The sequence below is a fragment of the Panicum virgatum genome, chromosome 3K, assembly GCF_016808335.1.
Source record: "Panicum virgatum strain AP13 chromosome 3K, P.virgatum_v5, whole genome shotgun sequence".
Lineage (NCBI taxonomy): Eukaryota > Viridiplantae > Streptophyta > Magnoliopsida > Poales > Poaceae > Panicum > Panicum virgatum.
This window is the reverse complement of record NC_053138.1, coordinates 47686516-47758604: the sequence shown is the minus strand read 5'-3', so window position 1 is coordinate 47758604 and position 72089 is coordinate 47686516. Positions and strand designations below refer to the sequence as shown.

Genomic DNA, 72089 nt, shown 5'->3' with positions numbered 1-72089 from the left:
CGCTGGCCAAAGGTACCAGCTGCTTTTGCAGCCGGTACTGATGCGTGGCATTAGTACCGGTTGCAATAGCAGCTGGTACCTTTGGCCAGGACCTTTGGCCTATTTTGTAGTAGTGATAGCTTAGCAGCAGTTAAGAGACGACTTTCTTGAGTTCATGCATAGTACAAGAATACAAGATTTGAGTTAAGACTATAGAATCGGCGCATATATGCGTGTTAAGACACCCTTCCTCGGAAGTTTCAAACTAGTGTTTTATCGTTCCAGATAATATGTTCCCGGCGGTACCTGAACAAAGGTAATAAAACAATGTGGCATCTACATTAATCAACGCAGGTTAAGTAAGAATGATTGGTACACACAGGGGTAAGGGTGTTACCAGTTCCTCATCTCCTCTTGTAACGAACATGGAACCATTTATGCCATTTCGAGTGATTTTGGTGATCGAATGATAACGCAATCAATAGGACTAATAGTGTTGTTAAGTGAACATTTCTAGATCCCAGGGATGAAGTAAAAAGGCCATACAAAGCAAACCACGAAGAAAGAAGTCAAAGAAACGTTGAATTGGACGAGTTCTACAGAAATCAATAGCACCGAAAGAACCGATGCTCATAGCATCGGTGCATCCGATGGTTGTCGGAAGATCCGACGCCCTGCTTTGGTGCAAGACTGAGTGCTCTGAAGATCAAGTGAAGAAATAAGTGAAGCACCGGTTAAACCAATGGTGTCAAGTAAAGCATCGGTGCAATCAACGTACTATGTTCCAGAGACGTTGTCAAGCGTGCAGCAGCCAAGCTTTCAGCACCGGATGAACCGATGCCCCATCGAAGCAAGCGTCGGTGCAATGACGTTACAGCAAGTTTTGTGCAACCGTAGTTGCACATCTAGATAGCTTGTTTTACTTCAAGTTTTGTGCAAACTAGTTGGTGCCATAAGTTAATGTTTTTAGAGTGTGTAATTCACCCCCTCCCCCTCTTAGGCTAGAGCACCCGATCGCTTTCAATTGGTTTTAGAGCGGGAACTCACTTCTCTCACAAAGAAAGCCAATTTCATCGGCAAAATTTTGTTTACCGGCTCATTAGATCGGTAGGCTTCACCGTCTAGTGAGTTAGCTCTTAGGGGGAAAGGTTGAATCCTTTAGAAATGGCTTCACGGTTCAATGGGGAAGAGTTGAGTATTTTACCATCTAATTTTCCCCAAAAGGTTGAGAGAAAGCACATGAAGAAGAAGAAGCAAAAGAAGGAGAAAAAGCCCAAGAATGAACCTTGTGTTTTTCTTGGAGAATGGGTGAGTAGTGATGAAGAGCCAAGCACAAGCTCAAGTGATGAGTCCATCAAGAGCACCACCACCCGCACTAACAAGGGAGCTTCATCATCATCAAATACGTGCCACATAGCCAAAGGTATGGATAGCAATGTGAGTGATGATGACTCCGACTCTCCTTTATTTCAAGATCTTCTTGAATTAATTCATGAGCAACAAAAAGTCATTAAGAAGCAATCAAAAGAAATCAAAAACTTTAATGCTCTCAATGATCTAAATGCTTCTCTTGCCACAAATTATGAAAATTTATTGTGCAAATTCAAATTACTTAGCAAGGAGTATGAAGAGCTCAAATTAAAATTTGAGAGCATTAATGATACTAATGACTCTTTGGAAATGAAGCAAACTATCCCTTGTGCAATTTCTATCTCTAGGGTAGATGCTTCAACTTCTTGCATTGATTTAATTGATGATTCTTGCTGTAACCCTTGCAATTTCTATCTCTAGCTGTATCTCTAGGGTAGAATGTTGTTGTAGAATCATATGATGATCTCATTGCCAAGGAAAATGATGAGCTCAAGTAAGAAGTGGAAAGGCTCATGAATGACTTGTATAGATTGAAGGGCAAAGGCAGAGAGAGCAATGTCCAACCTTCTCAAGATAACCGCGAAGACATGGTGAAGAAGCTTGAGAAGGGGTCCACCGTGACTTGCTCAAAGTGCCACAAAGAAGGCCACAAGTCCAACAAGTGTCCTCAACCAAGGAAAAAACTTCCGGATGAGAAGAACAAGAAGAAGCTCACAATCAAGAGTTCTCTCATCTACACCAAGCCCAACCGGAGGAACAAAAGCAATAGCACCTCCTATGTGATCAAAAAGAAGACCAATGGTAAGGTGGTTGCTCACAAGGTTGGGAAGAAGGAAAGGAGTTGGAACCACTCCATTTGGGTGCCCAAGGACATCATCACCAATATGAAGGGGCCTCAAATGGTGTGGGTACCAAAGGAGACTTGAAGCGCAAGAATGTCTTCGGGGGATTTGGAGGCTTAGCTCACAAGTTAAAGTGAAGGTTCAAGCCAAAGTAGCTAAACTCACCATTTGGACATTTATTGCCCAAGTCCCCCAATAGGTAATGGAAGCTAGATTTCAATTCAAGCATCATGTAGCTCCATTGCTTTTTCTAGGATGTGTGCATATTGCATCTTCTAGTGTTATATATGGTGGGTTGCTTGTGTCATGATTCTAACCCATGAGCAACCTACATGGTTTGATAAGTGTGTAGAAAACTACACAAGGTTACCCTTCATGGTACATGGACCTCATGAGGTATGTATTTCATATGTGTACTATGAACACAAGTTATAGGTTAAACTTCCCAATTGTGTCAAAATCAATGTGCATACATTTGCATGGTGATTCAAACACTAAATGCACACATTTAGGGGGAGTTCACTCTATGTCTTGTGATTTTAAGACTAATATGTTTGCAAGTTTATCTTTTGTAGTCTCACGTGGAGTTTACACTCTAAGAGAATGTTATTCACGATTAATGTGAACAAACAACTCTATAAGAGCGATTAGATAGATTGTGCTTTCATGCATATTGATTCATGCTCTATTGAACTTAAATGCTCATATCTAAGTTCATAGGCGATGTGCTCATACATTTGTTTAACCTTGGTGTACCAAGTGCTCTTTATTTAAAGACTTTCAATTGGTTGCAAGTCACTTTCAATTGTTACATGCAAGGTAAACAAAGTACCCCCCCGGAGGTATGCAAGGTCCTAAATTCATTCAATTAATATCTTTGTCAATCTCTTATTATTTTTAGAGCTACCTCCGTGCATGATATGATCTAAGCTTTGTTGTTGAATCTTTTAGTTGTACACTTGATTTTCACATTATCATATTGTGTACACACTTGTGGAAAGCTTAGCTCATGTCATGCTAGTTTCGTGATTTTGTGATCCATCATAGTAAATTTTCAATTGGTATCTTCATTGATATCATAAGTCATGGAACTAACTCCCTAGGCTACTAATATTCTCTTGAGCTATATTGTTTTGCAAGACCTTTTAGGTACAAGACCTTTTAGGTGATTTGATTCCAAAGGGAGAGAGATGTGGATCAAACCAAGGCATGTTCTCAAGAAGGAAAAGTATATTCGAAAGGTGGAAACATGCCAAGTGAATCAAGTCATGAGGGAGAAGTAGCGAGATAGGGGGAGGAACAAAAGGGGGATCATGGTTTTCGGGGGAGGCCAAGCCGTCATTGGATGATGGTAAGCATCCAAGCAAGTGTAAGTGGTTCAATTTGACAACTTTTGCAAATTTTATGTTTGCTTTGATTGTGTTGTCATCAATCACCAAAAAAGGGGAGATTGTAATGAACATGGCACCATTTATGCCATTTCGAGTGATTTTGGTGATCGAATGACAACGCAATCAATGGGACTAATGGTTTTGTTAAGTGAACATTTCTAGATCCTAGGGATGAAGTAAAAAGGCCATACAAAGCAAACCACGAAGAAAGAACTCAAAGAAACGCTGAATTGGATGAGTTCTACTGAAATCAGTAGCACCGGAAGAACCGATGCCCATAACATCGGTGCATCCGATGGTTGTCGGAAGATCCGAGGCCATGCATTGGTGCAAGACAGAGCGCCTCTGAAGATCAAGTGAAGAAAGAAGTGAAGCACCGATTGAACTGATGGTGTCAAGTAAAGCATCGGTGCAATCAACGTACTATGTTCCAGAGACGTTGTCAAGCGTGCAGCAGCCAAGCTTTCCGCACCGGATGAACCGATGCCCCATCGGAGCAAGCATCGGTGCAATGACGTCAGCAAGGTGCAATGGCTATCTGCGGATCTAGTGTCACCAGAAGAACCGACGCCTAAGCATCGGTTCAACCGATGGTTCCTGAAGCTGCTGCGGCCGTGTCCGTGAAGCCAACGACTAGTTCAGAGCACAGAGTGACCGGAAGAACCGATGCCTCTGCACCGGAAGTTCGGATGCCTGCGCAGAAAGCTGCCAATGGCTACAAACGGCCATTTGAAGATTGCTGGAATTGCTAGAAGTCATACACACACACCCAAGAACATCTCCAAGCCATCCAAGAGCATATAGATCATATCCTTAGTCCTTAGCACAAGCTTTATGAGTGTTAGTGCTAGGTTAGCTCTTGAGTGAGTGATCAAGCAAGGGTTAGATCCTTATGCTGTGGTTCTAGAGTGAACCAAAGTTGTATCACGGTGCGCCGGCCTCCTTGGAGCCTTGGTGGCTCGCCTGCAAGTCTACGACCCTCGGGCTTGGTGTGGAGCGGCGTCGATGACATTGTGCGGGGGACGGAGGTCCCTCCTTCGTGGACAATCTCCCTTAGTGAAGATCGGGATCAAGGTGACCGTGATTGTATTCACGGAAGAGACTTGATTGCCGGGAAGCAATACTCTTCGTGAGTGCTTCAACAACGTGGACGTAGGGGCGCCTTTGTGGCAAACCGAACCATGGGATATATCCTCGTGTCGAGAGTTCGCTTCCTCTCATCCCTCTCTTTTAGCTTCCGCATTTCATATTGCAACTTGTGTGCCTTTACTTTCTTAGTGTAGTATCTTGGTAGGATTGGCTATAGGTTTGTTATCGCCATAAATTAACAGGGTTAATTTATGGGCCGAAAGCAAGATGGGCTTAAAGCAGAAGATTGAGGAAGGCTTGTAAATCAGCTCCTGCGTGAGCATATGGGCCACATTGGCCGTGTATCCTTAGATTTAGTTTAAGGTTAGAGATAGAGTCCAATCGGGACAAGATTAGTTTAGATTGTTTCCCAAGTCTCCGGACTATAAATATGTATCCTTTGTTATTCATGAAGGAGAGCGTCATCACGTCTCACAACAACAACTCTCGGCGCATCGCCACCCCTAATCCTAGGGTTTCATCCAAGTAAGTGCCATGCTGCCCTGATCGCTTCCTGCGATCAGGGCAGCATAGTTCTTGCTCTTACCTTGGTATTACTCGTACTGAAACATTTTTTATGGTGAGTAATACTAGTTATCCTGATGTTCGTAGCATGGTTTTTTGTAGATCTATTATGCCTCATTGCTTATCATCTACGAATATCATTTTGTTTCTGTGCTGTCACATTAAAATCTTATGCTAGTTCTTGTCGCATAGAATTAGTCGCACAGAAGCAACACTCTGCTTCTTTTATGTTTAGTAGATCTGATCTGTTATGGTTTGCTCTTATCTTAGGAATTGGCGTAATATCTGCTAGGTTAGGCCTTGCAAACGGATTGGACGATCCGGTGGCATAGTAGATGCTTTATCTTGACCTTGATAGGGATTGTTCTGGGAATCGGCTCTTGCTAGTTCTTAGGCCTCTGTTTTGGGTTACGGTCTAGTTGTCTGTTATGTTCATTAGGCCTAGTCACGTGTAGGATGTTCCGATCTAGCAGTGAAGCTTTTACCATCGTGGATTAGATTAGCTAGATTTAATTGAAGCAGCTTTACAATTATTCGCTTTATTCATCGACATCTGGATGGTTACAGATCCAATCTGACACCGGGACTCGATCGGCTCTTTAAAGCCGATGCAAGAGTCGTCCCGGGGAGCCGACCACAGCTCGGACTTACGTTTACACGTGTCTTTGTTTGCAGGAAACTGTTCGGAGCACGTCTACACCCTCCTGATCGGGTATAGGTCAGGTGGCACGCCCGGTTTTCCACAAAACCTCCGGGTGCATGACGGAATTGCGGGCCGTCGACGAGGGAGCAGTGCCTGCCAGAGCCCCAGCAACCTCCCGGCTCTTCGTGTTGCCCGTCGCTGCTCGCCGGTGGATTTCGGCTGACAACACATTCTGGCACGCCTGGTGGGACCACTCCTCTCGGCAACAACATCCACTGCAACAATGACCGGAGCTCAAGATCAAGAACCTGCTTCCAAGCCAGTCACATATGAAGAACTTCCTCCTGAACACAAGAAGAAGTATGACGAGATCAAAGCTCTGCTGGAAGCCGATCTCATCGGCTCTTTTGAGAAGACTCGCAACCATGGCATCAGGTGGAAGGGGTTCTCACCAGAAGGCGTTCTTGACAATGTAGATCTGTCTGTACAATCTGAAGAGCGCACCAGAGCCCTGCGTCAGGAGATGAACTACATGGTGGCCCATTCGCTTCATCGGCATTCTCAGAGCCTGATGAACGAGCTTGAGCGCATGGCGCACCGCGTCATCCAGGAGATAATCAAGAACCAGTACTCTCCATCGGGGCCAACCCTGGGGAGTCACACAGAGGAAGCTGCACTGCGTTCTAGGCCACAGCTGCCATTCTCATTTGCAGCTCCCAGACCACAGAGCTCGCCGATCTACGTCGTCCACAAGATCGGCGGTGATCCTGGAGAAGGCCAGTTCCTCACCGAGCCACCCAAAGAGATCTCGCACGGTTACACGTGCGCTTGCATCCCTGACAGCGTCAGTCCGGCACGCTCGGTGCAGATGGTGAACCCAGGAGCTTCTGGAGTAGACGCAGACAAACAAGCATGGCTGGCAAAGTACGCTACTGGGCCGAGTGCTGAGCCATCGGCCCCAGGAGTTCTTAGTGTCGAGCAGGTCAGTGCAATACTGAGAGACCAGTTCGGCATCCTGCCCAAGAGGAAAGCAATCGGCTATTCCAAGCCGTATCCAAGCGACTATGACTTGATCCTGCTGCCACCTAAGTATCGACTTCCTGAGTTCACCAAGTTCAACGGGTCAGAGGGAGCCAGCTCCATCGAGCATGTGAGCCGATACTTAACGCAGCTTGGGATGATTTCAGTGTCGGATCCGTTAAGGGTCCGGTTCTTCGGCCAATCCCTGATAGGCCCAGCTTTCGGATGGTATGCATCGCTGGCTCCGGATTCAATTCGGACTTGGAGGCAGCTTGAAGATAAGTTCCATACCCAGTACCATTCGGAGGCTGCTGAAGCCGGAATTGCCGACCTCGCCCAGGTTAGGCAAAAGTGAGGAGAGACCGTGTCGGAGTACATACAACGCTTCAGAGAAGTCAAGAATCGATGCTACTCGTCGCCCATCACAGAGAAGGAGGCAGTCGATCTGGCTGTCCTGAGACTTGCTAAGCCGATCAAGGATGCGGCTTTTCAGTTGGAGTTCACGTCTCTGGCGCACCTGGTGGAGAAGCTTACAGCATACGAGCATTACCATCCTGATCTGTACCAGGACAAGTTCAAGCGCCATGTAAACATGGCACAAGCTGAAGAATCTGACGACTCTGGCGAGGAGCAAGAAGTAGCCGTGGCAGAGTAGACTCGGGGAGCAAACCCTGTCCCATGAAAGTGGGTCAAACAGCAGGGACTTGTGAAGGACTTCAACTTCGACGTGACCAAGGTGGAGCAGATATTTGATCTACTCCTCAAAGAAAAACAGCTGAAGCTCCCAGAGAATCACAAGTTGCCAACGGCCCAAGAGCTGCAGGGGAGACTGTACTGCAAATGGCACCACTTGTTCACTCATTCCACGGGTGAGTGCAAGGAGCTACGTCGACAGATACAATCGGCTATCGAGCAAGGCCGATTAATCCTGGCTCAACACACGATGAAGGTTGACACCAAGCCCTTCCCGCAAGCTAACGTGGTGGAGCTGTCAGCTTTCGGATCCAAGGGCCAGGACTTGGCATTCCAGATCAACATGGTGGGACCCATGCGCCGCCATGATAGGCAGGGGAGAGAGGCCGCTTCTGGCAAACGGCCGCAAGATGAACGTGAGCTGGAGCAGCGGCACATGACTGAAGAGCAGGTGCGCCACATCTGCAATCAGCTTCCAGCTTCTAATCGGCTTCTGGAAAAATACCAGTACCAGTACCAATTGCGACGCCGATATGAATCGGAAGAAGATGAGTACGAGCATCGCTCAGGAAGGACATTGGGGAGGTGCCAGGCTATACGCGACCACTGGCATTGCCCGTTCTTCAGGTACTATTGGAATTCTGGCATGAGCCGATTACCTACTATAGATGATTGCTTGGAGTGCAGGCCTCGAGGACACCAGCAGCACAAGACATCAGTGTTCCGGCGCTTAGGGCCTGGAGCACATCATGAAGACCGTATGAAGAGGCCAACCAAGGGCGATTCCGAGCAAGAAGAAGAAGAAGACAGGTACCATCGCCCACGGTGGTGTCCTGATGGGCTCAATCGCTCGCAGAAGCGCAGAGTACAGCGCTTGCGCAATCTGGAAGAGGCTGAAGCAAAGTATCTTGACGTGCTGAGGAAAGCGCGTCCGGATCTCGCGGAGCAGGTCAGTTCGGATCGAGGCGACAAAAAACGGACAGAGGCTGGTCTTATCCACTGGCCTCACAGAGTAGATACATCCTGGCAAGCTAATAGAGAGGCCGGTCCCAGCGATCGGCCCCAAAAAATAGGGAAATTCTGTTTGGGTTCGGAATTGTTACATCATGTACACACGATGGCCTGCTCTGGCAGTTGGCCACTCATCGACTATTTGATTTCGAATGATAATGGAAGTGTAGAAGCGGCCAGCCCATGCGGTTGGCCAAATAATTTTTCTTGTCATCTCCCTGTGTTTGCCGCTGATCTTGTAGACAATGAAGACTCGCCTGCATTCGCAGCTGGTTTTTCAGACGACGGTAAACTAGGATACGGGTTCACGTCAGCTGACGATTTGGAAGAAGTTGACATTGGTCCTGGGGATAAGCCACGGCCGACATTTATCAGCAAGAAGTTGGATCCGGTCTTGCGTGAGGAGATGATTGCATTACTGAAAGAGTACCGGGACTGTTTTGCATGGGACTACACTGAAATGCCCTGTCTGGATAGAAGCATCGTCGAGCATCGGCTCCCGCTCAAGAAGGGGTTTCGGCCGTTTCAGCAACCAGCATCGTCGAGTATTTGGTTATGACCTTTGGACTGAAGAACGCCGGTGCAACGTACCAACGTGCCATGAATTACATTTTCCATGATCTCATTGGCAGATTGGTAGAAATCTACATTGATGATGTCGTGGTCAAGTCCAAATCGACTGGGGGGCATCTAGAAGATCTGCGCCAAGTTTTAGAACGGACTCGAAGGTTTGGGCTCAAAATGAACCCAAAGAAGTGTGCCTTCGGTGTATCGGCCGGTCAATTTCTGGGATTCCTGGTGCATGAACGGGGAATCGAGATCGGCCAGAAGAGTCAAGAAGCTGTGAGGACGATGAAACCACCTACTACAAAGAAAGAGTTACAGAAACTCATCGGTAAAATTAACTTTGTCAGGCGATTTATTTCTAATCTGTCTGGACGCATTGAGTCGTTTATGGGTTTAGTGAAGATCAAATCCGATGATGAGTTTCGCTGGGGGGCAGAACAGCAACAAGCTTTCGATGAAATCAAGGAATATTTGTCAAAGCCTCCAGTATTGGTTCCTCCTCAGCATGATAGGCCGTTTTATGTGTACCTGTCCGTGGGTGACACTTCTATTGCTTCGGTGTTGGTTCAGAAGCATGATGGCCAGGAGAGGGTAGTTTTCTACCTCAGCAGACGCATGTTAGACGCCAAGACCAGGTACCCTGAAATCGAGAAGCTTTGCCTTTGCTTATACTTTACATGTACAAAGCTTCGTCATATTTTGCTCTCGGTGGAAACAATTGTTATATGCAAATCGGATGTCATAAAGCACATGCTGTCGGCTCCTGTCTTGAAAGGCCGACTTGGAAAATGGATGTTTGCATTATCAGAGTTCGATATCCGATATCAGCCTGCAAAAGCAGTCAAGGGACAAGCACTGGCGGATCTTGTTGCGGACAGGATCAGCACTGATATTGCTGCGGTATTTATTCGTGCCTGGGCTATGTTCTTTGATGGATCGGCTTGTGATGATGGGTGCGATGTGGGAATTCTGTTGGTCTCTCCTCGTGGGGTGACTTATTCCTTTTCCATCAGAATGACTGCCCCATGCACCAATAATTTGGTAGAATATGAAGCCGTTCGCAAAGGGATGGAACTACTCCTTGAAGCTGGAGCAGAAGCGGTGGAAATTTTTGGGGATTCAAAGTTGGTGATTTCTCAGCTCACGGAGGAATAGAGATGTGAGAGCGAGGCTCTTTTCCCAATATGGATGCAATGCCGTGAGTTGATGTCACAATTTAGGTATATCAATTTCCACTGGATACACAGGACTCTGAAAAATGAAGCCAATGATTTGGCACAGATGGCTTCCGGGTACAGGGAAGCAGCCGATGGAATCGATGTGGAGGTTCAATTTCTGGAACCTAGAGACTGGAGAGCCGATATCTTCAATTACTTGAAGGATTCGGCTCGGGGGGCACCTAGAAGGATAAGACTCAAGGCCATGAAGTATGTTCTGATAGGGGATGACATGTTCTACAGAACCTTGGAAGGACTACTGCTCAAATGTCTGGGGCCTTCAGAGTCAAATCGGCTCTTGCACGAAGTTCATGAAGGAGCCTGCGGTACGCACCAATCGGCTCATAAGATGAAATGGCTGATTAGGCGATCGGGTTATTACTGGCCCACTATGCTTGCAGATTGTTTCAAATATTACAAGGGATGTCAGGCATGCCAGAGGTTTGGCAAAATTCAGATAGTGCCAGCATCAGTGATGAATCCTATCATCAAACCCTGGCCATTCAGAGGTTGGGGCATGGACATGATTGGACAGATCAACCCGTCGTCTAGCAAGGGTCACCAATGGGTCTTAGCTGCCACAGATTATTTCACAAAGTGGGTAGAGGCAGTGCCCATGAGATCAGTAGCATTGAAAGATGTGATCAACTTTGTCAAAGAACACATCATTCATAGATTTGGGATCCCTCAGACCATTACGACGGATGGAGGATCGGTCTTTATATCACAGGAGTTCAGAAAGTTTGCCGATGACATGGGGATTAAGCTAATCAGATCATCTCCGTATTATGCCCAAGCTAATGGACAGGCTGAAGCATCCAACCAGAGCCTTATCAAGCTCATAAAGAGAAAGATCGATGAATATCCTAGGCGCTGGCATGAGGTGTTATCAGAAGCTTTGTTGGCATATCGTATTTCGTGTCATGGGTCCACCAAGACGTCACCGTACCATCTAGTCTACGGCCAGGACGCTGTGCTACCATGGGAAATCATAGCTGGATCAAGGCGTGTTGAGTTTCAGAATGATCTATCTGCTGAACAGTATGCAGCCTTGATGAACGATAATGTGGAGGACCTGACAGAGCTAAGGCTTTGGTCACTGGAAAAAATCAAAGAGAACAAAGTTAAAGTTGCCCGTGCAAACAACAAGAAGGTCAAGCCTAAGGATTTCCGAGTTGGAGATTTGGTTTGGGAGGCGGTATTGCCATTGGGAACTAGAGACAAAAAGTTTGGTAAATGGTCTCCAACTTGGCATGGGCCGTGTAAGGTTGATCAGGTTTTGCCTGGGAATGCATACATGCTCGAGGAATTGGACGGCGTCAAGTTTCCTGTTGTTGTCAATGGTCAGCATCTCAAGAAGTATTTCCCGAGCATGTGGGAAGGCGAGTAACGGAAAGCCGATGAGATCCATCTGGCTGCAGGGTAATAGGCCAACACGTTGAGTTGGCCGCACAAAAAAAAAGAGTCATGAAAGGCCAACACGTTGAGTTGGCCAGTAAAAAAAAAGAGAAAAGAAAATCATGACAGGCCAACACTTTGAGTTGGCTAGTGAAATATATGAAAAGCGAACAGCCGATGTGTGACCATCGACTTAAGATGTTTTTAAAGGACAATTACAAGTCTCAAGTTAACAGGCAGTACTAATTTTCTCTTGAGCCTATCTACTGGTTTAGGAATTCTTCTATGGCATGGATGGCTTCAGTACGGACGGCATCTGCTCGTGCTATAATCGCTTCGTCATCCTTGTCATCGCCTGTGACTATCTGCCGACTCAAGGTGCTGATTTCTGCAAACTCTACTTGTATCTGCTTGGCTATTTCCTGGGTTTCTTGTTTGGAGTTTGCAATGGAGATTTCGTCGGCCTGGATGAGTTCTTTGGTGGTGCGGACCTTTTCTTCGAGTTCCGCCAGTTCTTTCTTCAGGAGGTCGAGTCGGTTCATGTTAGCAGACACGTCAGCTTTGATATCTAGAGTTGCCTTCCTCTGGTTGAGGGCCTTGCACTTTTGGGTAATGTCAGCTTTCAGAGAAGCTTGAGAGCGACGTGCTTCCATCCTTTGTTGTGTTTTACTGACTTCTATCCGAAAGAATGGGAGGTTGCTGGCTGACCAGAGCTTGATTTGCAATGGCTCCGGGAGTTGGGGTTCTATTTGCTCGAAGATGTTCTTTATTTTGCTGGAATCATCAACCAGAGCGGTGATTGGAGCAGATAGAAGATCCCTGACGAGTCGAAGCTGATATGACAAGTTAGCCGATTGCTGCAGAGATAATGTTTCTGCTCCAGGGGCAATCAGACCCATTGATGTCGGGTCGAAGGAAAGCAAACCTGAAATGTCAAAACTCTATGGACATCTCTGGAGTTAGAACAATATGCATTTATGGAGTTATCGGCTGGTTCAGAATTGGTTTTGTAATGTCACCTGTTCTGGAGAAGAAGTGTTGGTCGGTTCGGGAGCAATCGTCCTATCAGAGCTGGTGTTAGCGTCAAGAGCATCGACTGTATTAGCTTGTTCTTCGCTTGTATCCATCAGTGCATCAGGAGTTGCAGCCGTCTCATGTTGATTCAGGCCTTCTACATTGGAGGTTTCTTCAGCTGCATCCTGGAAATAGAATTACAGTCAACCAGAACATATATGTCTGAAATAAAGAAGAAGGTTTTGAAAGATGAGTTACCTGGTTGGTGTTGGACTCTGATGGACTCGGAGATGCTGGTGCTGGTTTCTTGATCACTCGCCTTGTGATCATCTTCCTTTTCTTGGTCAAAACTCGGGGGGCAACTACTGCAGAAGCTTGTCTTCTTTTGAAAGCCGACTGAAGTAAGTCTGGCTGAACAGTCATTATCACTTTCTTCATTGATGGTGATCCTTTGCAGAAGAGTACATTAGGAGCAGTTGGAAGGAAGTGAAATGGCTCCTCGGTACTGGTCATGGGTTCTGGACCATCTTGTTGCTGCTAACAGGATGAGCATGATTAGCCAAGAGGAAGGGATAGAGGACTCAGGAGGAATAAAGTACATAAATTCAGTACCTCTTCGTCGGGGATTACATATTCAGGATCGATTTGCTGCAGTCGAGGACCTAGAGCTTTTCTGAAGACATGAGTTCTCCACATGTTCCACCAAGTATCAAAGCCGATTGATGAGGAGATAAAGGACAGATCGGCTGGTATTGGGATGTGGAGGTCATCAAACATGCTGTAGCATCTTGAACTGGTGAGACCATCAGGCAGATCGGCTCTGTTCTCCACCAAGTGGTGAATATGGAAGTGGGGAGGGACCTGTCCTAAGCCAAATTGCCGAGCTGCTATGACTGGCTGGTAAGATTCATAGCCTGGCTTGATAATTCTATTAGAGGTGCTGATGCCGACAGGAAGGAAGCTAGGTCGAATCATCAAAGAATACAAATGCCGAGTGCTGTCATCATCGGCAAAGCTATCTAGTCTGAAAGCAGTTGGGTTCTCAAAAAATTCAGATTCAGTAAATGAGAAATATAGGGGATTATCTAGTCCTTTGTAGAAGACTTTGAACCAGTTTGCTGCATCTGCTGAATTCAGTTTACTGCCAGGGAGACTGAACAAAGCTTGGCCATAACTAGTACATCTAATTGGTTTACCATTCTCATCAGGAAAGGAGTTTTTGGTTAGGCGTTGGAAGTTGGGAATATGATGTTGGAAGTACAGTTGTGCCCACAATTGAATAAACCACCAAGGGCCTCCGGTTCTCAGTTTCTTATGGTTGAGCAAGTTAGATGTCATCAGATGGAGATATCTGTATGTTTCTCCGAGGAAGAGTTTGCCTAGGCCGGTGTGATTACCATGGGCCAAGTGATAGGCCAAAGGGAGATAGTTCTTAGTTGGAGCTAAAGAAGGGCCACAGAAGATGAAGTGCTCTAGCCAAAGATTTAAGAAGGCTGTGTGTTCCTTCTCAGTCACTGGACCTTTTGTTTTCATGTGCTGACTCATGTAAGTACCCCAGTTTGTGCAGTTAACCTTGGAAGAAACCTTGAAGGGGACTTCTGCCATTTTGTGAGCAGTAGGATTAGGAGAGCTAATGTCTAGTCCAGTGATCATGGTAACATCTAGCAGAGTAGGGGTCATGGGTCCATGACCAAAGAGGAAACAATTCAGAGCATCAGACCAGAAATAGCCGATGGTTTTCAGAAGATTTTCATCTTTGTCAAGGGGTGACAGTGATAGACTAAGTGCATCGGCTATGTTCAAATCCTGCCATAAGGGCATGTGAGCTTTTGCTACTCTGCTGTACCATGTAATCCAGCTCTCAGGTGGATTAGGCCAGGCTCTTAAGAAGTCAGCCCAGAGGTTCAAATCGATGTTTTGACTCACAAAAGGAATCCTATTTGCTTCACAAGAGATCAAATCTATGGGGTTTTCATGGGTTTGTGGGCCAAGACAGAAAGATTTTGGATTAGAGGGATGCGGTAAAAGGATGTCTGACACCTGAAGTTCAGAAGTTCAGAAATATGCGTATGGTGTCATGTTTCAGAGTTTCAGTTTCAGAAACTTGGTAAGCTGAAGAAAATTAAAAGGTTTGGGCCGAATATTACCTTCAGGCCGCAGATTGCTGTATCATCGGTTGCAGAGCTTGTCGTCCGAGTTGCAGAATCTACCATGGTACAGATCTGTCGACTTAGGGTTTGTTTGCTGTGGGCTCTAATTCGAATTTTGGCTACTTGAAGAGTTCTTGCTCGGATTTGTAGAGGTTGGTTTTCGAATTGCACTCGAATTTGAGGGTTCGTCGAGTTCGGTTCAGACTGGAAGTATTATTCTTCCGCGGATTGCTTCTAGTTTGAATTTCGTCGGCTCTTGGATATTTATGGGAGCCTGATGCATTGCCATCGGCTTTTTGGAAGGTAAACAAAGACACGAAATTGGGGAAACTCGATTTCATTAAAAGGAAAGTTCATTACAAGGAAAGCCGATTTTACAAAGGAATCAATCCTTCGGCTTTTTGATCCTACTCCTACGATACTACTACTACTGTTTGTAGGTACCTAGTACCTACGACGCTTGGGGCTTCGGGCCGGCATATCCCCGCTGCTGTCGTCGTCGCTGCCGTCGTCGTCGTCGTCGCTGGTGAAGGCGCTGCTGCTGCCTTCAGACCCGGAGTCGCTCCAGCCGTCGTCGTCGCCGTTGATCTCCTCCTCGCTGTCCTCCTCGGAGGACCCGAGGAACCAAAAGGGCTTTCCGCCCATCGGCTCATCGTCATCGGAGGAGGAGTTGATCTCCTCTTCCGAGGAAGAGTCGACTCCGTCCGACGAGGGGTCTTCTTCCTCGTCCTTCTCCGACTCCTCTTGGAACAGGAGCCGGAGGTCTTCTCCTTCAGTTGTGGGCTCGTCCTCCTCGGAGGCGACCCCGAAGTCGAACTCCTCTGCGTCCCAGTGCAGAGGAGCCAGTGCCTCGTAGGCCGCTGTTGGGTCCCACTCGGGGGTCGTTTCTCGGCTCTCTGGGATAGAGTCGCTGGAGGAGGCCGAGAGGGAGGAAGAAGAAGAAGGAGAAGAGGAAGAAGAAGAAGAGTCTCCGAATGAGTTGGAGCCGGAGGAAGAAGAGATGACCATGGCTGCTGGAGGATTGGGATGATTTCTGTGCTACTGGCTTTGGGAAGAAGATGGAATTTTGCTGTGAAGAAGAGCCGATGCAGAGGGAGGTTAAATAGTGAAAAGGTAGAAGATGGATCGGCAGTTTCACATTCTACGAGGAGCCAGTTGCAGAGACATTGCATCTTCTTTGGTAGTTGCAGAGTGGTTAATGAGCATTAACGGGAAGATAAAGCGATGGATTGGTTTTGGAATTATCATTGCCAAAACCAGGGGGGCATGTGTTATCGCCATAAATTAACAGGGTTAATTTATGGGCCGAAAGCAAGATGGGCTTAAAGCAGAAGATTGAGGAAGGCTTGTAAATCGGCTCCTGCATGAGCATATGGGCCACATTGGCCGTGTATCCTTAGATTTAGTTTAAGGTTAGAGATAGAGTCCAATCGGGACAAGATTAGTTTAGATTGTTTCCCAAGTCTCCGGACTATAAATATGTATCCTTTGTTATTCACGAAGGAGAGCGTCATCACGTCTCACAACAACAACTCTTAGCGCATCGCCACCCCTAATCCTAGGGTTTCATCCAAGTAAGTGCCATGCTGCCCTGATCGCTTCCTGCGGTCAGGGCAGCGTAGTTCTTGCTCTTACCTTGGTATTACTCGTACTGAAGCGTTTTTGATGGCGAGTAATACTAGTTATCCTGATGTTCGTAGCATGGTTTTTTGTAGATCTATTATGCCTCATTGCTTATCATCTACGAATATCACGTTGTTTCTGTGCTGTCACATTTCAATCTTATGCTAGTTCTTGTCGCATAGAATTAGTCGCACAGAAGCAACACTCTGCTTCTTTTATGTTTAGTAGATCTGATCTGTTATGGTTTGCTCTTATCTTAGGAGTTGGCGTAATATCTGCTAGGTTAGGCCTTGCAAATGGATTGGACGATCCGGTGGTGTAGTAGATGCTTTATCTTGACCTTGATAGGGAATGTTCTGGGAATCGGCTCTTGCTAGTTCTTAGGCCTCTGTTTTGGGTTACGGTCTAGTTGTCTATTACGTTCATTAGGCCTAGTCACATGTAGGCTGTTCCGATCTGGCAGTGAAGCTTTTACCATCGTGGATTAGATTAGCTAGATTTAATTGAAGCAGCTTTACAATTATTCGCTTTATTCATCGACATCTGGATGGTTACAGATCCAATCTGACACCGGGACTCGATCGGCTCTTTAAAGCCGATGCAAGAGTCGTCCCGGGGAGCCGACCATGGCTCGGACTTACGTTTACACATGTCTTTGTATGCAGGAAACTGTTCGGAGCACGTCTACACCCTCCTGATCGGGTATAGGTCAGGTGGCACGCCCGGTTTTCCACAAAACCTCCGGGCGCATGACGGAATTGCGGGCCGTCGACGAGGGAGCAGTGCCTGCCAGCGCCCCAGCAACCTCCCGGCTCTTCGCGTTGCCCGTTGCTGCTCGCCGGTGGGTTTCGGCTGACAACAAGGTTGCAAAACTCTTTTGGGATGAGGGTTTTACACTAAGGTGAACCGTAGTTGCACATCTAGATAGCTTGTTTTACTTTAAGTTTTGTGCAAACTAGTTGGAGCCATAAGTTAAGGTTTTTAGAGTGCCTAATTAACCCCCTCCCCCTCTTAGGCCAGAGCACCCGATCGCTTTCACCTCTTCAGTCGCTGTTGATGCAATAATAAAGTCCAGTTATGAAAGTACAAAGATGAACTCATTAGTCCTTCCAAGCATTATGGCTGACTGGCTGACCATCGCTAGTCATCTGATGCCACCCTGCTTAGGGAGAGCGACCGCAACAGAGACGTGGCGCCCTCTGCGGCCATCAGCTTGCCGGTGTTGCAGTACATCTCGGTCTCCCGTCCCGCGTCCGCTCGCTCGCTCGCCATCGGCATGCATCCGGCGGCCATGATTAGACGGTCGGGCATGCAGCCAGCAGTGGGCATCAGCTCTCGCTGAGCTCTGGCCAGTCCAGTAGCGGAGAGCCAGAGAGGCAAAGACTAGATCAGAGAGCGTCCGCTGGCAACGCGATTCCGCTGAGATCAGATCAACCTTTTGTCACAACTGTGACAAAGGGGATGCACCATGCGCCGCCGCCATGGCATACTTGCTCCGGCGATTCGCATGGTATTCCGTAAGTGTAAGTCTCTAGTTTTGCAGGAGGAAGGAGAGTCTCTGGTGGATGTGGCTGCGGCGCGAAAAGACCATTTCGTCTACGATTGACGAGTTACTTCAGGCAGATCCGAAACCACAAAAATTCACCGTGGGGGCAACGCTAGGGCAAGTCGACGGCAAATTCTGGGCTCCATCTGCAGCAGATTCGAAGTAGAAGGTCGATGAAGACATTGAAATTGTGGGGGATAATCCTTAGGTGAGTCCAGTGGTGGTTGCAGGTACAACGAATGCGTTCCTGTAACACCCGGTTTATAAAAGAACATAAACCGAGCAATCATATACGTGCCAGGATCAAGTCACACGTATATACAACAGAATGAACAGTATATCACAGCACATATCACGTAAAAGGACATAATAAAGCGAATACGAAAGTTATTTATTACAATAATGACAAAATGTCTGATACAGCGGAAGCGAAGTACAAAATACGATAAAGCTCTCTGAAACTGAAGCAGGGCGCCACAGGGACGTCGACTGGGAGACGAAGCACCTAGAAGTCCTCGTAGTCCTGGTAGCGCTGGACGAACTCCCTCGTGTCGGCAGGAACTGAGCAGCAGTAGCGTAGCCAAGAGGAAAAAGTAGAGAAGAGGCAAGAGTGAGTACACAACTTGTACTCAACAAGTATAACACAAACTATGAGGCTCTAGGCTGGCTGACTCAACTGCATTAGCTTTTAAGTGTTGGCAAAATTTTATTAAAACTATTTACTACGAGTTGATGAATTACCATTAACCCAGTTACATAGTAATTAGTCAAGTTTAATCATGTAACTACTGAGAAACCAAACCAAAACCAAGCCACCAAGGTAAACCCCGAGAAGCACCTCCCTCGTCGGAAGGAGATAACTTCACTAATCAAAAGGAGGATCTGGGCCGCTCATAACCGTGAGCACGGCTAGTATACCAGTTTTACACTCTGCAGAGGTTGCACATCTTTACCCACAAGTCGTGAGCTACGCCAGTTGTTCATCACACTTCCTTAGGTGAGATGACTAGCGACTCACTACGAGGCCTTTAGAAAGAATCTCGTTGGTAAGGCGTAACCGCGAGAGTTAGGTCGGCGACGATGGGGCCCACCTCCGGGGGTACAAGCACAGGAGCGCAATCCAAGCACAGACCAAGCCGGAGGAGCAGGGACCATTGAAGCTTACTACTCTTGCCCCGCAGGTAAGTTACTCCAAACCAAAAAGATCTAGTTATTACGCCAAGTCTATCCCATTCTAGCCTTGTGGTAGCGCTGTTGTCCCAGGTTGTCGCTCTATGAACCGGTCCTTATGGAGAGTGGCCAACCAAGCACTAAGCACCGTGCTGGCCCCCTAAACCATGTTTCTAAAAAAAAACATCTTTTAACGAGAAGTGAGCCACTCAAGCCACACAGAGTGCCACTCTCAGAATTAAGTTCAAGTAAACCATTAATCAAATTAATTAAAAGGACCAGAGTGTGTTATAGCGCAGCAACCTAGCACAACTAACCAAAATGCAACCCAAAGGTATATATAAAGGATATAAAGTGGCTAGGAAATCCTTAAAGGCATACAGTATTAAAATGCAGTGTGAAATTGTATTTAAAAGTGATGGGTTGTTCATGTTATACTTGCCTTCCTCGTACTGCTCCTGCTGCTGCTCAAACTGATCCGAAGACGGCTGCTCCGGGTACTGGTATTGGGGCTCCTCAGATGGATCAACGTCTACTCACGAACACATGGCCAAAACAATGCACAAAAATAAGCATACAAGCAAACACTAACAAAAACTAAAGAACAGTACATCAATACATAAAAACAGCGCACAAAACTACTCTAGAACTATTCTACGCGTCACAACGATCGCGTGGATATAAAGAACGCTAAAAACGGAGCTAAAACGCATAAACTAGGCCAAAAACAAGTTCTAGGGGCTTATTTGTAAGAAAACTGAAGTTCCAGGGGCTTTTCTACAAAAACCAGGGGCTGAAACGTAAATACTGAAAAGATCTAGGGGCTAACACGCAAAAGGACTAAGCCTGGACGGCGGGTTCAAATTCTAGGAAGCTCAGGGGTGTTCTTGCAAAGTTTTGGGCCTATCTGCGATTATTTTTCAAAATAGGTGGACTGCGGGTTGATTCTGGGAGAACTGGGGGGTTCTTTAACAAAATTGCCACAGCGAAACGGTATCCTAGGATATTGGCCGTTGGATCGCGATCTGGCGGCCTGGATCTGAATGGGGGTTGATCTAATCGTGGCCATCGCTTTTGGATCCGACGGCTGAGAACAGAAGGGCGCGCGGGCGGCGGCGGAGCTCGCCGGAGCTCTGCTCCGCGGCGGCAAGCTCGACGGGGAAGGCCAAAACGGCGCTCCAGGGGTCACTTCGGGCCGGGTTTTGGTCGTGGGGCAAGCCCGTGGCATGCGTAATGCACACATGCGCTCAGAGCAGTGGATTGGGGTTCGAAACGGCGTGTGTGGCGGCGGTGGCGGGTGTGCACGGCGGAGCATCGCCGGCGAACGGGGTTCTGGGGGTGCTGGGGCTTCGGATCCACAAAAACTAGTGCCAAAAGATAGAACGGACCGAGGCGTGGCTCACCGAGGGCGCGGGGTGGACGGATCCGTAGCGGGGAGGGGTCGGCGGCGAGTTTGGCGGCGGCGCAGAGGCGGCGCTTGAGGAGGGGTTGAAGGAGGGCGCTCCCGAGCTTCTGGACGGCGCGGACCCACTCGGGGCGAGGCTGCGGAGCAAACCAAGGGGTCAGGACGGGTCAAGGACCACCGGCGGCGAGAAATCGAAAGGCGGGTTACTCACCGGCGTTCGGCCCTTGGCGGAAATTCCGGCGCTGTAAAGGTTGTGGTCGAGGTTAGAGGGCTAGAGGCGAAGCCTGGACTCGGGGCGGAGTTCTGGGAGAGCTTGGCAGGGGTGGTGGCGCGGCAAGGCGACGTGGCCGTGGCGGCGCGGTGCTCTGCGTCGGGCGGAGGTCGCGGGGTTGGCGCTGGGGCGTAGGGGTGGCGGCTGTGTGGGGAGATGGGGCGCTGGGGAGGGCCAGGGCCGTTTAAGAAGGGAGGGCCGGTCTCGGCGTGCGGGATTCGGGCGCGGGGTTCGCCGGGGATCGCGGCGGTTTCCGTTGGCGCGCGCGAAGGAGACGGGGAAGATAGAGCTGACGAGGGGGGCCCGGGTGTCAGCGGGGTGAGGCGGGGGAGAGGCGACGCGCTGGCGGCGAGCGGCTGCGGTGCGGGCCTGCTGAGCGCTCGCGGTGGCTGGGCCGAGCGCGAGCGGACCGGGGGGAAGAAGGGTGATGGGCCGCGGGCGTGGGCCGCAGCGCGAAGGCAGGCCGTGGGGGCGGGCCGTGCGGGGGAGTCTGGGCCGAAGTGACCCGCGGGAAGGGAGAGGGAGGATGGGCTTGAGCTGGTGGGTTTTTGGGCCGGGTTAGAGTGGGGTTTGGGTTTGGTTGAGGGTTTTGGTTTTCCTTTCTATTTTCTCTTTCTTTTCTAAGTCTAATTCAAACAAAGTTTGAATTCAAATTTGAATTTGAATCCAAACCACACTCAATTTAAAATTATGCACCAGCATGAATGCAACAAAAATTTAAACCTATGGCAAAATTTTAATACTTATGAAACAAAAATTAGATTAAATGCCAACTAAACACAATAAACCTTAGAAAATTTAACTAAAGCCAATTAATTTATTAATAAATACTGAAATTCAAAATTAGGGTGTTACATACCCTACCCCCTTAAAGAAATCTCGTCCCGAGATTTAGCTGGGCTGGCTAGCAAAGAGATCTGGATAGGTCTTCTTCAACTCATCTTCTCGCTCCCATGTAGCCTCAGCTTCACTGTGATGACTCCACTGAACTCTGCACATCTTGATGCGCTTGTTCCGAGTAACCCTCTCTGATGTCTCCAGAATCTTCACCGGATGCTCAGTATAAGTCAGATCCTCCTGGACATCGACTCCATCCAGGGGTGCCTGCTCCTCGGGTACTCGCAAACACCTCTTCAGCTGAGATATATGGAAGACATCATGAACTCCTGAGAGGCTGAGAGGTAACTCCAGGCGATAAGCAACTTCGCCTTTCCGCTCTAGCACCTTGAATGGCCCCACATACCGAGGTGCTAACTTCCCTTTGACATTGAATCTGCGGATTCCTCTCATCGGAGACACCTTCAGGTACACATAATCACCAACACTGAAAGTCAGGTCTCTCCGTTTGCCATCTGCATAGCTCTTCTGTCTGCTCTGTGCAATCCTCAGATTCTCTCGCACAGCCTGAACCATCTGCTCTGCATCATCTATGATCTCAGGGCCAAAGAGCTGCTTTTCACCAATCTGATCCCAATAGAGAGGAGTCCTGCACTTTCTGCCATACAATGCCTCAAAGGGAGACTTCTTCAGACTGGCCTGATAGCTGTTGTTATATGAAAACTCAGCATATGACAGGCACTTATCCCAACTAGTACCGTACTGAATGGCACAAGCTCTCAGCATATCCGCCAACACTTGGTTGGTTCTCTCTGTCTGCCCATCTGTCTGAGGGTGATAAGCCGTACTGAAGCGCAGCTTCGTATCCAACGAATCATGGAGCTGCTCCCAGAACCGAGAGGTGAACTGAGACCCTCTGTCAGATATAATCTTCTTCGGCACACCATGCAAGCAGACAATCCGAGAGATGTACAACTCTGCAAGTCTGGCACCGGAGTAAGTAGTGTTCACTGGTATGAAGTGAGCAACCTTCGTCAAACGATCCACTACTACCCAAATAGAGTTGTACCCTTTCTGAGTACGAGGCAATCCAACGATGAAGTCCATAGTGATTTCTTCCCATTTCCACTCTGGAATCTTCAAAGGCTGCAATAGACCTGCTGGCCTCTGATGCTCAGCCTTGACACGCTGACAGGTGTCACAAATAGCCACGTACTCTGCCACTGAACGCTTCATCCCATACCACCAGAAACGTTCCTTCAGATCATAGTACATCTTCGTGCTGCCCGGATGAATAGAGTAAGCTGTATCATGGGCCTCACTCAGAATCAATTTCCGGAGATCATGCACATCAGGCACGCAGATCCGGTTCTTGTACCACAAGGTACCCTGATCATCCTCTCTGAAATGAGGAGCCTTGCCCTTCTTGAGCAACTCACGAATCTCCTGCAGCTTCTCATCATCTTTCTGATGCTGCCTGATCTCTGACTCTAGAGTCGGTACTGCCTCAAATGCTGCACTAGAAGTATGATGCAAGAAACCCAGACTCAACTGCTCGAACTCCTCGCATAACTCTGGAGGCATCTGGAAAGCAACGGCCATGTTGACATAACTCCTTCTGCTCAAAGCATCTGCTACAACATTGGCCTTGCCCGGATGATAGTGAATCTCCAGATCATAGTCCTTGACCAACTCTAACCATCTCCTCTGCCGCATATTCAGTTCATTCTGCGTGAAAATATACTTGAGGCTCTTGTGATCAGTGTAGATATCACACCGCTGCCCATACAAGTAATGCCTCCAAATCTTCAGAGCATGCACAACTGCGGCTAACTCGAGATCATGAGTAGGATAATTCAGCTCATGCCGGCGTAGCTGCCGTGAAGCATAAGCTATCACTCTGCCCTCCTGCATCAGAACACACCCAAGACCATCCTTCGAAGCATCACAATATACCGTGAACCTCTTCGTCTGGTCTGGCAGAGTTAGGACTGGCGCCGTAGTCAACCTCTTCTTCAGCTCATCAAAGGCCATCTGACGCTCATCAGTCCATACGAAAGCCACATTCTTCTCCAGCAAAGAAGTCAAAGGCTTCGCGATCTTGGAGAAATTCTCAATGAACCTCCGATAATATCCAGCTAAGCCCAAGAAAGATCTGACTTCCTTCACTGTCTGCGGTGTCTCCCACTCGAGCACATCCTTCACCTTGCTTGGATCAACAGCAATGCCTCCCTGAGAGATAACATGACCGAGGAATGGCACCTCGTCAATCCAGAACTCGCACTTGCTGAACTTGGCGTACAGCTGATGCTCTCTCAATCTCTGCAACACGAGCCTCAGATGCTCCTCGTGCTCTTCTTCTGTCTTGGAGAAGATCAGAATATCATCAATGAAAATCACCACAAAGACATCCAGATAATCCATGAAGACCATGTTCATCAGATGCATGAAGAAAGCCGGGGCATTAGTCAAGCCGAAGGACATGACTGTATACTCATATAGCCCGTACTTGCAGGTGAATGCCGTCTTCGGAATATCCCCAGGACGGATCCTCAGCTGAAAATAGCCCGAACGAAGATCAATCTTCGAGAATATACGAGCACCTCGAAGCAAATCGAAGAGATCCTCAATACGGGGCAGTGGATGCTTGTTCTTGATAGTGACTGCATTCAGCTCACGATAATCGACACACATCCTCTTCGAGCCATCCTTCTTATCTACCAGCAACAATGGAAAAGCCCAAGGAGAGAAGCTGCGACGGATATAGCCCTTGGCTAGCAACTCATCAATAGTCTTCTTAACTTCTTCATGCTCTATAGGTGCCATACGGTAGGGCCGCTTTGCAATAGGAGCTGTGCCAGGCAAGAGATCAATGCAAAACTCAATGGCGCGTTCAGGCGGCATACCTGGCAGATCATCCGGAAAGACATCCGGGAATTCAGACACCACGCGAATACCGTCCGTGGGTCTAGCCTCCATCTGATGAAGAAATCCAGAAGGCTCTACTGCACTGATAACAACCTCTTGGCCACTGGAAGCTGATAGCAAGACTGTCCTCTGAGCACAATCTATCCGAACTCCCCACTTGGCCAGAGTCTCCATTCCCAGAATGACATCAATGCCCTTGGTGTCTAGCACCATCAGATCAGTACAGAACTCTACTCCCCTCAAAGAAACACTGACTCTCGGGCAGTAAGTGTGAGACCTCAACTGTCCTCCCGGAGAAGATACTAACAGGCACCTCTTTAATGTGCTAGTATGAATACCATGATGCTCGACAAAAGACTGAGTAATGAAGGAATGCGTAGCACCAGTATCAAAAAGCACTGTAGCTGGATATGAATTAATCATGAACGTACCAATAACCACGTTGGGAGCCTCGGCCGCTGACTCGGCCGTCACGTGGTTCACCCTGCCCTGTGCTGGCGCCCTGGGCTGAGCTGGGCGTCCCTGCTGTCCCACCTGCGCCTTCCGGGGGCAAGCGTTGGCGTAGTGCCCCGGCTGGCCGCAGTGAAAGCAGGTGCGAGGAGGTCCCTGAGCCTGCTGTCCGGTAGGAGCTGCCGGACGTGGAGCCTGCGGTGCTGGTGGAGCTGGTGGAGCACGAGCCGGAGGTGCCGGTAACCTCGGGCCCTGACCTGCCTGCTGCTGTCGAGGCGGGTACTGCTGCGGTGGCCTCTGCTGGTACTGCTGAGGAGGCCGGTACTGAGGCTGGTACTGCTGGGGCTGCTGGAGTCGAGGACGAGTGTTGCTGCCGGAAGCAACGGGGACAACCTTCCTCTTCTTGTCCTCCATCTCCAAGTGCTTACGCTCAGTGTTGAGCGCACTGTCAACCAGATGGTTGAAGTCGTCGAAGCGGAGGTTGAGCAGCGCGTACTGGAGGTAGTCCTCAAGACCCTCCATGAAGTGCTCCTGCTTCTTGCGGTCATCCGCAACCTCGGCAGGGGCGTAGCGAGCCAGCTGAAGAAAACGATCACGATACTCCGTGACCGACATAGTCCCCTGAATTCACAAAGACAGATAGATATCGGAAAATTAACTCAGGATTCATAAGGATAGAACAAGGGGCATTAGCTCAAAAGAAAACACTGAATGATTATACTTAAGATTACCTGCTTCAGTGCAAGGAACTCCTTCTGCTTCATCTTCATAACGCCCGCGGGGACGTTGTGGCTGCGGAAACGCTCCCTGAACTGGAGCCAAGTGAGAGACTCGCGGTCGTGAACTGGGTGGGACTCCCACCAGTCCAAAGCTGCCCCTCGCAGCTGTCCTGCTGCGTACAAGACGCGCTCACGGTCATCGCACTGGGCGATGTCCAGCTGACGCTCCACTGCACGGAGCCAGTCGTCAGCCTGAAGAGGGTCGGACGTGTGAGAGAACGTCGGCGGGTGACCCCTCAGGAACTCAGCACGCCTGTCGCGAGGCTGCGGCGGTGGAGGAGGCGGAGGCTGAGTGTGAGCGTGCTGAAGAGCCTGAACAGTGTTGTTCAGGGTAGCCATCATCTGCATCTGGAGCTGGAAGTACTGCTCCGGAGTCAAGGGTGGAGGCATCGGGATCCCAGTACCCTGATTGTTCTGACCCTGCTGCTGGCCAGAACCGGAACCGGTGCTCCTGGTGTTCACCATCTGATTTGAACAAAAGATTTCACGAGTAAGGATATTGCAGGAATAAACTCAGATGGATATGATAACTCTTTAGCGGAAAAAGACTCAGCCATGATAAAGTAGACAGGATAGAGTTGACTGTTTTACCCCCAACGATCTAAGTCATTTTATTAATTAGTTAACTTTAACATCTGAGTGATTTTCTTTAAACAAATTTAAACTACAAAACTATGCAATCATTCAAAAATCCAAATCAAGCATGTAGCATAATAACAAGCAGACAATTTTCACAACTTAGCCGAGTTTAGCAAAAGACTCGACTAACACAACACGTCGCAGAACGTGCTATCGTATTATTATAAAAAGGTCACCTAGCTAACTCATGGTGGTCAGATGACTGATTCAGGCCAAAATCTACGAAAACTATTCTTCAGAGAGAAAAATCAAGGCAAGAAGGGTAAAAAGTCAAAGAAGTCAAGGGGTATAATAGTAAAATAGTTTCAGCAGACAAGGATTAGAGAGAAGAAGTCCTAAAACTCGACCAGTTCTATCTAGGCTTCGTCCTACAGTCGATACGGCTCTGATACCACTCTGTAACACCCGGTTTATAAAAGAACATAAACCGAGCAATCATATACGTGCCAGGATCAAGTCACACGTATATACAACAGAATGAACAGTATATCACAGCACATATCACGTAAAAGGACATAATAAAGCGAATACGAAAGTTATTTATTACAATAATGACAAAATGTCTGATACAGCGGAAGCGAAGTACAAAATACGATAAAGCTCTCTGAAACTGAAGCAGGGCGCCACAGGGACGTCGACTGGGAGACGAAGCACCTAGAAGTCCTCGTAGTCCTGGTAGCGCTGGACGAACTCCCTCGTGTCGGCAGGAACTGAGCAGCAGTAGCGTAGCCAAGAGGAAAAAGTAGAGAAGAGGCAAGAGTGAGTACACAACTTGTACTCAACAAGTATAACACAAACTATGAGGCTCTAGGCTGGCTGACTCAACTGCATTAGCTTTTAAGTGTTGGCAAAATTTTATTAAAACTATTTACTACGAGTTGATGAATTACCATTAACCCAGTTACATAGTAATTAGTCAAGTTTAATCATGTAACTACTGAGAAACCAAACCAAAACCAAGCCACCAAGGTAAACCCCGAGAAGCACCTCCCTCGTCGGAAGGAGATAACTTCACTAATCAAAAGGAGGATCTGGGCCGCTCATAACCGTGAGCACGGCTAGTATACCAGTTTTACACTCTGCAGAGGTTGCACATCTTTACCCACAAGTCGTGAGCTACGCCAGTTGTTCATCACACTTCCTTAGGTGAGATGACTAGCGACTCACTACGAGGCCTTTAGAAAGAATCTCGTTGGTAAGGCGTAACCGCGAGAGTTAGGTCGGCGACGATGGGGCCCACCTCCGGGGGTACAAGCACAGGAGCGCAATCCAAGCACAGACCAAGCCGGAGGAGCAGGGACCATTGAAGCTTACTACTCTTGCCCCGCAGGTAAGTTACTCCAAACCAAAAAGATCTAGTTATTACGCCAAGTCTATCCCATTCTAGCCTTGTGGTAGCGCTGTTGTCCCAGGTTGTCGCTCTATGAACCGGTCCTTATGGAGAGTGGCCAACCAAGCACTAAGCACCGTGCTGGCCCCCTAAACCATGTTTCTAAAAAAAAACATCTTTTAACGAGAAGTGAGCCACTCAAGCCACACAGAGTGCCACTCTCAGAATTAAGTTCAAGTAAACCATTAATCAAATTAATTAAAAGGACCAGAGTGTGTTATAGCGCAGCAACCTAGCACAACTAACCAAAATGCAACCCAAAGGTATATATAAAGGATATAAAGTGGCTAGGAAATCCTTAAAGGCATACAGTATTAAAATGCAGTGTGAAATTGTATTTAAAAGTGATGGGTTGTTCATGTTATACTTGCCTTCCTCGTACTGCTCCTGCTGCTGCTCAAACTGATCCGAAGACGGCTGCTCCGGGTACTGGTATTGGGGCTCCTCAGATGGATCAACGTCTACTCACGAACACATGGCCAAAACAATGCACAAAAATAAGCATACAAGCAAACACTAACAAAAACTAAAGAACAGTACATCAATACATAAAAACAGCGCACAAAACTACTCTAGAACTATTCTACGCGTCACAACGATCGCGTGGATATAAAGAACGCTAAAAACGGAGCTAAAACGCATAAACTAGGCCAAAAACAAGTTCTAGGGGCTTATTTGTAAGAAAACTGAAGTTCCAGGGGCTTTTCTACAAAAACCAGGGGCTGAAACGTAAATACTGAAAAGATCTAGGGGCTAACACGCAAAAGGACTAAGCCTGGACGGCGGGTTCAAATTCTAGGAAGCTCAGGGGTGTTCTTGCAAAGTTTTGGGCCTATCTGCGATTATTTTTCAAAATAGGTGGACTGCGGGTTGATTCTGGGAGAACTGGGGGGTTCTTTAACAAAATTGCCACAGCGAAACGGTATCCTAGGATATTGGCCGTTGGATCGCGATCTGGCGGCCTGGATCTGAATGGGGGTTGATCTAATCGTGGCCATCGCTTTTGGATCCGACGGCTGAGAACAGAAGGGCGCGCGGGCGGCGGCGGAGCTCGCCGGAGCTCTGCTCCGCGGCGGCAAGCTCGACGGGGAAGGCCAAAACGGCGCTCCAGGGGTCACTTCGGGCCGGGTTTTGGTCGTGGGGCAAGCCCGTGGCATGCGTAATGCACACATGCGCTCAGAGCAGTGGATTGGGGTTCGAAACGGCGTGTGTGGCGGCGGTGGCGGGTGTGCACGGCGGAGCATCGCCGGCGAACGGGGTTCTGGGGGTGCTGGGGCTTCGGATCCACAAAAACTAGTGCCAAAAGATAGAACGGACCGAGGCGTGGCTCACCGAGGGCGCGGGGTGGACGGATCCGTAGCGGGGAGGGGTCGGCGGCGAGTTTGGCGGCGGCGCAGAGGCGGCGCTTGAGGAGGGGTTGAAGGAGGGCGCTCCCGAGCTTCTGGACGGCGCGGACCCACTCGGGGCGAGGCTGCGGAGCAAACCAAGGGGTCAGGACGGGTCAAGGACCACCGGCGGCGAGAAATCGAAAGGCGGGTTACTCACCGGCGTTCGGCCCTTGGCGGAAATTCCGGCGCTGTAAAGGTTGTGGTCGAGGTTAGAGGGCTAGAGGCGAAGCCTGGACTCGGGGCGGAGTTCTGGGAGAGCTTGGCAGGGGTGGTGGCGCGGCAAGGCGACGTGGCCGCGGCGGCGCGGTGCTCTGCGTCGGGCGGAGGTCGCGGGGTTGGCGCTGGGGCGTAGGGGTGGCGGCTGTGTGGGGAGATGGGGCGCTGGGGAGGGCCAGGGCGGTTTAAGAAGGGAGGGCCGGTCTCGGCGTGCGGGATTCGGGCGCGGGGTTCGCCGGGGATCGCGGCGGTTTCCGTTGGCGCGCGCGAAGGAGACGGGGAAGATAGAGCTGACGAGGGGGGCCCGGGTGTCAGCGGGGTGAGGCGGGGGAGAGGCGACGCGCTGGCGGCGAGCGGCTGCGGTGCGGGCCTGCTGAGCGCTCGCGGTGGCTGGGCCGAGCGCGAGCGGACCGGGGGAAAGAAGGGTGATGGGCCGCGGGCGTGGGCCGCAGCGCGAAGGCAGGCCGTGGGGGCGGGCCGTGCGGGGGAGTCTGGGCCGAAGTGACCCGCGGGAAGGGAGAGGGAGGATGGGCTTGAGCTGGTGGGTTTTTGGGCCGGGTTAGAGTGGGGTTTGGGTTTGGTTGAGGGTTTTGGTTTTCCTTTCTATTTTCTCTTTCTTTTCTAAGTCTAATTCAAACAAAGTTTGAATTCAAATTTGAATTTGAATCCAAACCACACTCAATTTAAAATTATGCACCAGCATGAATGCAACAAAAATTTAAACCTATGGCAAAATTTTAATACTTATGAAACAAAAATTAGATTAAATGCCAACTAAACACAATAAACCTTAGAAAATTTAACTAAAGCCAATTAATTTATTAATAAATACTGAAATTCAAAATTAGGGTGTTACAGTTCCTGCCGCGATCCAGATCTCACATCATTCTCATCCGCACAAAGCACAATTCATGAACCATCGTCACTGTAATAGGGCCATTTGGCAATGGGTGGGATAGGGATTGGGGTAGTCCTATCTCACTCTCATCTTTTCACTGTCCCACTCCATTAATACCCACATTCATTTTCTCATCCAACAATCCAAACACGGTATAAAAGTTATCCCATCTTATATTTCCCTATCCCACTCTATATTTCCATATTCCTATCCCAATCCAAACAGCCCAAAAGGGAATAAAAGGAAAAGGTGGAAAGGTGCTCTGCCGTGTCCTCGATGTTCGCCGATGAGAACTATAGGAGACATCTTGCAGCCAAAGCTAGATGAATCATGGCGCCGCTCCATTTCCTCGTCTCCGTCGAACTTGACGATTCACCAATCAGAGCTGGTTTTGCAGCATCAAGTTCAAATTTCGAACACGTTCTCCAATGGCCAAATCCTGGACCGATTCCTATGGTGGGCCAATCTGAGTGGTCAAGTCGCAATCAAGGACTTGTGCCATTGTGTTGTCAGCTAAAACGAAACCCTACTCTTCACCGCAGTTGTACCTATGCCGAGGTAGTTAGGCAGGCGGTATGGTGGCGGCTGGCGGATCTGATGGTGATAGCGGAAGAGCTGGTTAAGGGCGCAACCACGTTGAACAACTCAGATTCTCTCGCGATGGAGGCAAACATCCATGGCAACAGGGCCATGGAAGGGGGCCGTGGGAGGGGAGTTGGCCATCGAGATGGTAATTTTGATGCACGTTCTCGGAGCAGGCGAGCAGCAATCAGAGCAATGGGAGCTCAGGTGGCCAACGAGCTCCATAGGTTGGCTCTGCTGCACCTTATGAGGGGACCAACCCCAACAAGCAAAAGGGTGTTGCCTCGGTTTCACAGGCAGCAAATAAGCACAAGGTTGCACAACCTGCAGGTGAGCCTGCTCTTACTACAACAACAACAACAACATAGCCTTTCAGTCCCAATCAAGTTGGGGTAGGCTAGAGTTAAAACCCAACAAAAAAAGACAAAAAAAAGGAAAGCAAGAGAAGGGGGAGAAGGAAAAGCTTTTAAGAAAACTAAGAGAGAAAAGGCATAATCATGGTTCAGGCAGATGGATAGCTTCTTTCCAAGCACAACTATCCAAACATAACTCCTTTGGGATATCCCATTCCTTCAAGTCCTTTTTATTGACTCTTCCCATGTCAGCTTTGGACGCCCTCTTCCTCTCTTCAAATTGTTGTCTTTTGGCGCTCCTTAAGTACCCATTTTATCAATTGTTTATCCTTGATAATGGCATGAATTTAATATCAAAATCACTAACCATCCTAACCCAGGCCTAATTATTGGTCATTTTCACATTTGCACATATATTTTGGAGGAACTTCATTTTTGCAGGTTTTTGGCCTATTTTGGAGCATGAAATGACGAGGCCCGTGATCGAGCGCTAACACGGAGAAAGACGAAGGCCAAAGCCCAAAGGAAGGACCAAAGCCCATGTTGATTCGAAGCCCATTCATGCACATCTATCCTCCAAGAGAGCCCAAATGGACCAAGCCCACAAAGATGAGATCAACATACTTCGGGATTAAGCTAAGCAAATGAAGATTTAAGGAAGGATTCCCTATCCTATTCTTTCCTCGAAGATATCTCCAAGATAACGACATCCAAAGGGGTGCAATCGTGATGGACATAAACTCTTGAAGATGCGAGGAGTCTACACGCGAAAGGTGAGACTGAGGCGGGCCCGAAAGAGGGTAGGCCGGCCGGCCTAGGCCCATGAAGCCTGCCGGCCTAGCCCATTTCCGAGGCGGTTCGGCCTCCCCTTCGACCGGTGGCTTCCTCGGCTTATAAATAGCTCGCACCTTATTCAACTCGGGGGATCCATCCAACCAGAACTCGACAAAAACCTAGGGCCAAGACCGGAGGAGGCTGACGGCCACCGCGAGCCTTCGAGGGTACCTAGGAGATGGCTTAGGCCACCCATAGCCGCCATGGCCTCACTGCGAGGTTGTGCCATGGTGGAGTTCGGGAGTCATCCCCAACATTCGTCAGGGTATGTACACACACGATGGTGATATCAATCTACTCTTTATTCTAGTTGTCTCGACTTTGGTCAACTTCAATGCATGCTTTCTTTCTCATATGTGATGCATCCATATGTTCATAGTGAGATTAGATGTATTCGTGGTGATTAGTCTATATCTTGCGGATACGTTGAGGTAGCGTGTTTTAGCTAGTTGGTTGATTACCCCAGTGTGGTGACAGCATGGCGGAGGGAAAAATTCTAGCGACAACATGATGTGGAATAGGATCGATGGCGAGTACCATGGGAGTCGTTGCGCGGCCACTAAGAGGAGGAGCTTCAAGTAAGAGCACTTGGTGGGCGTTTGGGGTAAAGCTTTGGGAAACCTTAGGCGTCGACACGCACCTCGCACCGGCGACCTTGGGAAAGTAGGCCACTTGCGAGCCGCCTTTCTGAGAGATGATTCCCTCTGAAACAACTATAGCCGGCTATTTAAAACCTTGGGCTTACCAGAACGATAAAGAGATAGATACACCTATATCTTATGTTTTTAATAGGGGTAGAGATTATACCATTGGTGAAATCCACCGTGATTGCTTCTTTTCCTTCTCAAGCCAAGTTAGCTCCGGACCTTTGGATTGTTCGACGAGTGCAAATGCCTCGTCACCAGACTATCTGGTGAGGCTATTCTTAGCGCAGTTAGACAATCACTTATTCCCTCGTGTGGGGTCATTCTTAGTGGTATATTATCTTTTAATTAGAAGGCTATTTTCGATAAAGGGCGAGGTAGAGTGAGCCACCATCAACTAGTGGAGGAAGAGGAAGTGATGATCAATACGGTGGCAGTTTCTGATAGCAATGGGGCTGGTGGTTCCTACAACACACTCATCTATAGCAGATATAATCGGTTAAAGCTTAACTGGCCGTTTTTTATGGTTGGGTGCTACCATATTTTTTCCCCATTTTTTGGTGGTTACCAAATAGGAATGATAACAATACCCTGCAATCTCTACACTACTTGAAAAGAACATAACTCATGTTCAGGCGGTCCGTGTGTCCGCCGTTTCGTTCTGCCTCCCTCCCGCGTCGTCAACACCTTCCATGGGTCCGCTCCGCTAATGTGTCTGCCTCTCTAACCGCTCCCCCGACTCCCCATCCTCGCCGGCCACTTCCTTCTACCCTGCAAACCGGCCTTCGCCTCCCACATTCGCGACAACTTCCCTGCCTCCAACGCGCACCTCCCTGCCTATCTCCGCGCCTCCACGCGACCCTGTCTCCTGCCACTCTCCTCCCTTCCCTGCCTCCATCACCCTTCTTCGCGCCGCTGCGCCTCCCCGTCCAGGTCGCCTCCCGTAGTTCGACGCCGGCTCTGACCCGACGCCGCGGGACTCCGCCGAGCCGGTGGCGCGGGGCTTCCCGTCTGGCGCCCGCCCCTCCAGCTCCTCCGCCCGGCTCCCACCCGACACCACGGGGCTCCCCATCCGGCGGCGCCCCTCTAGCTCCTCCGCTCGGCTCCGACACGATGCTGCGGGACTTCGCCGAGCCGGTAGCGCGGGGCTCCGCCATCCAATTCGAAATCTGAGGCAAAGCGGAAGCGGAATCACTCGCACGGAGAAGCCATGGCGTTGTCCCTCTCCCTCTCTTGCCCCGCGCCCCTCGCTGTCTACCGCTGTGCCGGAGCCAGGAAGCTCCCCACGACACACCGCTGGCCGCCACCACCGTCCCGTTGCGTCGCCGCTCCTCCGCAAGCCGGCCACCTTCACCTCGTTCGCGGTCGTCGCGGCGGCGAAGAAGGGGTACAAGATGAAGATGCATAAGGTTCTTTCTTGCTAGCTCCTCCTCGGTTCCTGTGAGTCATTGGATTGTTCGGTACCTTTGCTGATTCGGTCTTGTTCGGTCTGTGTGTCGGGAAGGCATTGGACAAGTGGTTCCTGGTGATGGGGAGGGGCAAGATCGTGTGCCGGTGCACTGGGAAGCAGCACATGCTCGCTGAGAAGAACACCAAGCGCAAGAAGAGGCTCTCCAAGATGGTAGACTTCTATTCTGTTCACCCCAAGATTTTCAATCGTCGGCTAAGATGTTTAGCGGCAGAGCTGTGTAGAGAAAATGGCCTCTCATGCCATATTTCAATATATTGTTTTGGCGATTGATGACACACACAACACTTGGACTAATATGATTGTTAAGATGATCATTCTAAGGCTTTTAGATTCAAGTGATGACAAAGAGAAGATAGGCAAAGTTAGGCCCGAAGGGCCGCCCCTACGGGGGTCTCAGGGCAGCGCCCTGAAACCTCTTCGGTCGGTAGCACCGGAAGAACCGACGCCATGGTATTTTGGTGCAGAAGGGAATCGAAGCCAAGTCAGCTTATAGGTACCGGATGAACCGATGGTTCAAAAAGGGGCATCGGTGCATTGGGCGTACTGTGTTCCAGAGATGGTGCAAGTCGCGCAAGAGCCAAGTCTTCAGCACAGGTTCAACTGGTGAAGCATCGATGCATTCTATCGGTGTAATGACGTCAGCTGTCAGGAGTTCAACTGCTACTTCGGGTTATGAGTGACCGGATGAACCGACGCTACCCCAGCTAGAGGCATCGGTTCATCTGATGATACGCAGATTTTGTACTGACCATTGGAGCAACAGCTACAAGACTTGGTGGCCTATATATACACCTCACCCCGGCCATTTGAAGTTCGCTGGAGTTGCTAAACATCCCACACACACCCAAGAACATCTCCAAGCCATACAAGAGCATCAAGATCATATCCTTAGCTTTTAGCACTAGCTTGTAAAGTGTGAGTGCTAGAATAGCTCTTAGTGAGTGAGATTGCAAGGCCTTGAGCCTTTGTGCTGTGGTTCTCTAGTGAACCAAACAAGAGCTTGGTGCGCCGGCCTCCTTGGAGCTACGAAGCTTGCCGGCAACGTCATCGACCCTCCGACTTGGTGTGGAGCGGCGACGACATCTTTGTGTGAGGGACGTGGAGACCCCCATCCTTTGTGGAGAAGCTCCTTAGTGGAACCCGGGGGCAAGGTGACTGTGATTGTGTTCACGGAAAAGACTTGGTGGCCGAGTAGCAATACTCTTAGTGAGTGCTACAACAACATGGATGTAGGTGTGCCTTTATGGCTAACCGAACCACGGGATAAACACCCGAGTCAAGAGTTTGCTATCTCCTATCCCGCTCTTTAAGATTCCGCATTTAATACTTGCAACCTTTGTGCCTTTACTTTCATAGAATAGTTTCTTGTTAGGAAAGGCTATAGGGTACATAACTCTTTTGGGATAGGGGTTTCACACTAGAACAACCTAGTTGCATATCTAGATATCTTGAATTAGTTTAAGTTTTGTGCAAACTAGTTGGAGCCATAGGTCAAGTTTTTAATTAGTACCTAATTCACCCCCTCCCCCTCTTAGGTTAGAGCACCCGATCACTTTCAAGCTGCCGTTACAGTGTTTAGCGAGCTATAGCTGGAATTTAGCGGGCTATAACCGGCTTTAGCGGGGTAAATACCATAGCGGCCGTCCTTTCTAGAAGCTATAGCGGTCTATAGGAGAAGCTATAGCCGGCTATTTAAAACCTTAGTTCACCCACTACATTACAGCTCGAATATTGTTCAATTGCTCAAGTCTTATATGTCTTTTATTAATTGTTGTAAATAAGTAGAAATCACGGTTGGTCCATATGCTTGAATTGAATGCTAATATAGGATGTTGATGTCGATAGCACATTGTGTTCTGGTGTTGTAATCCATCAAAAAATTTGTTTGACGTTCCCACCAACTAAGTATGCTCGCTTCAATTATTTAAGAAACAACCTGGTATGCAATGTGCATTAACTGGAAATATTGTGCATAAAGACCGGCCTAGGCCCAAATTAGTAAAGCATAGAAACATCCAACTTTCCAAGCCCCTCCCTTCCTAGCTCATATTTTGGCAGAGATGGTGTATATCTATTATCATTGTCCTGATTTCAACTATTTATGCTTGTGGAACAATATCCAGAATAAATTAAGATTTAAGAGTGGATATGTATTTTATTTCATGTTCTCATCTTTGAGTCTTTTGAAAATGGCAGGAGCTTGCTAGGGAATTGACAAAAATGTGTGCAGTTCTTTTATCCACTATATCATATGATAAATTGTTGCATATATGTAGAGAAATTTCATGCATAGATCCAGGAGAACAGGAAGAGTTCCAAGAATAGAAAAGAGTGGAGAAACTGTAAGAAATATTGTAATTCTTGGGTTTATTTATTGGTCTGACTCTCTGATGCATTTCTTGAGTTCTTTCATCATTGGTGCAGTACACTTCTTCTAGAACTACAAGCATATGCCAGAAGTGACAACTGCCAGCAAGCTAGCCCTCCCCGACGTCTGTGGTTGTGTGTTTGAGTGCATCAATCATCCAGGATCAAGGTGATGAACTGTTTCTCACCGTATATGCGATGTTCTCTTAATCCGATGTGACAATTTATGCTTAGGTCACGGATCCCTGGTTTTTGTTGTATTTGGGTCATGAACTGCAGTTCTGCACTCTAGGATAATTAATGGTTTGGCTTTGGTTGGGCCCTTTGGCATAGCCCTACTCGATTTTCTACTTCAACTTTCTACATTACAATTAGGCTCTCTCTGTATTCTCTACCTGCAACCTTTACTATTTTGAAGAATTTTTCTTTGTTATCTCTGCAACAGAAAGACCTGACAGAGATCCACAGAAAGACCTTAAAAATTATAGCGTAAATTTGAACTGCGTTAACTTTTTTTCTACTTAAATAAGGTGATACTATAAGCTGACCATCGTATTATTTGTCCTAACATGGTAGATATGCCTCATATTTCGTCTTGAGGGGTCAAGGATAATTACTCTCATGTTGTATCCATGGCACATCACACATGAATTTGATGAATTATCACAATCACAGAACTTTCAGGCTGAGCCTGGTAGAATAACAACAGTTAACACTCTTTTGCAGTGCGATCCATATGTTGATTAGGCCAGTTGCATGCATCCCTGGATGCGAACGTGCTTCAACCCTTTCGTTGGACGGCACAAGCATGGCAAGAACCCCCAATCGAGCTCTTTCTTTGCAGGTGTAGTTTTCCACCACCCTCCTTTTCCTTCCACTAAAATGGCAGCAACCAATATGGAGAGATATGCAAGACTAAAACCAGTTGAGTTTCCCAGAGTGTTACTGCCTGGTGCTTCCTTTGACACTGGCCGTGACCTCATGAGATCGAAGTTGTTGCCTCCAATCGGCCACACACAAAATCCCTCATTCTTTGAGCGAGGCAACCAGCTACACTACTTGCTTATAGTTGTTTGGGAGTGTCATTTTTTAGGATTTGGCACAAAGCTTGTGCGAGTGACTAATGAGGTCAAATATTAGTAGTAACGAGGACCAAGAAAGCGTTTGGCTCAATGCTTGTGCGACTGACTGATGAGGTCAAATGCATTCTTGAGATACGTAGGTTTGTAAATGTTTGTTTTCAAACTGTAAAGTTCTAATTGAACATAAGCAAGTATAGAATTTACAAACAAAATTTTGGTGAATCCGAACACAGTGAATTTCTAAATACTGTTCTTTAAGGTAGTTTTATGTGTTAGATTTTCTCATAAAACTATGTCACTTAATTAAAAAAACGAAATGCAAATAAAGTGGCATAGATTGTCTCATAAAACTATGTCACTTTATTTGCATTTCGTTTTTTAGAAAAATATTATTTGCCCCGTAGCAACACAGGGCCAATTGCTATATAATGTAATAATTCAAAATACTGTTCAGTGTCCTAATTGCTGTTGGTGCCGTAAACTAATGCAATTGTTGTCCTATATATTGATGTATGTTAATCTTGCGTTAAAGTTAGCTCACTGATTCTCACAACCTTGCAGATGCATCATGCTGCAAGTTTTGAAAACTGAACTATAATATGGCATCAGCAGAACTCTCCTGTCCAAGCTCGCCGAGCAAGCTAAGAGTTACAACAAACAGTGATGTTGCATTCATGTACCAGGGGAATACACTGCTAAGTAGCAGCTGCCTAGCCTCATCGATAACGTTCCTTGCTTGATAAGTTACTCTGAAATAGTCAATGGTGCACAAAAACATAAGTTTTTTCAATATAGGATTAATAGGTTATTCAGCATACAAATTAGGAAATAATTTATTATCTGACTTGCTGTGCAAAAGACTTGGTATGATCATTTCCAGTTTGGGATCATTGCTATTATTTGTATTTCTTCCTAACCCAAATGAGTAAGCATTTCTTAGTTCTTCAATTCTGGTTTCCAAAAAGAGTATGATGTTGCAGCTCCTTCCAAAGTCACCGTGTGATGGAGCATTTCCTCGATTTGCTCGGGCAGTCCGTGGTCATCTTGTTCATCTAGCGTTTGCTTTGTCGATGGAGACCAACGATGACAAATACAGGCACTCAAGAACTTGGATGGGTTTTTCTTTGTTTCCAAGCATTGTGTGTGTTATGGTGGATAGTTGTGTCCTCGGTATCCTTTCCGTATGTATGTGTACTTATACTATGTGTTTTCCTTATGATCTGATACAAACATGTGCTTTAGAAAAGGCTGGTCATCCAAATGTCGATTATCTCTATATGAACTTTGATGAGGCTGTTGTGTAATTTGTTGAGCTCCATTGCCTCGGTTGCTATTAGCATCATATATTATGTAGATTTTTGCCTTCTGAGTGAATGTTTTTTACATGATATGATATTGGTGGATATTTGATCCGAGATGTATAGCGAATGCATTTGGAAAGGAAATGCTTCCTCTCTTAATATTTGTATGTGAATGGAGAATGTCTATGTATGGGTGCTTCATGTCACAACTTCCGCCCTTGCTTAGGCTAGGCTTTCTACATGCCTCAAGTGAAATAAGTGCATAATATTTGCATGCCTTTTTATTCAGTATTCCGCCAAATGCTATTAGAACATCAGGGACAATTGTTTGTTACCCGTTGCAATGCACGGGCACAAAACTAGTCTTCAAAAAACATATACGTATATTTTTTTCTACAAATATTACATACATTATTTCTTTCTTCATTCTTGCCAAGAGGGGAAAGGCTTCCCTTTCTTACAAGTTACAACCTTGCTAGAGCTGTCAAATGTTTGCTATGACCAAATTCTATTGCTAAAACTAGGTACAATATGGTTACATGGACTTATTACATTGCAATACTAGGGTTAGGGTAGAGTTTGAATTGGTTTATCTAGTCTAGGGGTCATAAAAAATGAGGTCCCTATTATAATTGGCAAGAAAACTGGATGGCTTGATTTTGGGAATGGGCCACAAAGATGCCCGTTTACTTACACGGGATCACCCATAGTAAAGTAATACCACGTGAGGATGTATGATTCGGCTGAACCTCTTTAACAAATATAATACCTTCTGTATTGTGTATGATCATTACATGAATATCTCAAATAGATCCATATATAAATGCTTACAAGTCTTTCTTGGCCCACCAACCCTCTTAGCTCTACCAGCGAGTACACTCTCCTTTATTCTCGTGTGCATCATGGTACATGTAGTATGTAGAAAAATGGATGGATGGATGCAAATGATGTATGGTAGAAGGTAGGATTGACATATGCGCCCTAGACGTTTAATAATAAAGTAATAATAAAGTAATAATGTATGGGTTGGATGTGATGGATTTATGAATTTAGGATTGACATATGCTGTCGTCTGGGCTGCCTAATTTAATTGTAACTATGGTTTGCTGTTTAATTTGTCGCATATGCATATGTGTGTATTACTATGTACATGGTGTATGATTGTGTGATGTATATATATGTATAATCCTTGATTGTGTGAACTCTATGCATGTAATCCTCAATGTGCTAATGTACAGCTGGGTTATATATATATACTGGTCGTGATAACTCCCGATACTTACAAAGGTTTAATTTGATATTTTTATTTCAAATCATCCCAGCTAGTCATAATAACAATATAATATCGTGTTCAATATGGGTGCCTATTTGGGGTGGGACTAATCAAAATATCATGTTCCATGCATGCAAGTAATATGAAATAACTGCGTAACCATTTCAATATCTCACGCAGTCACAAGTTCACTATACTGGACATTATAAATCAACAGTACGTACATTAAAATCACGTATGTTCAAATAATGTCCCCGTGTTCATAAATCTCGGGCCCTAATAGGCACCCATATTGCACGTACGCACGACACTGGCCCGTGTGTGTTCATCTCAATCCTCACCTGATGAGACGCATAGGTGCGATTTGGCACCTAGTGGGTGCATAGAAAAGCAGAGATTTCATAGGACCCATTTATCTCACATGCATATTGCCCACGCTTTACACATGCCTACTAGCCTACTGTCACAATCTGGCCAAACAATATATATATATATATATATATATATATATACACACACACACAACTAGAAAACGGGCCTTGGGCACCGGCTGAGAAGGGCTAAAGGCACCGGTTTCCCAACCGGTGCCCCGCAACCGCGACCAATGGCCTCGCCTTAGGACACCGGGTTTTTCAACCAGTGCCTTAGGCTTCCATTGGGACCGGGCCTCCATTGACCACGTTCTTTGTTATTTTTCACAAATTTTTTCCAAATCCTGCGCTCAAAGTTAAGTTTGATATTCAGGAATTGTTATTAATAGAAAAAGGGTTTGATTGTGCAAACTGAACTTACCTGTTCAAGGGGTCTATGATATGTTGGATTGCGGACTTTGGATTTCTCATTGAGTCAAAGACTATAAGATTGCCGGTCTCTACGGAAAGTATGAGTAAAATCCAATGATAACTGCAGATATAGATAGGATATATACATAAATGTATTAGACAACTTAGTATTTATTTAGTAATATAACAGAGGATTGAGTCGACCAAGGCTTACCCAAAGTTGTATGGTATGAATATATAGGATTTGTAACTTTACCTAGCCAACGAATCGTACATGTTTTGGCACGTTTTCTTGTAACTTTTGTTGATCAATATCTGGTTGACTAGCAAAGGAGACATGAAGCCGACCTGATGGTGCCATCCATGTTTTCGGCTTCTTTGGGTCTCCTGTCTAAACGATGCGATAGAAATTTTATAATGCACACATATAATTATTTTCTTGTTAACAAAAAGTATTAATGTAGAGGTAAGTGATACTTACAAAACCCAAATGGTGATGATAGAGGCGTCGAGGGCTTGTCGATGGTAAATGTGATATAAATTTTGGAACTACACCCAGAAGTCGTCCTCCCCGCGGAAGAAATCATGGTCACGATACTTGACTCCAAACATTTTCCCTTCGTCTTTCGCCATTCGCAGGTACCATCTTTGCAAATTGAACATCTACGTGCCTAGACTTTTCTCCTCTTCCTCAGTGACAAAAGGTTTTCCATGCTGGAATGGAGTAATAGTGCGAGCGACATGGATTTTTGCCTCCACATGCCCCGTTGCCTCCTCTAGCGTTAATCTAGTTTCAGAAAGAAATATTGCAGCCTGTAGGTCCGCCTAGAGTTGTACGTCCGTCGGGTGTAGGAGTGGCAACCCTGGCACCCGGAGGGGCTCTAGTTCTTTTTGTTGTGTGCCAAGCTGAGGAATGGTCTTGCCATATTTTTTCTTCAGATTTCTCACCTTGTGTGCCTTTGTCAGAGTACGATCATAGTTCGAGGGTAAGCTTTTCGGTTTTGGTGGGTTGTCTAGGTTTGCAAGAAGCTTTTTCCCTAGTTCTAGAGGTACATTTTCCCTCGGCGGGGGGACTTTTACTTCAATTGTTCTTTTATATATCGAGCAGTCTCCTCTTCTAACCCCTCAGCGGTTTTCTCGTAGGTTAATTGTCTTTTAACCGTTTTCTGCTTCTTCTTTGAGGGTCCAGCCGCTGGGAGGGATGCTGTCTTTTTCTTTCCCTTTTCTAGTGTAGGAGGAGTTGGAGTACTCGTGGACCTTTGCGCCGGCGGAGACGGTGGTGAAGGAGGTGGTAGTGGGGACGGCGGTGAGGTAGGCCGCGGAGATGGGCGATCGGTCTGCACGGGAGCCGTTGTGCTTGCAGTAAGTTTGATGTCGGCCTTGCAACATAGAACGACCCCGTGCAGTGTGTCTCCCAATGTCTTCTCTCCATCCCCTCCAACGAAGTCGAGCTCAAGATCCTCATTGTTTCCAACTATCTGCTCGACTATGATGGAGGAGTAGCCAGGAGGTATCGGCCTTCCATGAATTGTAGTAGAAGGATTCAGGGGCAGGGCTGACCCGTATGCGACATGAATGGATATATTTCTTGCTCGCACATGAAGCTCGCACGGTGTCGGCATGGTGACATCATCCACTGGATACCTCTGGTCATCTACCGCCGTTGCCTCAATCTGGGGTTGCTGTTCCGCTTGTACGTCGGGCGCCACTGTGGATGCACAGCTGCTGCGTCGCTGAGAGGCCGGGCTTATCACAACATCCGGGTGCGACCCAGCAGTGCCCCTTTAGTTCAGAGCTGGCTGCACCACCTCATTGACCCTGGCGTCCATCTGAGATTTCAAGGACGCAACCTTCTTGTTCATCTTTTCTTCTATGGCACGAAGTTTCTCTTCCTGTCCGGCTTTGCTCTTTCAGTGAGTCTTGTAAGAGGGATTTCCGGCCCAAGCAACTTTCCATGGGACCACGCCGATGCCGTGGGCTCGTCCTGGGTGTTCCGGATTCTTTAATGCCCTTGTCAGCTCATCATTCTCCCTTTGAGGATGGAATGTTCCTTGTTGAGTCTCATCTATTGCAGCGACTAGATCATGGGACACTTCTTGCATATGCTCGGGCACGACCAAACTTCCATCCAACTGGTTTAGTGTCACGCCATTAGCAAATAACCACCACTTGGATCTATCCGGCCAATCCCAAGCCGTCGGCCTGATGCCTCTATCTATAAGGTCCTGCTCCATCTTCTGTCATTTTTTAACTGACTTCTTGTACCCGCCAGCCCCAAGGTGGTGGCTGTACTTCTTATTTGCTGCATTCACCTTAGCTTGTTCGGATTTTTTTGGGCTTCCTCTGATAGTTTGTATTGTTTGAACTCCTCCCAGTATGGTTTAACCTGAGGAAGATCGTCCCAGTTCGGCTCCTTATCCTTCTTGATGTAATTGGTGTACAACTTCTTCTTGAAAGTTGCAAAGGCAAGGGCCATCTTTCTCAAGGCACATTTCTTCACAAGTTCTTGGTCAACTCCTTCAGAAAGAGTGAACATATCCTTGAGTTCTGCCCATCGCATTTCCTTCTGATGTGCAGGCACGTCGTGTTGCTGTTCTTCGGGTTTGGTCATTTTCCATAGTCTTGTGGTGATCGGAATTCTTGCCCGAACAATAACCCCACATTGGTTGACAAATTTTGTGCTAGCATCCTCTGGAGCACCTGGATAGCCCTCTATGTCCACTTCTCTGACGACCTGTCTTCCCTCCATTTTCTTGGTTGGCCGGCGTCTCCCTTTTGACTGGCTAAACGAAGTCGATGCGGAGGTCGACTAAATTACAGAAAATATATGTTAATCGCAAAACTAATCTACCGAAGTCACCATGCATATAGTTTTTAGATTCGTACTGGAACATGCTGCTGTTGATTGGGCGGCGGCGCAAAGTCATCATCTTCTTCATCGGCATCTCCAGACATATTCAGGAACGAATTAGCTGTCCGAGCATCTTCTTCAGCGATTGGCTGGGTGGTGTTGGCCCTCGTATCTTCGTTTATTGCGTCCAACATGTATTGTCCGGCGGCCTGCTCATCACCGAAGGGGTCCATCCTTAACTAAAACCGTAAAAATGTGTTAGAGTATGTGTCCATCCTTAAATGAAGCAGGAGAATTCAATTCTTTGAACGAATATGCGTGTTTGAGTGAGTGTGTGTGTATGTTAGAGGGACAGAGAAAGAGAGAGAGAGAGAGTGAGTGTGTGTGTGTGTGTGAGTGTGTGTGTGTTAGTGTGAGTGTGTGTGTGTGTGTGGTAGAGTGTATTAGACAGTGTGTGTGTGTGTGTGTGTGTGTCGTGGAACGGGGTCGAGGAACGGGGTTGAGAGTTGAGGGTCGAGGAACGGGGTTGAGGGTCGAGGTCTAGAGTTGAGGGTCGAGGGATGGCGAATGAATGAGTTAGAGAGCGAATACGAAATTACTCGTCGTCGTTCGTCGTTACTCGTCGTCCTTAGGTACCGGGTCTCCGAACAAACGGTTCCTAAGGGCCCAACGGGCGGGAAATGAAAAGACCCTATGGTACCGGGTGGATATCCAAAACCGGTACCTTAGGCTATTTAAGTTCACTTTTCAATAATCTTTGACCGAGTTGGAACGGAATTCTTCAGTATCTCAATGGTAACGCTCGGTAATTTGGGCTCCGCGGCCACGGTTCGACTCCCGCGCGATGCCCCACTTTTTTTTACCCAAATATGACCCTAAGGTACCGGTTGGATTTTCCAACCGGTAACAAAGGTTCCCTTTTCTTTTCCCTTTTGTTTTTCTCTTTTAAATCTATTAATTGCCTCATAATTCATAATAAATCTGATATTTGCATAATAAATCTGATAATTACCTAGAAAATATGATAATTATCTAATAATTTAAATAATTGTCTAATAGTTAAAATAATTGTCTAATAAATTTGTTATTTGCTCAATAAATTTATTAACTGCCTAGTAAATCATTCAACTAAGAAAATATTAACTATGGTTTTAGGTGCACAATAATAAATCGTTTAAATGTACAATAATTTTAATTACTACATAATAAATCATTTAGGTGCATACCTAATTATTTTAATTGCACAATAAATCAAATAATTGCATAATAAATTATTTAAATGCAAAATAATTCTAAATACTACATGATAAATCATTTAGGTGCATAACTAATCATTTTAAATGCATAATAAATCAAATAATTGCATAATAAATCATTTAATTGTCCAATAAATCAATTCATTGCATAAGAAATCTAATAATGTTCAAAGAAAATATTACAAGACATAATCATTCAACTAAGGGAATATTAACTATGGTTCGCTTTACAATCGTCCCTTCATTATGATCATGACGTGCGTACGGAGCCTCCTCTTTGGCTAAAAGAATACTTGTGTCAACCTCCACTGCGAACGGAGTCATATCTTCAACCTTATTGTATTCTTCTTCATCTATGACATCGTCGACTCCCACAATTTTTCTTTTTCCTGCCAGAACAATATGGTGCTTTGCCTCATCTCCGGCACCTACAAAACTTGATTTATTCCTAGACTTGTCCTTTCTCGTTTTGCTAGACATGTCCTGCACATAGAAAACTTGAGTGACATCTTTAGCTAGGACGAATGGTTCGTCTCGATAGCCAAGCTCTTTGAGGTCTACCGTTGTCATTCCGTACTCGTCGATATCGACACCTTTTCCTATGAGTTTAACCCATTGATAACGAAATAGAGGTATCTTCAACGGCCCATAGTCGAGTTCCCAGATCTCTTCAATGTAACCAAAATATGAGTTCGTTTGGCCACTAGAGTCGGTGGCATCTATACGGACACCACTATTTTGATTGGTGCTCTTGTTATCTTGGGCTCTTGTATAAAATATGTAACCATTAATTTCATATCCTTGGTACATCAGGATTGAATTTGCCGGACCCCTGGCCAGCCAAGCTAACTGCTCATGAATTTGATCATTGGCCATGACTTCCTTCTGCAACCAGGTGGCGAATGTATCATTATGATGTTTTGTAATCCATGTCTCAGACTTCAAAGGGTATATACTTCGCACAATTTGCATGTGCTCCTCCATGTATGGAGCCACCAAGGCTGATTGTTGTAGAACTGTGAGATGTGCTTTGCTCAACGTGGCATGATCTGTGGCATTTACTGATTTTCTTCCAAGTGTGCCATTTCTAATCAGCCGCCCCTCATGACATGATACTGGAATCCCAATTGGGCAGAGTTCTTCCACATAGTCAACACAAAATTCAATGACCTCCTCTATGACGTAACCCTTCGTAATGCTTCCTTCTGGACGAGCCCGATTACGAACGTATTTCTTTAGTACTGCAAAGTATCATTCAAAAGGGAACATATTATGAAGGAAAACAGGACCGAGAATACCAATCTCTTTGACCAGGTGAACTAGAAGATGCGTCATAATATTGAAGAATGATGGAGGAAATATCATTTCAAGACTGACTAAACTTTGGACAGCATCCTCTTGTAGCCTGCTTAAACTCGATAGATCGATTGCCTTCTGAGAAATTGTGTTGAGAAATGCGCATAGCTTTATGACTGTTGCTCGAACATTAGCTGGTAGAATACCTCTAAGTGCAATTGGAATCAATTGCGTCATCAACACGTGACAGTCATGGGACTTTACGTGTGCAAATTTCTTCTCTTTCAAGTTCAATAGCCTCTTTATATTCGAAGAGTAGCCTGATGGGACCTTGATACTGTTCAAACAGTCGAACATACTTTGCTTCTCTTCCTTACTAAGAGTGTAGCACGCAGGACCTAGATAATGACATCCTTTATCCCTTTTTTCTGGATGTAGGGCGGCCCGTTGTTTCATACGTTGAAGATCTTGCCGCGCTTCCAATGTATCCTTTGCCTTACCGTAGACACCAAGGAAACCTAGAAGGTTTACACAAATATTTTTTGTTAGGTGCATCACATCAATTGCGTGGCGGATGTCTAAGACTTCCCAATAAGGTAACTCCCAAAAAATACTCTTCTTCTTCCACATAGGTGCACGTCCATCATCACTCTGCACTGATTTGTTGTTGGATCCTTTTCCGAATACTACTTTTATATCTTTGACCATTTCAAACACCATTTTCCCACAACGGTGCCTAGGCTTGGTACGATGATCTGCCTTTCCATCGTAGTGAGCATGCCTCCTCCTTAATGGGTGCTTGATCAGAAGAAATCGACGATGACCCATGTACACGATCTTCCTACAGTGCTTGAGGTACATGCTGTCAGTTTCTTCTAAACAATGGGTGCATGCCCTATAACCCTTATTGGATTGTCCGGAGAGGTTACTTAGTGCTGGCCAATCGTTGGTGGTTACGAAAGGCAATGCACGTAGGTTAAAATGATCCTCTGCATGCGCATCCCACATACGAACACCCTAATCTTTCCACAACAATAGAAGATCCTCAATCAGTGGTTTCAGATACACATCTGTATCGTTACCGGGTTGCTTCGGGCCGGGGATAAGCACCGGCATCATAATGAATTTCCGCTTCATACACAACCAGGGAGGAAGGTTGTATATACAGAGTGTTATAGGCAGGTACTATGACCCCTGCTCTGCTCACCGAAAGGATTCATGCCATCCGTACTTAAGCCGAACCTTATATTCCTCGCTTCATTTGCAAATGTTGGGAATGTTCTGTCCACTTTTCTCCACTGCGACCCATCAGCGGGGTGTCTCAACATATTGTCTTGCTTACGTTCTTCTTTGTGCCATCGCATCAATTTAGCATTCGTTTTGTTCATGAACAAACGTTTCAGACGTGGTATTAGAGGAAAATACCACATCACCTTGGCAGGCACCCTCTTCTTGACACGCATTTCCTCAACGTCGCCTGGATCATCTCGAGGGATCTTATACCGGCATGCGTTGCATACAGGGCATGAATCCAAATTTTCATACTCACCTCGATATAGGATGCAGTCATTAGAACAAGCATGTATCTTCTGTGCCTCTAATCCTAAAGGACAAACAACTTTTTTTGCCTCGTATGTTGTCTCCGGCAAGGTGTTACCCTCAGGGAGTAAGTTTTTTATAAGTTTCAGCAACTCCTCGAATCCCTTGTCAGACAAACCATTTGATGCCTTCCATTGCAATAATTCCAATGTGGTACCCAACTTCTTTTGGTCTTGTTTGCAATCAGGGTACAATAATGTTCTGTAGTCCTCCAACATACGCTTCAGATCTCTCGATTCCTTTTCTATTTCGCAACCTTCCTCAGCTTCACACAGCATCTGACCAAGATCATCTTCTACAATGTATCCTTCAGTATCTTCTTCAGGTTCACCCATTGCAGTGATGTTGAAAAAGGAATTATAATTGGCTGCAAAGTCATGAATCCTATCCTCTTCTTCTACATTATTATCCAGCACAATTCCTCTTTCGCCATGCTTGGTCCAAGCATAGTAGTTCGGCACGAAACCACTATTGAACAAGTGACAATGGATGGTTCTTGATGATGAGTAATCCTTCTCATTCTTACAGAATTTGCATGGACAACGAATGAAACCGCCATACTTGTGTTTCTCGGCCGCTTCTATGAATTCATGCACGCCATCAATGAACTCCTTTGAACGCCGATCGGCCATGTACATCCATTGCCGACTCATCTAGGTCCACAATACATTTATATACATCATTGTAGTGTACAAATAGTTCATTCATACTATAATAAATTTGAATTCAATGGGACTAATGGTTTTCCTCATCTCCTCCTGTAACGAACATGGCACCATTTATGCCATTTCGAGTGATTTTGGTGATCGAATGACAACGCAATCAATGGGACTAATGGTTTTGTTAAGTGAACATTTCTAGATCCTAGGGATGAAGTAAAAAGGCCATACAAAGCAAACCACGAAGAAAGAACTCAAAGAAACGCTGAATTGGATGAGTTCTACTGAAATCAGTAGCACCGGAAGAACCGATGCCCATAACATCGGTGCATCCGATGGTTGTCGGAAGATCCGAGGCCATGCATTGGTGCAAGACTGAGTGCCTCTGAAGATCAAGTGAAGAAAGAAGTGAAGCACCGATTGAACTGACGGTGTCAAGTAAAGCATCGGTGCAATCAACGTACTATGTTCCAGAGACGTTGTCAAGCGTGCAGCAGTTAAGCTTTCAGCACCGGATGAACCGATGCCCCATCGGAGCAAGCATCGGTGCAATGACGTCAGCAAGGTGCAACGTCTATCTGCGGATCTAGTGTCACCAGAAGAACCGATGCCTAAGCATCGGTTCAACTGATGGTTCCTGAAGCTGCTGCGGCCGTGTCCGTGAAGCCAACGACTAGTTCAGAGCACAGAGTGACCGGAAGAACCGATGCCTCTGCACCGAAAGTTCGGATGCCTGCGCAGAAAGCTGCCAATGGCTACAAACGGCCATTTGAAGATTGCTGGAATTGCTAGAAGTCATACACACACACCCAAGAACATCTCCAAGCCATCCAAGAGCATATAGATCATATCCTTAGTCCTTAGCACAAGCTTTATGAGTGTTAGTGCTAGGTTAGCTCTTGAGTGAGTGATCAAGCAAGGGTTAGATCCTTATGCTGTGGTCTAGAGTGAACCAAAGTTGTATCACGGTGCGCTGGCCTCCTTGGAGCCTTGGTGGCTTGCCTGCAAGTCTACGACCCTCGGGCTTGGTGTGGAGCGGCGTCGATGACATTGTGCGGGGGACGGAGGTCCCTCCTTCGTGGACAATCTCCCTTAGTGAAGATCGGGATCAAGGTGACCGTGATTGTATTCACGGAAGAGACTTGATTGCCGGGAAGCAATACTCTTCGTGAGTGCTTCAACAACGTGGACGTAGGGGCGCCTTTGTGGCAAACCGAACCATGGGATATATCCTCGTGTCGAGAGTTCGCTTCCTCTCATCCCTCTCTTTTAGCTTCCGCATTTCATATTGCAACTTGTGTGCCTTTACTTTCTTAGTGTAGTATCGTGTTAGGATTGGCTATAGGTTTGTTATCGCCATAAATTAACAGGGTTAATTTATGGGCCGAAAGCATGATGGGCTTAAAGCAGAAGATTGAGGAAGGCTTGTAAATCAGCTCCTGCGTGAGCATATGGGCCACATTGGCCGTGTATCCTTAGATTTAGTTTAAGGTTAGAGATATAGTCCAATCGGGACAAGATTAGTTTAGATTGTTTCCCAAGTCTCCGGACTATAAATATGTATCCTTTGTTATTCATGAAGGAGAGCGTCATCACGTCTCACAACAACAACTCTCGGTGCATCACCACCCCTAATCCTAGGGTTTCATCCAAGTAAGGGCCATGCTGCCCTGATCGCTTCCTGCGATCAGGGCAGCATAGTTCTTGCTCTTACCTTGGTATTACTCGTACTGAAACATTTTTTATGGTGAGTAATACTAGTTATCCTGATGTTCGTAGCATGGTTTTTTGTAGATCTATTATGCCTCATTGCTTATCATCTACGAATATCATGTTGTTTCTGTGCTGTCACATTAAAATCTTATGCTAGTTCTTGTCGCATAGAATTAGTCGCACAGAAGCAACACTCTGCTTCTTTTATGTTTAGTAGATCTGATCTGTTATGGTTTGCTCTTATCTTTGGAGTTGGCGTAATATCTGCTAGGTTAGGCCTTGCAAACGGATTGGACGATCCGGTGGCATAGTAGATGCTTTATCTTGACCTTGATAGGGATTGTTCCGGGAATCGGCTCTTGCTAGTTCTTAGGCCTCTGTTTTGGGTTACGGTCTAGTTGTCTGTTACGTTCATTAGGCCTAGTCACGTGTAGGATGTTCCGATCTAGCAGTGAAGCTTTTACCATCGTGGATTAGATTAGCTAGATTTAATTGAAGCAGCTTTACAATTATTCGCTTTATTCATCGACATCTGGATGGTTACAGATCCAATCTGACACCGGGACTCGATCGGCTCTTTAAAGCCGATGCAAGAGTCGTCCCGGGGAGCCGACCACAGCTCGGACTTACGTTTACACGTGTCTTTGTTTGCAGGAAACTGTTCAGAGCACGTCTACACCCTCCTGATCGGGTATAGGTCAGGTGGCACGCCCGGTTTTACACAAAACCTCCGGGCGCATGACGGAATTGCGGGCCGTCGACGAGGGAGCAGTGCCTGCCAGAGCCCCAGCAACCTCCCGGCTCTTCGTGTTGCCCGTCGCTGCTCGCCGGTGGATTTCGGCTGACAACACATTCTGGCACGCCTGGTGGGACCACTCCTCTCGGCAACAACATCCACTGCAACAATGACCGGAGCTCAAGATCAAGAACCTGCTTCCAAGCCAGTCACATATGAAGAACTTCCTCCTGAACACAAGAAGAAGTATGACGAGATCAAAGCTCTGCTGGAAGCCGATCTCATCGGCTCTTTTGAGAAGACTCGCAACCATGGCATCAGGTGGAAGGGGTTCTCACCAGAAGGCGTTCTTGACAATGTAGATCTGTCTGTACAATCTAAAGAGCGCACCAGAGCCCTGCGTCAGGAGATGAACTACATGGTGGCCCATTCGCTTCATCGGCATTCTCAGAGCCTGATGAACGAGCTTGAGCGCATGGCGCACCGCGTCATCCAGGAGATAATCAAGAACCAGTACTCTCCATCGGGGCCAACCCTGGGGAGTCACACAGAGGAAGCTGCACTGCGTTCTAGGCCACAGCTGCCATTCTCATTTGCAGCTCCCAGACCACAGAGCTCGCCGATCTACGTCGTCCACAAGATCGGCGGTGATCCTGGAGAAGGCCAGTTCCTCACCGAGCCACCCAAAGAGATCTCGCACGGTTACACGTGCGCTTGCATCCCTGACAGCGTCAGTCCGGCACGCTCGGTGCAGATGGCGAACCCAGGAGCTTCTGGAGTAGACGCAGACAAACAAGCATGGCTGGCAAAGTACGCTACTGGGCCGAGTGCTGAGCCATCGGCCCCAGGAGTTCTTAGTGTCGAGCAGGTCAGTGCAATACTGAGAGACCAGTTCGGCATCCTGCCCAAGAGGAAAGCAATCGGCTATTCCAAGCCGTATCCAAGCGACTATGACTTGATCCTGCTGCCACCTAAGTATCGACTTCCGGAGTTCACCAAGTTCAACGGGTCAGAGGGAGCCAGCTCCATCGAGCATGTGAGCCGATACTTAACGCAGCTTGGGATGATTTCAGTGTCGGATCCGTTAACGGTCCGGTTCTTCGGCCAATCCCTGATAGGCCCAGCTTTCGGATGGTATGCATCGCTGGCTCCGGATTCAATTCGGACTTGGAGGCAGCTTGAAGATAAGTTCCATACCCAGTACCATTCGGAGGCTGCTGAAGCCGGAATTGCCGACCTCGCCCAGGTTAGGCAAAAGTGAGGAGAGACCGTGTCGGAGTACATACAACGCTTCAGAGAAGTCAAGAACCGATGCTACTCATCGCCCATCACAGAGAAGGAGGCAGTCGATCTGGCTTTCCTGGGACTTGCTGAGCCAATCAAGGATGCGGCTTTTCAGTTGGAGTTCACGTCTCTGGCGCACCTGGTGCAGAAGCTTACAGCATACGAGCATTACCATCCTGAGCTGTACCAGGACAAGTTCAAGCGCCATGTAAACATGGCACAAGCTGAAGAATCTGACGACTCTGGCGAGGAGCAAGAAGTAGCCGTGGCAGAGTAGACTCGGGGGGCAAACCCTGTCCCATGAAAGTGGGTCAAACATCAGGGACTTGTGAAGGACTTCGACTTCGACGTGACCAAGGCGGAGCAGATATTTGATCTACTCCTCAAAGAAAAATAGCTGAAGCTCCCAGAGAATCACAAGTTGCCAACGGCCCAAGAGCTGCAGGGGAGACTGTACTGCAAATGGCACCACTTGTTCACTCATTCCACGGGCGAGTGCAAGGAGCTACGTCGACAGATACAATCGGCTATCGAGCAAGGCCGATTAATCCTGGCTCAACACACGATGAAGGTTGACACCAAGCCCTTCCCGCAAGCTAACGTGGTGGAGCTGTCAGCTTTCGGATCCAAGGGCCAGGACTTGGCATTCCAGATCAACATGGTGGGACCCATGTGCCGCCATGATAGGCAGGGGAGAGAGGCCGCTTCTGGCAAACGGCCGCAAGATGAACGTGAGCTGGAGCAGCGGCACATGACTGAAGAGCAGGTGCGCCACATCTGCAATCAGCTTCCAGCTTCTAATCGGCTTCTGGAAAAATACCAGTACCAGTACCAATTGCGACGCCGATATGAATCGGAAGAAGATGAGTACGAGCATCGCTCAGGAAGGACATTGGGGAGGTGCCAGGCTATACGCGACCACTGGCATTGCCCGTTCTTCAGGTACTGTTGGAATTCCGGCATGAGCCGATTAGCTACTATAGATGATTGCTTGGAGTGCAGACCTCGAGGACACCAGCAGCACAAGACATCAGTGTTCCGGCGCTTAGGGCCTGGAGCACATCATGAAGACCGTATGAAGAGGCCAACCAAGGGCGATTCCGAGCAAGAAGAAGAAGACAGGTACCATCGCCCACGGTGGTGTCCTGATGGGCTCAATCGCTCGCAGAAGCGCAGAGTACAGCGCTTGCGCAATCTGGAAGAGGCTGAAGCAAAGTATCTTGACGTGCTGAGGAAAGCGCGTCCGGATCTCGCAGAGCAGGTCAGTTCGGATCGAGGCGACAAAAAACGGACAGAGGCTGGTCTTATCCACTGGCCTCACAGAGTAGATACATCCTGGCAAGCTAATAGAGAGGCCGGTCCCAGCGATCGGCCCCAAAAAATAGGGAAATTTTGTTTGGGTTCGGAATTGTTACATCATGTACACACGATGGCCTGCTCTGGCAGTTGGCCACTCATCGACTATTTGATTTCGAATGATAATGGAAGTGTAGAAGCGGCCAGCCCATGCGGTTGGCCAAATAATTTTTCTTGTCATCTCCCTGTGTTTGCCGCTGATCTTGTAGACAATGAAGACTCGCCTGCATTCGCAGCTAGTTTTTCAGACGACGGTAAACTAGGATACGGGTTCACGTCAGCTGACGATTTGGAAGAAGTTGACATTGGTCCTGGGGATAAGCCACGGCCGACATTTATCAGCAAGAAGTTGGATCCGGTCTTACGTGAGGAGATGATTGCATTACTGAAAGAGTACCGGGACTGTTTTGCATGGGACTACACCGAAATGCCCTGTCTGGATAGAAGCATCGTCGAGCATCGGCTCCCGCTCAAGAAGGGGTTTCGGCCGTTTCAGCAACCAGCATCGTCGAGTATTTGGTTATGACCTTTGGACTGAAGAACGCTGGTGCAACGTACCAACGTGCCATGAATTACATTTTCCATGATCTCATCGGCAGATTGGTAGAAATCTACATTGATGATGTCGTGGTCAAGTCCAAATCGGCTGGGGGGCATCTAGAAGATCTGCGCCAAGTTTTAGAACGGACTCGAAGGTTTGGGCTCAAAATGAACCCAAAGAAGTGTGCCTTCGGTGTATCGGCCGGTCAATTTCTGGGATTCCTGGTGCATGAACGGGGAATCGAGATCGGCCTGAAGAGTCAAGAAGCTATGAGGACGATGAAACCACCTACTACAAAGAAAGAGTTACAGAAACTCATCGGTAAAATTAACTTTGTCAGGCGATTTATTTCTAATCTGTCTGGACGCATTGAGCCGTTTATGGGTTTAGTGAAGATCAAATCCGATGATGAGTTTCGCTGGGGGGCAGAACAGCAACAAGCTTTCGATGAAATCAAGGAATATTTGTCAAAGCCTCTAGTATTGGTTCCTCCTCAGCATGATAGGCCGTTTTATGTGTACCTGTCCGTGGGTGACACTTCTATTGCTTCGGTGTTGGTTCAGAAGCATGATGGCCAGGAGAGGGTAGTTTTCTACCTCAGCAGACGCATGTTAGACGCCAAGACCAGGTACCCTGAAATCGAGAAGCTTTGCCTTTGCTTATACTTTACATGTACAAAGCTTCGTCATATTTTGCTCTCGGTGGAAACAATTGTTATATGCAAATCGGATGTCATAAAGCACATGCTGTCGGCTCCTGTCTTGAAAGGCCGACTTGGAAAATGGATGTTTGCATTATCAGAGTTCGATATCCGATATCAGCCCGCAAAAGCAGTCAAGGGACAAGCACTGGCGGATCTTGTTGCGGACAGGATCAGCACTGATATTGCTGCGGTATTTATTCGTGCCTGGGCTATGTTCTTTGATGGATCGGCTTGTGATGATGGGTGCGATGTGGGAATTCTGTTGGTCTCGCATCGTGGGGTGACTTATTCCTTTTCCATCAGAATGACTGCCCCATGCACCAATAATTTGGTAGAATATGAAGCCGTTCGCAAAGGGATGGAACTACTCCTTGAAGCTGGAGCAGAAGCGGTGGAAATTTTTGGGGATTCAAAGTTGGTGATTTCTCAGCTCACGGAGGAATAGAGATGTGAGAGCGAGGCTCTTTTCCCAATATGGATGCAATGCCGTGAGTTGATGTCACAATTTAGGTATATCAATTTCCACTGGATACACAGGACTCTGAAAAATGAAGCCAATGATTTGGCACAGATGGCTTCCGGGTACAGGGAAGCAGCCGATGGAATCGATGTGGAGGTTCAATTTCTGGAACCTGGAGACTGGAGAGCCGATATCTTCAATTACTTGAAGGATTCGGCTCGGGGGGCACCTAGAAGGATAAGACTCAAGGCCATGAAGTATGTTCTGATAGGGGATGACATGTTCTACAGAACCTTGGAAGGACTACTGCTCAAATGTCTGGGGCCTTCAGAGTCAAATCGGCTCTTGCACAAAGTTCATGAAGGAGCCTGCGGTACGCACCAATCGGCTCATAAGATGTAATGGCTGATTAGGCGATCGGGTTATTACTGGCCCACTATGCTTGCAGATTGTTTCAAATATTACAAGGGATGTCAGGCATGCCAGAGGTTTGGCAAAATTCAGATAGTGCCAGCATCAGTGGTGAATCCTATCATCAAACCCTGGCCATTCAGAGGTTGGGGCATGGACATGATTGGACAGATCAACCCGTCGTCTAGCAAGGGTCACCAATGGGTCTTAGCTGCCATAGATTATTTCACAAAGTGGGTAGAGGCAGTGCCCATGAGATCAGTAGCATCGAAAGATGTGATCAACTTTGTCAAAGAACACATCATTCATAGATTTGGGATCCCTCAGACCATTACGACGGATGGAGGATCGGTCTTTATATCAGAGGAGTTCAGAAAGTTTGCCGATGACATGGGGATTAAGCTAATCAGATCATCTCCGTATTATGCCCAAGCTAATGGACAGGCTGAAGCATCCAACCAGAGCCTTATCAAGCTCATAAAGAGAAAGATCGATGAATATCCTAGGCGCTGGCATGAGGTGTTATCAGAAGCTTTGAGGGCATATCGTATTTTGTGTCATGGGTCCACCAAGATGTCGCCGTACCATCTAGTCTACGGCCAGGACGCTGTGCTACCATGGGAAATCACAGCTGGATCAAGGCGTGTTGAGTTTCAGAATGATCTATCTGCTGAACAGTATGCAGCCTTGATGAATGATAATGTGGAGGACCTGACAGAGCTAAGGCTTTGGTCGCTGGAAAAAATCAAAGAGAACAAAGTTAAAGTTGCCCGTGCAAACAACAAGAAGGTCAAGCCTAAGGATTTCCGAGATGGAGATTTGGTTTGGGAGGCGGTATTGCCATTGGGAACTAAAGACAAAAAGTTTGGTAAATGGTCTCCAACTTGGCATGGGCCGTGTAAGGTTGATCAGGTTTTGCCTGGGAATGCATACATGCTCGAGGAATTGGACGGCGTCAAGTTTCCTGTTGTTGTCAATGGTCAGCATCTCAAGAAGTATTTCCCGAGCATGTGGGAAGGCGAGTAACGGAAAGCCGATGAGATCCATCTGGCTGCAGGGTAATAGGCCAACACGTTGAGTTGGCCGCACAAAAAAAAAGAGTCATGAAAGGCCAACACGTTGAGTTGGCCAGTAAAAAAAAAAAGAGAAAAGAAAATCATGACAGGCCAACACTTTGAGTTGGCTAGTGAAATATATGAAAAGCGAACAGCCGATGTGTGACCATCGACTTAAGATGTTTTTAAAGGACAGTTACAAGTCTCAAGTTAACAGGCAGTACTAATTTTCTCTTGAGCCTATCTACTGGTTTAGGAATTCTTCTATGGCATGGATGGCTTCAGTACGGACGGCATCTGCTCGTGCTATAATCGCTTCGTCATCCTTGTCATCGCCTGTGACTATCTGCCGACTCAATGTGCTGATTTCTGCAAACTCTACTTGTATCTGCTTGGCTATTTCCTGGGTTTCTTGTTTGGAGTTTGCAATGGAGATTTCGTCGGCCTGGATGAGTTCTTTGGTGGTGCGGACCTTTTCTTCGAGTTCCGCCAGTTCTTTCTTTAGGAGGTCGAGTCGGTTCATGTTAGCAGACACGTCAGCTTTGATATCTAGAGTTGCCTTCCTCTGGTTGAGGGCCTTGCACTTTTGGGTAATGTCAGCTTTCAGAGAAGCTTGAGAGCGACGTGCTTCCATCCTTTGTTGTGCTTTACTGACTTCTATCCGAAAGAATGGGAGGTTGCTGGCTGACCAGAGCTTGATTTGCAATGGCTCCGGGAGTTGGGGTTCTATTTGCTCGAAGATGTTCTTTATTTTGCTGGAATCATCAACCAGAGCGGTGATTGGAGCAGATAGAAGATCCCTGATGAGTCGAAGCTGATGTGACAAGTTAGCCGATTGCTGCAGAGATAATGTTTCTGCTCCAGGGGCAATCAGACCCATTGATGCCGGGTCGAAGGAAAGCAAACCTGAAATGTCAAAACTCTATGGACATCTCTGGAGTTAGAACAATATGCATTTATGGAGTTATCGGCTGGTTCAGAATTGGTTTTGTAATGTCACCTGTTCTGGAGAAGAAGTGTTGGTCGGTTCGGGAGCAATCGTCCTATCAGAGCTGGTGTTAGCGTCAAGAGCATCGACTGTATTAGCTTGTTCTTCGCTTGTATCCATCAGTGCATCAGGAGTTGCAGCCGTCTCATGTTGATTCAGGCCTTCTACATTGGAGGTTTCTTCAGCTGCATCCTAGAAATAGAATTACAGTCAACCAGAACATATATGTCTGAAATAAAGAAGAAGGTTTTGAAAGATGAGTTACCTGGTTGGTGTTGGATTCTGATGGACTCGGAGATGCTGGTGCTGGTTTCTTGATCACTCGCCTTGTGATCATCTTCCTTTTCTTGGTCAAAACTCGGGGGGCAACTACTGCAGAAGCTTGTCTTCGTTTGAAAGCCGACTGAAGTAAGTCTGGCTGAACAGTCATTATCACTTTCTTCATTGATGGTGATCCTTTGCAGAAGAGTACATCAGGAGCAGTTGGAAGGAAGTGAAATGGCTCCTCGGTACTGGTCATGGGTTTTGGACCATCTTGTTGCTGCTAACAGGATGAGCATGATTAGCCAAGAGGAAGGGATAGAGGACTCAGAAGGAATAAAGTACATAAATTCAGTACCTCTTCGTCGGGGATTACATATTCAGGATCGATTTGCTGCAGTCGAGGACCTAGAGCTTTTCTGAAGACATGAGTTCTCCACATGTTCCACCAAGTATCAAAGCCGATTGATGAGGAGATAAAGGACAGATCGGCTGGTATTGGGATGTGGAGGTCATCAAACATGCTGTAGCATCTTGAACTGGTGAGACCATCAGGCAGATCGGCTCTGTTCTCCACCAAGTGGTGAATATGGAAGTGGGGAGGGACCTGTCCTAAGCCAAATTGCCGAGCTGCTATGACTGGCTAGTAAGATTCATAGCCTGGCTTGATAATTCTATTAGAGGTGCTGATGCCGACAGGAAGGAAGCTAGGTCGAATCATCAAAGAATACAAATGCCGAGTGTTGTCATCATCTGCAAAGCTATCTAGTCTGAAGGCAGTTGGGTTCTCAAAAAATTCAGATTCAGTAAATGGGAAATATAGGGGATTATCTAGTCCTTTGTAGAAGACTTTGAACCAGTTTGCTGCATCTGCTGAATTCAGTTTACTGCCAGGGAGACTGAACAAAGCTTGGCCATAACTAGTACATCTAATTTGTTTACCATTCTCATCAGGAAAGGAGTTTTTGGTTAGGCGTTGGAAGTTGGGAATATGATGTTGGAAGTACAGTTGTGCCCACAATTGAATAAACCACCAAGGGCCTCCGGTTCTTAGTTTCTTATGGTTGAGCAAGTTAGATGTCATCAGATGGAGATATCTGTATGTTTCTCCGAGGAAGAGTTTGCCTAGGCCGGTGTGATTACCATGGGCCAAGTGATAGGCCAAAGGGAGATAGTTCTTAGTTGGAGCTAAAGAAGGGCCACAGAAGATGAAGTGCTCTAGCCAAAGATTTAAGAAGGCTGTGTGTTCCTTCTCAGTCACTGGACCTTTTGTTTTCATGTGCTGACTCATGTAAGTACCCCAGTTTGTGCAGTTAACCTTGGAAGAAACCTTGAAGGGGACTTCTGCCATTTTGTGAGCAGTAGGATTAGGAGAGCTAATGTCTAGTCCAGTGATCATGGTAACATCTAGCAGAGTAGGGGTCATGGGTCCATGACCAAAGAGGAAACAATTCAGAGCATCAGACCAGAAATAGCCGATGGTTTTCAGAAGATTTTCATCTTTGTCAAGGGGTGACAGTGATAGACTAAGTGCATCGGCTATGTTCAAATCCTGCCATAAGGGCATGTGAGCTTTTGCTACTCTGCTGTACCATGTAATCCAGCTCTCAGGTGGATTAGGCCAGGCTCTTAAGAAGTCAGCCCAGAGGTTCAAATCGATGTTTTGACTCACAAAAGGAATCCTATTTGCTTCACAAGAGATCAAATCTATGGGGTTTTCATGGGTTTGTGGGCCAAGACAGAAAGATTTTGGATTAGAGGGATGCGGTAAAAGGATGTCTGACACCTGAAGTTCAGAAGTTCAGAAATATGCGTATGGTGTCATGTTTCAGAGTTTCAGTTTCAGAAACTTGGTAAGCTGAAGAAAATTAAAAGGTTTGGGCCGAATATTACCTTCAGGCCGCAGATTGCTGTATCATCGGTTGCAGAGCTTGTCGTCCGAGTTGCAGAATCTACCATGGTACAGATCTGTCGACTTAGGGTTTGTTTGCTGTGGGCTCTAATTCGAATTTTGGCTACTTGAAGAGTTCTTGCTCGGATTTGTAGAGGTTGGTTTTCGAATTGCACTCGAATTTGAGGGTTCGTCGAGTTCGGTTCAGACTGGAAGTATTATTCTTCCGCGGATTGCTTCTAGTTTGAATTTCGTCGGCTCTTGGATATTTATGGGAGCCTGATGCATTGCCATCGGCTTTTTGGAAGGTAAACAAAGACACGAAATTGGGGAAACTCGATTTCATTAAAAGGAAAGTTCATTACAAGGAAAGCCGATTTTACAAAGGAATCAATCCTTCGGCTTTTTGATCCTACTCCTACGATACTACTACTACTGTTTGTAGGTACCTAGTACCTACGACGCTTGGGGCTTCGGGCCGGCATATCCCCGCTGCTGTCGTCGTCGCTGCCGTCGTCGTCGTCGTCGCTGGTGAAGGCGCTGCTGCTGCCTTCAGACCCGGAGTCGCTCCAGCCGTCGTCGTCGCCGCTGATCTCCTCCTCGCTGTCCGCCTCGGAGGACCCGAGGAACCAAAAGGGCTTTCCGCCCATCGGCTCATCGTCATCGGAGGAGGAGTTGATCTCCTCTTCCGAGGAAGAGTCGACTCCGTCCGACGAGGGGTCTTCTTCCTCGTCCTTCTCCGACTCCTCTTGGAACAGGAGCCGGAGGTCTTCTCCTTCAGTTGTGGGCTCGTCCTCCTCGGAGGCGACCCCGAAGTCGAACTCCTCTGCGTCCCAGTGCAGAGGAGCCAGTGCCTCGTAGGCCGCTGTTGGGTCCCACTCGGGGGTCGTTTCTCGGCTCTCTGGGATAGAGTCGCTGGAGGAGGCCGAGAGGGAGGAAGAAGAAGAAGGAGAAGAGGAAGAAGAAGAAGAGTCTCCGAATGAGTTGGAGCCGGAGGAAGAAGAGATGACCATGGCTGCTGGAGGATTGGGATGATTTCTGTGCTACTGGCTTTGGGAAGAAGATGGAATTTTGCTGTGAAGAAGAGCCGATGCAGAGGGAGGTTAAATAGTGAAAAGGTAGAAGATGGATCGGCAGTTTCACATTCTACGAGGAGCCAGTTGCAGAGACATTGCATCTTCTTTGGTAGTTGCAGAGTGGTTAATGAGCATTAACGGGAAGATAAAGCGATGGATTGGTTTTGGAATTATCATTGCCAAAACCAGGGGGGCATGTGTTATCGCCATAAATTAACAGGGTTAATTTATGGGCCGAAAGCAAGATGGGCTTAAAGCAGAAGATTGAGGAAGGCTTGTAAATCGGCTCCTGCATGAGCATATGGGCCACATTGGCCGTGTATCCTTAGATTTAGTTTAAGGTTAGAGATAGAGTCCAATCGGGACAAGATTAGTTTAGATTGTTTCCCAAGTCTCCGGACTATAAATATGTATCCTTTGTTATTCACGAAGGAGAGCGTCATCACGTCTCACAACAACAACTCTTAGCGCATCGCCACCCCTAATCCTAGGGTTTCATCCAAGTAAGTGCCATGCTGCCCTGATCGCTTCCTGCGGTCAGGGCAGCGTAGTTCTTGCTCTTACCTTGGTATTACTCGTACTGAAGCGTTTTTGATGGCGAGTAATACTAGTTATCCTGATGTTCGTAGCATGGTTTTTTGTAGATCTATTATGCCTCATTGCTTATCATCTACGAATATCACGTTGTTTCTGTGCTGTCACATTTCAATCTTATGCTAGTTCTTGTCGCATAGAATTAGTCGCACAGAAGCAACACTCTGCTTCTTTTATGTTTAGTAGATCTGATCTGTTATGGTTTGCTCTTATCTTAGGAGTTGGCGTAATATCTGCTAGGTTAGGCCTTGCAAATGGATTGGACGATCCGGTGGTGTAGTAGATGCTTTATCTTGACCTTGATAGGGAATGTTCTGGGAATCGGCTCTTGCTAGTTCTTAGGCCTCTGTTTTGGGTTACGGTCTAGTTGTCTATTACGTTCATTAGGCCTAGTCACATGTAGGCTGTTCCGATCTGGCAGTGAAGCTTTTACCATCGTGGATTAGATTAGCTAGATTTAATTGAAGCAGCTTTACAATTATTCGCTTTATTCATCGACATCTGGATGGTTACAGATCCAATCTGACACCGGGACTCGATCGGCTCTTTAAAGCCGATGCAAGAGTCGTCCCGGGGAGCCGACCATGGCTCGGACTTACGTTTACACATGTCTTTGTATGCAGGAAACTGTTCGGAGCACGTCTACACCCTCCTGATCGGGTATAGGTCAGGTGGCACGCCCGGTTTTCCACAAAACCTCCGGCGCATGACGGAATTGCGGGCCGTCGACGAGGGAGCAGTGCCTGCCAGCGCCCCAGCAACCTCCCGGCTCTTCGCGTTGCCCGTCGCTGCTCGCCGGTGGGTTTCGGCTGACAACAAGGTTGCAAAACTCTTTTGGGATGAGGGTTTTACACTAAGGTGAACCGTAGTTGCACATCTAGATAGCTTGTTTTACTTTAAGTTTTGTGCAAACTAGTTGGAGCCATAAGTTAAGGTTTTTAGAGTGCCTAATTCACCCCCTCCCCGTCTTAGGCCAGAGCACCCGATCGCTTTCACCTCTTCAGTCGCTGTTGATGCAATAATAAAGTCCAGTTATGAAAGTACAAAGATGAACTCATTAGTCCTTCCAAGCATTATGGCTGACTGGCTGACCATCGCTAGTCATCTGATGCCACCCTGCTTAGGGAGAGCGACCGCGACAGAGACGTGGCGCCCTCTGCGGCCATCAGCTTGCCGGTGTTGCAGTACATCTCGGTCTCCCGTACCGCGTCCGCTCGCTCGCTCGCCATCGGCATGCATCCGGCGGCCATGATTAGACGGTCGGGCATGCAGCCAGCAGTGGGCATCAGCTCTCGCTGAGCTCTGGCCAGTCCAGCAGCGGAGAGCCAGAGAGGCAAAGACTAGATCAGAGAGCGTCCGCTGGCAACGCGATTCCGCTGAGATCAGATCAACCTTTTGTCACAACTGTGACAAAGGGGATGCACCATGCGCCGCCGCCATGGCATACTTGCTCCGGCGATTCGCATGGTATTCCGTAAGTGTAAGTCTCTAGTTTTGCAGGAGGAAGGAGAGTCTCCGGTGGATGTGGCTGCGGCGCGAAAAGACCATTTCGTCTACGATTGACGAGTTACTTCAGGCAGATCCGAAACCACAAAAATTCACCGTGGGGGCAACGCTAGGGCAAGTCGACGGCAAATTCTGGGCTCCATCTGCAGCAGATTCGAAGTAGAAGGTCGATGAAGACATTGAAATTGTGGGGGATAATCCTTAGGTGAGTCCAGTGGTGGTTGCAGGTACAACGAATGTGTTCCTGCCGCGATCCAGATCTCACATCATTCTCATCAGCACAAAGCACAATTCATGAACCATCGTCACTGTAATAGGGCCGTTTGGCAATGGGTGGGATAGGGATTGGGGTAGTCCTATCTCACTCTCATCTTTTCACTGTCCCACTCCATTAATACCCACATTCATTTTCTCATCCAACAATCCAAACACGGTATAAAAGTTATCCCATCTTATATTTCCCTATCCCACTCTATATTTCCATATTACTATCCCAATCCAAACAGCCCAAAAGGGAATAAAAGGAAAAGGTGGAAAGGTGCTCTGCCGCGTCCTCGATGTTCGCCGATGAGAACTATAGGAGACATCTTGCAGCCAAAGCTAGATGAATCATGGCGCCGCTCCATTTCCTCGTCTCCGTCGAACTTGACGATTCACCAATCAGAGCTAGTTTTGCAGCGTCAAGTTCAAATTTCGAACACATTCTCCAATGGCCAAATCCTGGACCGATTCCTATGGTGGGCCAATCTAAGCGGTCAAGTCGCAATCAAGGACTTGCGCCATTGTGTTGTTAGCTAAAACGAAACCCTACTCTTCACCGCAGTTGTACCTACGCCGAGGTAGTTAGGCAGGCTGTATGGTGGCGGCTGGCGGATCTGATGGTGACAGCGGAAGAGCTGGTTAAGGGCGCAACCACGGTGAACAACTCAGATTCTCTCGTGACGGAGGCAAACATCCATGGCAACAGGGCCATGGAAGGGGGACGTGGGAGGGGAGTTGGCCATCGAGATGGTAATTTTGATGCACGTTCTCGGAGCAGGCGAGCAGCAATCAGAGCAATGGGAGCTCAGGTGGCCAACGAGCTCCATAGGTTGGCTCTGCTGCACCTTATGAGGGGACCAACCCCAACAAGCAAAAGGGTGTTGCCTCGGTTTCACAGGCAGCAAATAAGCACAAGGTTGCACAACCTGCAGGTGAGCCTGCTCTTACTACAACAACAACAACATAGCCTTTCAGTCCCAATCAAGTTGGGGTAGGCTAGAGTTAAAACCCAACTAAAAAAGACAAAAAAAGGAAAGCAAGAGAAGGGGGAAAAGGAAAAGCTTTTAAGAAAACTAAGAGAGAAAAGGCATAATCATGGTTCAGGCAGATGGATAGCTTCTTTCCAAGCACACCTATCCAAACATAACTCCTTTGGGATATCCCATTCCTTCAAGTCCTTTTTATTGACTCTTCCCATGTCAGCTTTGGACGCCCTCTTCCTCTCTTCAAATTGTTGTCTTTTGGCGCTCCTTAAGTACCCATTTTATCCCTTGTTTATCCTTGATAATGGCATGAATTTAATATCAAAATCACTAACCGTCCTAACCCAGGCCTAATTATTGGTCATTTTCACATTTGCACATATATTTTGGAGGAACTTCATTTTTGCAGGTTTTTGGCCTATTTTGGAGCATGAAATGACGAGGCCCGTGATCGAGCGCTAACACGGAGAAAGACGAAGGCCAAAGCCCAAAGGAAGGACCAAAGCCCATGTTGATTCGAAGCCCATTCATGCACATATATCCTCCAAGAGAGCCCAAATGGACCAAGCCCACAAAGATGAGATCAAGATACTTCGGGATTAAGCTAAGCAAACGAAGATTTAAGGAAGGATTCCCTATCCTATTCTTTCCTCGAAGATATCTCCAAGATAACGACATCCAAAGGGGTGCAATCGTGATGGACATAAACTCTTGAAGAGGCGAGGAGTCTACACGTGAAAGGTGAGACTGAGGCGGGCCCGAAAGAGGGTAGGCCGGCCGGCCTAGGCCCATGAAGCCTGCCGGCCTAGCCCATTTCCGAGGCGGTTCGGCCTCCCCTTCGACCGGTGGCTTCCTCGGCTTATAAATAGCTCGCACCTTATTCAACTCGGGGGATCCATCCACCCAGAACTCGACAAAAACCTAGGGCCAAGACCGGAGGAGGCTGACGGCCACTGCGAGCCTTCGAGGGTACCTAGGAGATGGCTTAGGCCACCCATAGCCGCCATGGCCTCACTGCGAGGTTGTGCCATGGTGGAGTTTGGGAGTCATCCCCAACATTCGTCGGGGTATGTACACACACGATGGTGATATCAATCTACTCTTTATTCTAGTTGTCTCGACTTTGGTCAACTTCAATGCATGCTTTCTTTCTCATATGTGATGCATCCATATGTTCATAGTGAGATTAGATGTATTCGTGGTGATTAGTCTATATCTTGCGGATACGTTGAGGTAGCGTGTTTTAGCTAGTTGGTTGATTACCCCAGTGAGGTGACAGTATGGCGGAGGGAAAAATTCTAGCGACAACATGATGTGGAATAGGATCGATGGCGAGTACCATGGGAGTCGTTGCGCGGCCACTAAGAGGAGGAGCTTCAAGTAAGAGCACTTGGTGGGCGTTTGGGGTAAAGCTTTGGGAAACCTTAGGCGTCGACACGCACCTCGCACCGGCCACCTTGGGAAAGTAGGCCACTTGCGAGCCGCCTTTCTGAGAGATGAATTCCTCTGAAACAACTATAGCCGGCTATTTAAAACCTTGGGCTTACCAGAACGATAAAGAGATAGATACACCTATATCTTATGTTTTTAATAGGGGTAGAGATTATACCATTGGTGAAATCCACCGTGATTGCTTCTTTTCCTTCTAAAGCCAAGTTAGCTCCGGACCTTTGGATTGTTCGACGAGTGCAAATGCCTCGTCACCAGACTATCTGGTGAGGCTATTCTTAGCGCAGTTAGACAATCACTTATTCCCTCGTGTGGGGTCATTCTTAGTGGTATATTATCTTTTAATTAGAAGGCTATTTTCGATAAAGGGCGAGGTAGAGTGAGCCACCATCAACTAGTGGAGGAAGAGGAAGTGATGATCGATACGGTGGCAGTTTCTAATAGCAATGGGGCTGGTGGTTCCTACAACACACTCATCTACAGCAGATATAATCGGTTAAAGCTTAACTGGCCATTTTTTATGGTTGGGTGCTACCATATTTTTTCCCCATTTTTTGGTGGTTACCAAATAGGAATGATAACAATACCCTGCAATCTCTACACTACTTGAAAAGAACATAACTCATGTTCAGGCGGTCCATGTGTCCGCCGTTTCGTTCTGCCTCCCTCCCGCGTCGTCAACACCTTCCATGGGTCCGCTCCGCTAATGTGTCTGCCTCTCTAACCGCTCCCCCGACTCCCCATCCTCGCCGGCCACTTCCTTCTACCCTGCAAACCGGCCTTCGCCTCCCACATTCGCGACAACTTCCCTGCCTCCAACGCGCACCTCCCTGCCTATCTCCGCGCCTCCACGCGACCCTGTCTCCTGCCGCTCTGACCTGACACCGCGACCTCCATCGCGCGCATCCACCTTCTCCCCCGCTCGCCGGGCTCCGCGGGCCAACGCCTCCTGCCACTCTCCTCCCTTCCCTGCCTCCATCACCCTTCTTCGCGCCGCTGCGCCTCCCCATCCAGGTCGCCTCCCGTAGTTCGACGCCGGCTCTGACCCGACGCCGCGGGACTCCGCCGAGCCGGTGGCGCGGGGCTCCCCGTCTGGCGCCCGCCCCTCCAGCTCCTCCGCCCGGCTCCCACCCGACACCACGGGGCTCCCCATCCGGCGGCGCCCCTCTAGCTCCTCCGCCCGGCTCCGACACGATGCTGCGGGACTTCGCCGAGCCGGTAGCGCGGGGCTCCGCCATCCAATTCGAAATCTGAGGCAAAGCGGAAGCGGAATCACTCGCACGGAGAAGCCATGGCGTTGTCCCTCTCCCTCTCTTGCCCCGCGCCCCTCGCTGTCTACCGCTGTGCCGGAGCCAGGAAGCTCCCCACGACACGCCGCTAGCCGCCACCACCGTCCCGTTGCGTCGCCGCTCCTCCGCAAGCCGGCCACCTTCACCTCGTTCGCGGTCGTCGCGGCGGCGAAGAAGGGGTACAAGATGAAGATGCATAAGGTTCTTTCTTGCTAGCTCCTCCTCGGTTCCTGTGAGTCATTGGATTGTTCGGTACCTTTGCTGATTCGGTCTTGTTCGGTCTGTGTGTCGGGAAGGCGTTGGACAAGTGGTTCCTGGTGATGGGGAGGGGCAAGATCGTGTGCCGGTGCACTGGGAAGCAGCACATGCTCGCTGAGAAGAACACCAAGCGGCCGGTGCACTGGGAAGCAGCACATGCTCGCTAAGAAGAACACCAAGCGCAAGAAGAGGCTCTCCAAGATGGTAGACTTCTATTCTGTTCACCCCAAGATTTTAAATCGTCGGCTAAGACGTTTAGCGGCAGAGCTGTGTAGAGAAAATGGCCTCTCATGCCATATTTCAATATATTGTTTTGGCAATTGATGACACACACAACACTTGGACTAATATGATTGTTAAGATGATCATTCTAAGGCTTTTAGGTTCAAGTGATGACAAAGAGAAGATAGGCAAAGTTAGGCCCGAAGGGCCGCCCCTACGGGGGTCTCAGGGCAGCGCCCTGAAACCTCTTCGGTCGGTAGCACCGGAAGAACCGACGCCATGGTATTTTGGTGCAGAAGGGAATCGAAGCCAAGTCAGCTTATAGGTACCGGATGAACCGATGGTTCAAAAAGGGGCATCGGTGCATTGGGCGTACTGTGTTCCAGAGACGGTGCAAGTCGCGCAAGAGCCAAGTCTTCAGCACAGGTTGAACTGGTGAAGCATCGATGCATTCTATCGGTGTAATGACGTCAGCTGTCAGGAGTTCAACTGCTACTTCGGGTTATGAGTGACCGGATGAACCGACGCTACCCCAGCTAGAGGCATCGGTTCATCTGATGGAGCAACAGCTACAAGACTTGGTGGCCTATATATACACCTCACCCCGGCCATTTGAAGTTCGCTGGAGTTGCTAAACATCCCACACACACCCAAGAACATCTCCAAGCCATACAAGAGCATCAAGATCATATCCTTAGCTTTTAGCACTAGCTTGTAAAGTGTGAGTGCTAGAATAGCTCTTAGTGAGTGAGATTGCAAGGCCTTGAGCCTTTGTGCTGTGGTTCTCTAGTGAACCAAACAAGAGCTTGGTGCGCCGGCCTCCTTGGAGCTGCGAAGCTCGCCGGCAACGTCATCGACCCTCCGACTTGGTGTGGAGCGGCGACGACATCTTTGTGTGGGGGACGTGGAGACCCCCATCCTTTGTGGAGAAGCTCCTTAGTGGAACCCGGGGGCAAGGTGACTGTGATTGTGTTCACGGAAAAGACTTGGTGGCCGAGTAGCAATACTCTTAGTGAGTGCTACAACAACATGGATGTAGGTGTGCCTTTATGGCTAACCGAACCACGGGATAAACACCCGAGTCAAGAGTTTGCTATCTCCTATCCCGCTCTTTAAGATTCCGCATTTAATACTTGCAACCTTTGTGCCTTTACTTTCATAGAATAGTTTCTTGTTAGGAAAGGCTATAGGGTACATAACTCTTTTGGGATAGGGGTTCCACACTAGAACAACCTAGTTGCACATCTAGATATCTTGAATTAGTTTAAGTTTTGTGCAAACTAGTTGGAGCCATAGGTCAAGTTTTTAATTAGTACCTAATTCACCCCCTCCCCCTCTTAGGTTAGAGCACCCGATCACTTTCAAGCTGCCGTTACAGTGTTTAGCGAGCTATAGCTGGAATTTAGCGGGCTATAACCGGCTTTAGCGGGGTAAATACCATAGCGGCCGTCCTTTCTAGAAGCTATAGCGGTCTATAGGAGAAGCTATAGCCGGCTATTTAAAACCTTAGTTCACCCACTACATTACAGCTCGAATATTGTTCAATTGCTCAAGTCTTATGTCTTTTATTAATTGTTGTAAATAAGTAGAAATCACGGTTGGTCCATATGCTTGAATTGAATGCTAATATAGGATGTTGATGTCGATAGCACATTGTGCTCTGGTGTTGTAATCCATCAAAAAATTTGTTTGACGTTCCCACCAACTAAGTATGCTCGCTTCAATTATTTAAGAAACAACCTGGTATGCAATGTGCATTAACTGGAAATATTGTGCATAAAGACCAGCCTAGGCCCAAATTAGTAAAGCATAGAAACATCCAACTTTCCAAGCCCCTCCCTTCCTAGCTCATATTTTGGCAGAGATGGTGTATATCTATTATCATTGTCCTGATTTCAACTATTTATGCTTGTGGAACAATATCCAGAATAAATTAAGATTTAAGAGTGGATATGTATTTTATTTCATGTTCTCATCTTTGAGTCTTTTGAAAATGGCAGGAGCTTGCTAGGGAATTGACAAAAATGTGTGCAGTTCTTTTATCCACTATATCATATGATAAATTGTTGCATATATGTAGAGAAATTTCATGCATAGATCCAGGAGAAGAGGAAGAGTTCCAAGAATAGAAAAGAGTGGAGAAACTGAAAGAAATATTGTAATTCTTGGGTTTATTTATTGGTCTGACTCTCTGATGCATTTCTTGAGTTCTTTCATCATTGGTGCAGTACACTTCTTCTAGAACTACAAGCATATGCCAGAAGTGACAACTGCCAGCAAGCTAGCCCTCCCCGACGTCTGTGGTTGTGTGTTTGAGTGCATCAATCATCCAGGATCAAGGTGATGAACTGTTTCTCACCGTATATGTGATGTTCTCTTAATCCGATGTGACAATTTATGCTTAGGTCACGGATCCCTGGTTTTTGTTGTATTTGGGTCATGAACTGCAGTTCTGCACTCTAGGATAATAAATGGTTTGGCTTTGGTTGGGCCCTTTGGCATAGCCCTACTCGATTTTCTACTTCAACTTTCTACATTACAATTAGGCTCTCTCTGTATTCTCTACCTGCAACCTTTACTATTTTGAAGAATTTTTCTTTGTTATCTCTGCAACAGAAAGACCTGACAGAGATCCACAGAAAGACCTTAAAAATTATAGCGTAAATTTGAACTGCGTTAACTTTTTTTCTACTTAAATAAGGTGATACTATAAGCTGACCATCGTATTATTTGTCCTAACATGGTAGATATGCCTCATATTTCGTCTTGAGGGGTCAAGGATAATTACTCTCATGTTGTATCCATGGCACATCACACATGAATTTGATGAATTATCACAATCACAGAACTTTCAGGCTGAGCCTGGTAGAATAACAACAGTTAACACTCTTTTGCAGTGCGATCCATATGTTGATTAGGCCAGTTGCATGCATCCCTGGATGCGAACGTGCTTCAACCCTTTCGTTGGACGGCACAAGCATGGCAAGAACCCCCAATCGAGCTCTTTCTTTGCAGGTGTAGTTTTCCACCACCCTCCTTTTCCTTCCACTAAAATGGCAGCGACCAATATGGAGAGATATGCAAGACTAAAACCAGTTGAGTTTCCCAGAGTGTTACTGCCTGGTGCTTCCTTTGACACTGGCCGTGACCTCATGAGATCGAAGTTGTTGCCTCCAATCGGCCACACACAAAATCCCTCATTCTTTGAGCGAGGCAACCAGCTACACTACTTGCTTATAGTTGTTTGGGAGTGTCATTTTTTAGGATTTGGCACAAAGCTTGTGCGAGTGACTAATGAGGTCAAATATTAGTAGTAACGAGGACCAAGAAAGCGTTTGGCTCAATGCTTGTGCGACTGACTGATGAGGTCAAATGCATTCTTGAGATACGTAGGTTTGTAAATGTTTGTTTTCAAACTGTAAAGTTCTAATTGAACATAAGCAAGTATAGAATTTACAAACAAAATTTTGGTGAATCCGAACACAGTGAATTTCTAAATACTGTTCTTTAAGGTAGTTTTATGTGTTAGATTTTCTCATAAAACTATGTCACTTAATTAAAAAAACGAAATGCAAATAAAGTGGCATAGATTGTCTCATAAAACTATGTCACTTTATTTGCATTTCGTTTTTTAGAAAAATATTATTTGCCCCGTAGCAACACAGGGCCAATTGCTATATAATGTAATAATTCAAAATACTGTTCAGTGTCCTAATTGCTGTTGGTGCCGTAAACTAATGCAATTGTTGTCCTATATATTGATGTATGTTAATCTTGCGTTAAAGTTAGCTCACTGATTCTCACAACCTTGCAGATGCATCATGCTGCAAGTTTTGAAAACTGAACTATAATATGGCATCAGCAGAACTCTCCTGTCCAAGCTCGCCGAGCAAGCTAAGAGTTACAACAAACAGTGATGTTGCATTCATGTACCAGGGGAATACACTGCTAAGTAGCAGCTGCCTAGCCTCATCGATAACGTTCCTTGCTTGATAAGTTACTCTGAAATAGTCAATGGTGCACAAAAACATAAGTTTTTTCAATATAGGATTAATAGGTTATTCAGCATACAAATTAGGAAATAATTTATTATCTGACTTGCTGTGCAAAAGACTTGGTATGATCATTTCCAGTTTGGGATCATTGCTATTATTTGTATTTCTTCCTAACCCAAATGAGTAAGCATTTCTTAGTTCTTCAATTCTGGTTTCCA

General features: G+C 47.2%; 1 pseudogene; it reads left to right on the top strand.

The window, feature by feature from the left end:
- Positions 1-34112: 34112 nt before the first annotated feature.
- Positions 34113-67821, top strand: LOC120700975 (annotated as a pseudogene).
- Positions 67822-72089: the final 4268 nt, after the last annotated feature.